Raw genomic sequence first — 64,587 nt, 5'->3', positions numbered from 1 at the left:
ACAAAAATACAAAAATACAAAAATACAAAAATACAAAAATACAAAAATACAAAAATACAAAAATACAAAAATACAAAAATACAAAAATACAAAAATACAAAAATACAAAAATACAAAAATACAAAAATACAAAAAGTACAAAAATACAAAAATACAAAAATACAAAAATACAAAAATACAAAAATACAAAAATACAAAAATACAAAAATACAAAAATACAAAAATACAAAAATACAAAAATACAAAAATACAAAAATACAAAAATAAAAAAATACAAAAATACAAAAATACAAAAATACAAAAATACAAAAAATACAAAAATACAAAAATACAAAAAATACAAAAATACAAAAATACAAAAATACAAAAATACAAAAATACAAAAATACAAAAATACAAAAATACAAAAATACAAAAATACAAAATACAAAAATACAAAAATACAAAAATACAAAAATACAAAAATACAATAATACAAAAATACAAAAATACAAAAATACAAAAATACAAAAATACAAAAATACAAAAATACAAAAATACAAAAATACAAAAATACAAAAATACAAAAATACAAAAAATACAAAAATACAAAAATACAAAAATACAAAAATACAAAAATACAAAAATACAAAAATACAAAAATACAAAAATACAAAAATACAAAAATACAAAAATACAAACATACAAAAATACAAAAATACAAAAATACAAAAATACAAAAATACAAAAATACAAAAATACAAAAATACAAAAATACAAAAATACAAAAATACAAAAATACAAAAATACAAAAATACAAAAATACAAAAATACAAAAATACAAAAATACAAAAATACAAAAAAGACAAAAATACAAAAATACAAAAATAAAAAAATACAAAAATACAAAAATACAAAAATACAAAAATACAAAAATACAAAAATACAAAAATACAAAAATACAAAAATACAAAAATACAAAAATACAAAAATACAAAAATACAAAAATACAAAAATACAAAAATACAAAAATACAAAAATACAAAAATACAAAAATACAAAAATACAAAAATACAAAAATACAAAAATACAAAAATACAAAAATACAAAAATACAAAAATACAAAAAATCATAAATACAAAAATACAAAAATACAAAATACAAAAATACAAAAATACAAAAATACAAAAATACAAAAATACAAAAATAAAAAAATACAAAAATACAAAAATACAAAAATACAAAAATACAAAAATAAAAAAATACAAAAATACAAAAATACAAAAATACAAAATACAAAAATACAAAAATACAAAAATACAAAAATACAAAAATACAAAAATACAAAAATACAAAAATACAAAAATACAAAAAATACAAAAATACAAAAAATACAAAAATACAAAAATACAAAAATACAAAAATACAAAAATACAAAAATACAAAAATACAAAAATACAAAAATACAAAAATACAAAAATACAAAAATACAAAAATACAAAAATACAAAAATACAAAAATACAAAAATACAAAAATACAAAAATACAAAATACAAAAATACAAAAATACAAAAATACAAAAATACAAAAATACAAAAATACAAAAATACAAAAATACAAAAATACAAAAATACAAAAATACAAAAATACAAAAATACAAAAATACAAAAATACAAAAATACAAAAATACAAAAATACAAAAAATACAAAAAATACAAAAATACAAAAATAAAAAAATACAAAAATACAAAAATACAAAAATACAAAAATACAAAAATACAAAAATACAAAAATACAAAAAATACAAAAATACAAAAATACAAAAATACAAAAATACAAAAATACAAAAATACAAAAATACAAAAATACAAAAATACAAAAATACAAAAATACAAAAATACAAAAATACAAAAATACAAAAATACAAAAATACAAAAATACAAAAATACAAAAATACAAAAATACAAAAATACAAAAATACAAAAATACAAAAAATACAAAAATACAAAAATACAAAAATACAAAAATACAAAAATACAAAAATACAAAAATACAAAAATACAAAAATACAAAAATACAAAAATACAAAAATACAAAAATACAAAAATACAAAAATACAAAATACAAAAATACAAAAATACAAAAATACAAAAATACAAAAATACAAAAATACAAAAATACAAAAATACAAAAATACAAAAATACAAAAATACAAAAATACAAAAATACAAAAATACAAAAATACAAAAATACAAAAATACAAAAATACAAAAATACAAAAATACAAAAATACAAAAATACAAAAATACAAAAATACAAAAAATACAAAAATACAAAAATACAAAAATACAAAAATACAAAAATACAAAAATACAAAAATACAAAAATACAAAAATACAAAAATACAAAAATACAAAAATACAAAAATACAAAAATACAAAAATACAAAAATACAAAAATACAAAAATACAAAAATACAAAAATACAAAAATACAAAAATACAAAAATACAAAAATACAAAAATACAAAAATACAAAAATACAAAATACAAAAAGACAAAAATACAAAAATACAAAAATACAAAAATACAAAAATACAAAAATACAAAAATACAAAAATACAAAAATACAAAAATACAAAAATACAAAAATACAAAAATACAAAAATACAAAAATACAAAAATACAAAAATACAAAAATACAAAAATACAAAAATACAAAAAGACAAAAATACAAAAATACAAAAATACAAAAATACAAAAATACAAAAATACAAAAATACAAAAATACAAAAATACAAAAATACAAAAATACAAAAATACAAAAATACAAAATTACAAAAATACAAAAATACAAAAATACAAAAATACAAAAATACAAAAATACAAAAATACAAAAATACAAAAATACAAAAATACAAAAATACAAAAATACAAAAATACAAAAATACAAAAATACAAAAATACAAAAATACAAAAATACAAAAATACAAAAATACAAAAATACAAAAATACAAAAATACAAAATACAAAAATACAAAAATACAAAAATACAAAAATACAAAAATACAAAAATACAAAAATACAAAAATACAAAAATACAAAAATACAAAAATGACAAAAATACAAAAATGACACAACTACCCTCCCTCCCCCTCCGACCCCCAACCCTAAAACGTACCACCACTACCCCCCCCCCCCCCCTGCCCCCATGCCCAGTCCCCCGACCCCTTCCCCACACCACCCCCCCCTCACCCACCTCCCACCCCGTCCGTACTGACGCAATAGTGCCCCGAGCACCCCCCAGATTGACCAAACCACATGCCCAATCATGCCACAACTCACCGACATGCAACCGTGCACAGGCCAGAGTGACCAAATCTACAGCAAGATCCGAATGTCGTATGTGTATCCGTAGAGAGGTGACAGATGGCGCATTTGTATCGGTTTCGTTTGGTTCGGACTGACTGACTCGACGGCAAACAAGTCTTCCGTGTGCCAAACCACACACAAACATCCGCACACACCATCAGCGCTGATAAGGTTTGTCTTCTGACAGTGGAGATTTGGGACTTTCTCTCGTTGGACCAACCAGTTGTGTGCAGTTGTTTGCATACCATCTGTTTTATCACCTAGCAAATCTTTACTGAAGGGGAAAACGGGGTTATTGAAGCAAAAAATCGATAAATTGGATGGAAACTGGGATGTTGTTGTTGATTTACAAGATTTTCTAAATTTAATGATAGCTCTTGTTTCAAAGACTTTTACGATTTCTTAGGTAAATTTTCCCCCATCTCTAGGTCAACTTTAACTCCCACGCAATTGTACAACGCCACTCGGGGCACACTACCGCTCCAGAAACGTGATTCCGTTCAGAATGAAACCTCAAGCCCTAAGCAATCCAGGAAAATCCCTCCGGTACATCAGCAAATGACGCCGTCTTGCACCCACCCAATGCATGGTACAACTCATCAGCCCATTCGCGCGAAATAATTTCACGGAAAATGGTGCTCATCGCGACGTCCGTCCCGCTTCGATCGGTGGTCAACCAATTCCTGGGGGCACTCGCAGGTTAGGCCGGCCACCACCCCGTCAGCTACGACCGTGGACTCAATAACGCGGAAATGTTTGCCATTTCAGTGAACATCATCACTTTGGGGCATGGCGCGGTCATCGGATGGGTTTCACCCGCGCTGCTCTACCTGCAGTCCAACGAGGCGCACCTGACCACGGGACCGGTGACCATCGAGCAGGCCTCCTGGATTGGGTCGACCCTCTGCATCGGGGGACTGATTGGGGCGACCGTGTTTGGGGCGTTGGCCGATCGGTGCGGGAAGCGGCTTGGCCTGCAGCTTATAGCAATTCCACAGCTGGTAGGTTTTGATTGTGTGGATGATTAGAAAACTATAAGTTTCCGGTAATGAACGTCGCATGAGATGCTGTGGGTGGTATTCTCCTATATTGTACGGAAATGAGGCCTCGTTGTATCTGTATGTGTAAATGTGCTTGATAAGTGAATTTTCCGTGAACGTTGCCGTGTCAACGATGTGCAATTAATACGGCTTAGTATTGCACAAGTGACTGATTGACAGTTCTTGTAATTAATATTCCTACCATTTATAGAAACCCCGCTTGTAGAGCTGGCCACCGTATAAGTTATGAAATAGATCACACGATTTGAACTTTGGGTCGATTCAGTAATAGTTCTGTTTTGTATTCAAGGGTTAATATGCACGTTTAATTACAACATCAAATGTAAAATAAAATCAAACAAAATTAAGAAAAGATTGAGGAAGATTGGATAGAGTAGATGTCAAAAAGAAAACTAAATAGGAAAACCGAAAAAGTAAATCTTCATCATTTAACTCACCATCAAATCTTCAAACCTTCAAATTTTCAAATTTTCAAATCTTTTAATCTTCATCACTTCAGATCTCTAAAAATTTCATAATTCTCGTAAAAAGCTATTTTTCTTTCAGCAATCGGTTGCAATTCCAATTAATATAATCTAAAAAGATAAAAACAGCTTGATACCTAAATCGTTCTTTAAAAAATGAATCGTTATGTCTTTTTCGATTGATTTTCAATTGATGCAAAAACATTTTATTAAGCTGATCTAATCTAAAAATAAAAATTAGGTTAATAATTTAAAATGAGCTAAAATTATGACAAAAAATGTTGAGCACCTGTTAGCAAAGCTATACTAGGGTGTTTCATCCAAAAAAAAAGTTCTCAGAATCAGGCAAACTGAGGTTCCCCTAGTAGAGGATATTCCTTATGTCATTGGTTCACCCATACAAATCTCTGTTCAATTTTGGCAGCTGTTCATACAAAAATGGTACCTAAATATTCGAGAATCTGTAACTATTCAAGGATTTTTTGATTGATTTGGTGTCTTCGACAAAGTTGTACATATTGATGAGGACTATTCTGAGAAAAAAACTAGGCACACAAAAAAAATTGTGATTTTTTTTATATTTTTTTCACAAAAAATCAAATACTCCCCCTTTCCATTCAAAATTGGTTGAAAAATCAGAGGCATTTCACAGCATTTTTTTTTGATAAACCTGGAAAATATCAATGGAAATAGAAGTCTCATCAACTCAAAACAATCTAAAACGCTTTTTCTGCATTGATAATCGTATTTAGGTTGTTTGGGCTCGTTTTAAAATATTTTGAACTTTTTATGAAATAAGAATGTTCACCGCAAAAACTTTATTTTCTCTCAAGAATACAATGTTCGTCAATGTTTTTAAATTTTGGATACTTATGATTGCAAAACAACTGGACAGATGTATAATTTATTTTAAAACACTTTTTTAATTCAATTGTTGAATTATTGGCCCTGTATTTTTTTTTTGCCCCAGACTTTGGTCAGAGTCAAAGGACGTAAACTAGAAAAAATATTTGCAACGGCCTGATTTTTGTAAAAATATTAAATCTCGTAATTAAAATTTTTTGTGACCTCATTTTTTAATGCCGAATTTGCAATTGAAAAGTACTTTACAGTTTTTATGTATAAGGGCACCGTTTTAAAAATATAGTCATTCAAAGTTATTTTTTTCCGAAAAATTCAGTTTTTTTAAAAGTTTCCATGATTGTCCTTCCTGAAAATATCTTTAATTTTTTCAAAAAGTTCAGACAATTTCCTGTAATTTTGTCTTAGAAAAATTGAACACTTTTCTAATGTCGATATCTCACCAAAAAATTGTCAGATTTTTAATGTAAATATATGAAACATTCGTGAAATTTTCCGATCTTTTTGAAAACAATATTTTGATTTTTTTAAATCAAGAATAACATTTCAAAAGGGCCAAACATTCAGGCCAAAAAGTTTTGATCTCATTCGATCCGTCTTGGGGTCCCAGAAGACCCTAGTTAAGTACTTCAAAAGTTATGCTAAAAAAACGAGTTAAGCTAAACTTCGGAAAATTGTAAAAAGGGTGGTTTTTGACAGCTATATATTGTTAGAAAGATATTTGAAAGACCTTTCCAACGCGTTTAAAAGATTGAACTCATCAAAAGTTATGAGCACTTATATGTTATTTATACACTTTTTTGAGGCCAAATCTCAAATATTTTGATGAATTGTAATCCGAATCTATCATGCAACCCATCGTTGGATAGTTAATCAAAAGACCTTTCCAACGAGCACGAAAGATTGAGGATCTGACAACCCTATCAAAAGTTATGAGTACTTTATTTTTTTATATACACTTTTTTTAGGTCGGATCTAAGATATTTTGATAAAAATAAATGTTATTTCTACACTTTTTTGAAGCTGTATAGTGTATTGGCTCTATGAATGTGAGGAAGGTACCAACCACCTAAAGGTGAAGTAAGTATCGTTTTTATTATAATGAAGCAAAATTTCAAAGCTTTAAATACAAAATGAGCAAGAAAGATATTGAACAGTTTGAAGTAAAATGAATCAGTTGAGAATCTTGAAAAAACACTTATTTTTATTTATTTGAAAATTAAATAATCCACATGAACAAAACTTTTCTGGGATAATTAATATTCGAGCAAATGGAAAAAAAAACTAATTAAAATAAAAAATATCGACTGCAGTTTATTTCTGATTTTACGGGAGCACATGAAAAATATTTTAACTTATGATTTTTATAAACAATCAAAAAATTACCGCAAATGAGAGATTTTATAACAATGACTCGAAATTGACTCAAGCCATTTGTAAAAATTAAATAACTAAAAACTTAACCCCTTCAGGCCTGATAGGTCATATATGACCAAAATATCAAAAAAAAAAAAAATCCAAAACTAGTCTATAAACCTAACTACTGACTACTGATAGCTTAAATTCATAAAAAGTGAACTAAGTAAAATATTACAACAGACTTAAGGCCCATTCATAAACCACGTGGACCGCGTTTTTGAAGGCGTTTGTGAGGAAGAATTCATGTTGTTTTTTATCGCAAAATAACAACATCCGGTTCTGGAACGATCTTTCTTCTCCATTTTAATTTCAAAGTTGTGCAACAGTAACACTCATAAGTATTTCAAATAAATTCGGGATCAGCACTCTTAAGGATGCCAGCAATCCTATTTTGATGGTGTGTTTCCCGATTGTGTTTATAAATTGGTTGCATTTACCCCACAGCTTTCATAGTAAACAAACTTAAGTAATAATGTTTTCTTCGAAATATTAATATATTGCAGTATGCAAATTTCCATTGAAAAAACAATCACCATTTTACAGAAGTATTTCTAAATGTATACATTTTCATTATAATTCTTCCCTGTAATTAATACAAATCCTGCGAATTTTAATAATGACAGTTTCAATGAATGCTGTTTAGCAGCAAATCCAATAATTGCTTCTTCGAAATTTTATAAAATACACCACAATCATGGTTTTTTCCCCCCTGACAGGGCTTCCTGCTGTGCGTCCTGCAGGGCACTAACGTTTACCACATCTACCTGGGTCGCGTCCTGGCGGGAATCGGTGGCGGCGGAATCCTGCGGGCCATCCCGATGTACATCGCGGACATTGCCGACTTTCGGCTGCGCGGAATGTTGGGCTCACTGCTGGTGATATCGCTCAATTTGGGCACCCTCGGGGGATTCATCCTGGGCAGCTATCTCCGCTACGGGACCGTTCCGTTGGTCATGTTGGCCGCTCCGGTTCTGTTTCTAGCCGCGACCAGCCTTCTGCCGGAGACGCCGTACTGTTTGCTGCGACAGAACCGAAACGAAAAAGCCGAACGATCCTTGATGTTCTACCGCGGCATTCGGGGACACTTCCAGAAGACGAGCTACTTCAATCGAGAGTTTGAACAGCTGAAGAAGCTGGTTCAGGTTGAGCGGGATTCGGCCGATGATAATCGGGTCACGTGGACTGATTTTTGTGGGTTTTGGCTTCTGGATTTTTGAAACATTTAACTTATTTTTACTCTCCAACAGGTGCCAAAGACGCTAGAAAAGGACTTGCAATTGGAATCTTCCTGATGCTCTTGAATCAATTCTCTGGAGCATTGGCAATCATGACCTATACGGCCTCTATTTTCGAAAGATCTGGATCAGATTTGAGTCCCCACGTATCCTCAATAATTGTGGCTTTAGTTCAACTCCTTGGAACTCTAGTGTCCTTTTCCCTGGTTGACAACTTGGGACGGAAAATCTTACTTCTAATTTCGACGATTGGAACAACCCTTGGGCTATTTTCGATGGGTTTGTTCTCCTATCTACAGTTCGCTGGGGTTAATTTGGACCATCTGCAGTCTCTACCGATTCTCAGTTTGTCATTTACAATTTTTCTTTCGTCAATCGGAATACTTCCACTACCTTATGTTATTCTAGCCGAGGTGTTGCCACAAAAAGTGAGTGAAATTTGTAGATTGATTTTTCATTACATTTAATCAATTTCAAATTATTTCAGATAAGAAACGTCGGCAGCACAATAAGCATTCTCACCATAGCGGGAAGCTCGTTTATAGTTCTCAAGGTGATATACAAAACATGTTTTTCTTAGAGTCTCGATTTTCACACAGTTGGAATTTCAGCTTTTCCCCACCCTCATGGAGCAAATCGATGTCTACGGTACCATGTGGGTTCTGGCCCTCATTTGTGCACTAGCGACATTCTTCATAATTTTTGTTATACCAGAAACTAAAGGGAAAAATTTAACTGTTGTGGAGGAGTCCGTTAAGCAATCTGCCTCGAGTAAGGACATTAAAGAATAGTCAATGAAGTTTCGTGATTATTAAATAAAAAATAAAATATTATACTCATTTGTTTGATTGCAAGGTATCAACAAATTTCTACAAGATCTTTCTAAACATTATGCTAAATGGCCAACCTTTACAGCGATTTATTTATTTTTATTGGTTTTAATTTGATAAATATTTCAACAGATTTGATAAAGACTCAACTATTGGTACGTTCGTTTGAACAGTCAGTGTGGCACTGAGTGCCGCACTCGTCGGTGCCAGTTTTGGTTCAAACGAACATTCTTTTTCAGTGTGCATAGAACTCGCATGAAACTGAAAAAATATCGAGTGCGGCACTAGAGTTTCAGTTCCAAGATGGCGGCGAAACTCGTGCGGAACTAGCGCGAGTTTCTTCAAAGAAACACTTTGACAGCTCTGAGTGTGGCACTCAGTGCCGAACTAGCCATCAAACGAACGTACCATATGTTTTTTCATGATTAAAACCAACATAATTTCAAATCTAAAACAACCCACCGTCTCCATTATGTTCATTTAAAGAAGTTGAACAAAAACTTGCATCAAATTAAATTGCATTCTGGAAAACCAACGCTTGAGCTGCTGATTTTTCAACACGTGAAACGGGGATGCCAGATGACTTTTTAAGAGTTTGGACAAGCCTGAGTAAAAAGTCTGTGTTTGTCTGCTACCTTACCAAAATCTTCATTTTACCAAAAAACGTTAGCATTAATCAAAAATTCAAGCTTCGAAAACGATAACATTGTTTTAACAATAATGTTTCGATTGATTTAATTACAAAATTATTGCCTTCCGAATGATTTGAAAAAGTATGTTTATATTGAAAAAATATCTGCCACATGCTAAAATGTCTGTAAACTCATTGCATCTGGCATCTCTGGTGTGAAATATTTCATTTCTTGCAACGAAGTTTGCATGCAACATTGCATGCGTAGCCATCACTTAAACGGGTGAAGTTGTGATGCAATACTTATCTTTTAACTCGTTAAACTTAGCTGCTTGTTTTATTTTGTGTGATTATTATTATTTTGGACAGTTTTTTTTTTGACAGTCTCGTGTCAGACGCCCAAGTAACATTTTTTTCCAGGAGTTCTACAAGAACTCTTCAAGATAGCTACAGCATAGCAGTTTGGACCGCGTCAGGATAAAACTCTCTTCAAGTACTCTTCCAAACTCCTGAAGAAGTTTTGAAGAGAATTTTATCCTGACGCGGTCCAAACTGCTATGCTGTAGCTATCTTGAAGAGCTCTTGTAGAACTCCTGGAAAAAAATGTTTTTTGGGCGGTCATTCTGGGCAATAACGCAAGAATTTTGGACATCGATCAATTTATGTTTTTGTTTTGTTTTCCAACTTTCCCCTAAACAAAATAAGCCATCTTTTAATTTAGGAATGCCAGATTTGTCAAGTGTCAGCCAGAATAATGTTTCATCGTTATCTGTACCAGATTTTGACAGATTTCGACTGATTCAAAATTTTCTACAAATTTCAAACTTTTTTTTTTACATAAATGAACGTGTTTAATTAAAAATTGTATTTTTTTGTAAATATTCAGTTGAATTTAAATGTGAATTCAACCTTTTTGAGTGAGACTTTAAATCAATTAAACCATCACACAATTAAAAGCTATCGAGTTAATTAATATTTTTTCGGATGTTTTAAAGGTACTTGACCAGATTTTTTTTTTATTTTAACCTGGCAACCCTGGTATTTGGTTCGTCCAGACAAGTTTCCATATAAATTTGGGAGCTTTTTATACAAAAAAGGCATCCAAATATGTATTCTAAAACATATTCAATTCAATTCAATTAGTTTTTATTAGTAAATTAACCTAATAGAGTTTTGGAGTACCTTTCAACTATGATTTGTACTATAGTTCATTTTGATGTAATTGGATATTCTAACAATGGATTTGCCAACAGAAGGAAAAATTATTTTAAAAAAACCTTCTAAATTTGCTAAGGAAAAGGATAGAGATAGAAAAGCTTAAAACTAGATCACAGTTTGTTTTGTCTTTTGACGTCGAAAAACTTCGCTGCACAAGGCAGCTTATCCGTTGTAGATATACTTCATCATAAGCTCACTCAGAGCTTGGAATTGTTCTGCCTTGTTCCGGCAGGCACGAAAGCGCGTGAGCATCTCTCCAGCAAGAGCGAAAAACTCGGGAAGCGTGAAGAGATCATCTCCGGTAACGTCTGCTTGTCCCGGTGAAGTACCGCTCCCAGAAGCGGCTACTCTAGCGTACGAACCTCCCCAACCGGGAGGGAACGCTGGGTTGGTCGATGGAACCGCTCCGCCGCCAGCTGCTGTAGCGTTCGTGCTCGAAGTCTTTGGAGGTTGGCGGGACGCTGGCGCTTTCTTCTTCTTGTCCTGCTCCTCGAGGTACTTTTTCCGCGTGGCACAGCCACGGAAATTCGCCGTGTGGTTTCCACCACAGTTCGCGCACTTGACGCGCGCTTTGTGCTGCTGGGCGTTTTCCCCCAGCTGGTCTTTCCGCGGAAGATTGCACCTTTCGGTGAAGTGGGTCTCACCGCACTTTACGCACCGGGGTGGAAGATTACAGTTTCTTGAACCGTGTCCGAATTTCTGACAGCGGTGGCATTGGGCTGCGTCGGTCGGATTCTTCGTGTAGAATCGCCACGTTACGAAGAAGCCGTCCAGTGCTTTGATCCGCCGTAGGTCCTGGATTTTGACCGACCCACGATCGAAGTACAGGAGGTACAATGTGTACGTACCTGTCACCGTTGTCGATTTCGAGAGCACCTTAACCTCTCGAGGCTTAACCTTGACGCCCGACAGGTGTTCTTCCAGGTCGGAGATCGGGCGGTCCGGATATCCCTGAAGGACGATCTTCACTGGGACCTTCTCTGCAGGGTCAAATGTGAAGAATTTGAAGTTTCGCAACTTCAACTTCTTCACCACCAAGTCGAAATTCTGTTTTTTATGCGTAATCACTTGCACTGAAGTTTTACTAATTTTAAGACAATATTGGAGTCCCTCAAGCAACTCGTCAACATCGTCCGCCAACGTATCCAAAACAAAAATTGGAGGTGGTCGTCGTTCCTTCGGAGAGTTACACTTTTTCTGCTTTCCTTGCTTGCGCGCAAGTTCATCATCGTCATCGTCGTCGCCAGCACTGCTGCTGTCACTGGCGGTGTTGTTTTCTTCTCCACTCAGCATCTCAAATTCGTTGCTGGTGGGAACGTTGGAAGTGGTTGTTGTAGTGCTGGTGGACTGCTGCTGCTGCTGCTACTGGCCGGAAGTGCTTCCGGATGCCCGGGTCGATTGTCTCGTCCGTACTGGGGACTCACGTGGACGGTATGACACGTGTAAAAATGAAGGATCGGTGACGTCACCGGGCACGCTCCCGTGCGCGATGGCGGTCGATGCGGCGTTGGTGTGTTTACCTTTCTGCACTCTGCCGGTAGATGAACTTTTAAAACATATATTTTGATAATTTCAGTGCTTAAGGACAAGCTAAGAAGTTTGACCTTTTTTTGATTTTTTGTTTCCTAAAACAAATAAAAAAAATTGGCAGTGTTGCCATTTTCCTGGAATACACATCTTTTTGGTTTCTGAGAAAATCGAGCAAATATTTTTTATAGCAGGGCTGCGGAGTCGGGTCATATTTCAAGCGACTCCGACTCCAACTCCGACTCCGGCTTTCTGAGATTAGCCGACTCCGACTCCGACTCCGGCTCCGGCTTTCAGCTCCAACCGACTCCGACTCCGACTCCAACTCCGGCCTACCAACTCTAGCCGACTCCGACTCCGACTCCGACTCCAGCTTTCAACAAATGGTTGGCTCCGACTCCGACTCCGACTTCACATATTTTTGAATGTTTCAAAAGTTAGTTAACTATTATTTCAAAAACATTGATAAATAGGATTATTTAAAAACTCTCTAAGTTTAAAATAAACGGAAAAAAATCTAGTTTTACAAGTGTTTTACGTTATTGAAACAGAAATCAAAAAATATCTCCAGTTTTGAAGGCATTTTCAGAAGAACAGTTTGGTTAGTTATTTGGATTTATTTACTTAATCTCAAATTTTCATTAAATTTATTAATAGCTCAAATTTTAAATTGATATTTTTTGAATGATCATTAAAAGAAAGCTGGCCCTAATGATCGATTTAACAGGCAATTCAATTTGCTCACATTTAGGGTGGCATTTATCATAAGCACAGTGCCTATATCTAATGCATCTAAAAAAAATCTTCGTGGTAAGGACGCTTAAGTGTTTTTTTTTTTTCAAATATTCGTGACCTAGAAAATATTTTACCTGGGATTTTTTTTCTAATTTTAAAATTGTCTATACATTTAAAAAGAGGCGCGCGATACATCTTGAATCTTCACCTTAAACGAAGCTTTATGTATGGTCGCGCCTCCATCAAAATATATGAAAAAACTTAGAATTGGATAAAAAACTAAAATCCACAGTTAAAATATTTTTAAAGTCACGGAAATTTAAAAAAGATCCTTAAGCTTCCTAGAAAAAATGTTTTAGGTACATTGAGTTGCAATATTCTATCAGAATGGCGTGGGAAAAACAGTATGAGAAAATTCTTACCGGTTGAATAATATTTTGATTTTATTTATTTTGAATCATGTTTGAAATATAAATTAAAATCCTATAATTTTTCTATACATTTTTTTAACTTGAAATTCTATCCTATCCTGAAATCTTAAGATTTCTTCAACGATAATATGCAACAATATCAAAATAGTTTGCCTAAGTATCAACATTCTCAGATTTTAATAGAAAAATAGTAAACATGAAGACAATCGATAAGTATATAACATATTCAATGATTAATTCAAAATTAGTTGCAACTTGTTTTGATACTTTTTGTCAGTTTCTAATATTATAAGCGCGACACTTTATTTTTTTTACTCAAATGTACATGTTGAGTTCCAAGTAATAGATTGTTATAATCGTTGATTATTTGTTGGAAGAGTTATACTGTCAGTGATTTTTTGTCCGATTTCCATAAATAGTGTTTATTATTTTTTATGTTTTTATGTATCTCGTAACTTTTTTCATGAAAAATGATTCACATATAACCTCCAAGACATTCGCTATCGGTGTAAAAGATGGCTGTGTGTGAACTAGATTAAATTTGGTCAAATTTGAATTGAAAGGGTACATAAATGTAGGCAAAAGGAAGCAGTCGAGAATCAATTAAATATTTCTGACTACAGAACCAATATTGTTTTCAATGTTTGAGTTATGATGATACTACATACTTGGGTAAGAGTGGATTTACAGGTTTTCATTTAGTGATAATAAATCTCTAAAAAATGAAAAAATGTCAACGCATGCGACTTGAAAAACAATTAAAAATATAAGACGTTTAATAAATAAAGCAATATTATAGCAAATACTGAAAAATAAAAAAAAAACATAATATTTGTTAAATTTAAGATAACTCCGACTCCGACTCCAACTCCGAGTTATCAGAAATTTTCGGCTCCGACTCCGACTCCGACTCCAGCTAATAAAATTTAGCCGACTCCGGCTCCGACTCCGACTCCAGCTGTTCGAGTTTTGACGACTCCGACTCCGACTCCGACTCCAGGTCTCCAAAAAGACCCGACTCCACCGACTCCGGCTCCGACTCCGACTCCGACTCCACAGCCCTGTTTTATAGTTCAAAAAATTTCCTAAAAATTTGTCAAAGAAACTGAAAGATTGGACCTCTGGTTTCTGGGATACAGCAAAATGTTAAATTGTTTGGCTTGATTATTTTTTATTACAAGGATCAGACAACTTTACATATGTTTTGTTTTTGACTTAGGTTTTTGAGAGATGGCTACTTTTATGGTAATAATCAACTCAGCCACCAGAGGTCCAATCTTTATAGTTTCGTGAGCATTTAAAAAAAAAAAAAAGAAATTGCAAAATTTTCAAAAAGGTAAAACTTAAGATGTATTTATTTCAAAAAAGGTGCTTTTGCAAAAAAAAAATAATGTGAATTACTTTTCGGTTCCAAACCCGATTTTACATCTTCAAATGTGGTTAAATTTTTAGTAAAAGTTTCAACATGGATTTCTTCTTGGTTGTAAAATTGCTTACTCATTAGTTTGTTGATTGGCGTTAACCTAAATATTAAAATAACACGTAATATGCACAAATTTTCAATGTGCATAGTATTAAATTGTTGAAAATGTGATTTTTGGTTATGTTTCTGTGACTTATAGTTTTTTTTTCTTAAACTATGGTAGTGTTCAGGCAGCTTTGATAAACTTTCAAAAGAATAAAAATAATAAGGTATTTAAAAGTTAACTTATTTTAGAAAATCACGTAACAGGTTTTTGGTCTTATGAATCAATTTACTTTATCTTTTTTAATAAAGTTGAAGGTAACTTCTTAAAATGTGTTTTAACATTGACCACCCATTGCCCATTAGGGTGACAAGAAAAATGAAAAATTTGAAAAATCTCAAGAGATACCCCCTATTTTGATTCTTTAGGCAATAATTAGTAACTGTGCCAAATGTGGTCCCTTTTTGTCGTTGAAGTTTATATAGGGAAAATCGCAAATACACGAAGAAAAAAGGGTTCCCAAAATCGTGAACAAGGGGTTCATGAAATTGGGAACCACGAACAAAGTGTTCAAATTTCATGGTACGTTTTTGAAAATCGTACCATGACATTTGAACACTTTGTTCGTGGTTCTCAATTTCATGAATGCTTCTTCACGATTTTGGGAACTCTTTTTTCACCATGTATGTATGGGGAAAAACATCGCTTCAGGATTTTGGCAGTAGGTGGCGCAGGTCTCGCTCAAAATTGACCGAGTGTGAGATTCTTCTAGAATATTCTATTGCCTACAACTTTGTCGAAGGGTGCAAGATGATCCGAGTTGACCCTGATGAGTTATTAGCAATGCGATGAAAAGAAATCGGCTTATTAACTTGAAAGTATGAATGGGGTATATAGGAAGTATATAAGAAAATACTTTTACTAAAAAAATCACCAAAAATCAGGATCAACTCGGATCGTTTTGCACTTTTGGGCAAAGTTGTAGGGAATTAAATTTCCCGTGCCACCTGGCAGAAAAATACTGAAACGATGTTTTTCTGCATACATTTTTGCGATTTTCCCCATATAAACTTCAACGATAAAAAGCGACCCTTAAACCTTAACCAATTTGGCTCAAAATTGGCACAGATACTTATTTTTGCCTAAGGAATCGAGTCAGAGGGTATCCCTGATGTTACCTTTTTTTATTGTCACGCTATTGCCAATTTAAAACCCCACCCCCATTAGAAACTGAATTTTACACTCGGATTTCAGTTTCATCAAAAGCTTTCATATAGTCGTTTACCTTCAACATCTCAAGCAACAAATCTGCAGAATCACCTCCGACAAGGGTGCCAAAACTGCTTTTTCCCTCTATGCACTGCGCATGCGCTCCAAATCACCGTCGACGACCTTGCCAATTTCACTTAATGGGCCCAAGTCCCGCACTAGACTGGGCGAGAAACCAGTTTGTGGCGCGAAACAATTTTATTTACCTTCCCGGCGATAAACGCCGAAATGCGGTAGCCTAATGAAGTTCATAGCGGTGCCCGCCGGCAGGCCTACCGGGAGTTGATGTGGAACAATGTACTTATATGGTTTGGCCATTAATTTAATCTTATCAAAAATCTGGTTGTTAATTTCGGCTTAAAAAAGTTTTGTTATTGACAAACCTGTTTGACACTTTTTTTTTTAATTTTAATACTTTTCATCTACAAGAGAAAAATATGAAAGAGTTGTTTACAAACAAAAGCACGTGACTCCTTTGCTTCAAGTCTTTTCTGCTACAAACCAAACCGTTACGTTTTTTGTGCATAATCAATGGTATTTCTGAAACGAATGTGAAGCTTGTTCAAACGTCTTTGTCAACAGTTGACTACTCGATTTGCTCTGTTTAGATTATCAATAAGCTAACGAGTTATTCCATTGATCGTTGCCCAAACGTGCCCCCAAAATAGTAAACCTGAAACCAAATAGCGGAAGTCTTCGCCGGGTACACTTCCTTGTTTGAGAACCACTATGGCCGAAACATTTCTCGAGCACCATTCAAAATGTCAGCACTCATTACGCGGGTGTCCTGGGGGTGATGATGATGACGCTGCAGGTAGAATTCAAGCGTTCGGAGTTGAGATTTAGACGGTATTAGACGCTTTATTCTGCTTCGTAGTCAGCTGACCGAGCTGAACTACTATTTCAGCATTGAGCTATAAACTGCTACGCGGTACGATGATCTGCAAATTCCAGTTCTCATCCCACGTGGTGTTTACTAAGTGTGCATGATACCAGCCTAGTACTGACCACAACGGTTAGAATATCGCGAGAAAGCAACAACAATAAAAAACTAATAAAAACGCAATGAATATTTCTATCTCGGCCAGGGGTGCAAACAGTTGTTAGAAATGTTGTTTGTGATCGTCGAATTAATTTTTGTATAGTTTTTTTCTCAAATAAAATTTATTTTTTTTATTATTTGTAATTTGAAGATCTTTAACTTTAAAATACAATAAAACAATACAAATCAAATTTAACAAAATAAAATCATATTATGAAATTGGAATGAAATAAAGTTTTCAAATGATGAATTTGAGTAATTTTTCGCCAAATCACACGATAAGAGAAAGTTGCCTCGACTTTTCTTCGATTCTCATGAAACTTAGCTCTAAGAGTTAAGTTTTGGCCTTGATTGCGAATTCAAGGTTCATTTTTTGATATCTCGTGACGGTAGAGTGTTATGGCCCCTTCTTTTCCAATTTCCTAAGCCACGTTATAGCTAGAAACCGTAATAAAACATTGTGCAGACATGTATTTATGTGTTTGGGATAGGTAATCAGTGTTGCAAATGAGTGATAGAAAAGCTATCAATTGATTATCTCTGCACCAAAAACATCCGAGAGCATAGCAGCCGTCACTATTAGGCATTACGCCGACTCGATTTTTAGGTTAGAAATTTGACAGCTTGGCTGCACTGTTTACATTTTTTGCACGTGTGTCTAAGTAAAAATGTGTGTGCGTGTGCGCTCGTGACGTCACGCTGTAAAACCTAATAGCTTGTGAGGTCTCTTCTTGTGTCTCGTGATTCCCAGCCATGTCATTCTCTCTCTATCACTCCTCCCCTTTTCCTCGACTATGGTCTCTCACCGCTGAGTCTCTCAATCTCTCCGAAAACTGCAATGAGAGAACGCGAGATGGCGATTAGGAGCCGACCATGCATGACGTCTCGTTAAACTGCGTTTACAAAATTGGTTTTGTGTCGGCTTTGGTGGTTAAACGTTGTGACGGTAGGATGATCGTAGAAGCAGAAATGAGAGAGACAAGGAAAATGTCCATCGCGTGTGTGAACAAGAAAACGTGTTCGGCTATTTTCGGCGCTGACAGTTTCAATAAGGAGAGAAGAGTAGTTGTTATTCAGGCGGGATAATTGTAGTTGCTGAGAGCTGATATTTTGATATTTTAACAACCCTGAACTTAATGTATTGCAGGATTATTATAAAAGTGATCAAGGTTGAAGTTTATACATCAGGTAATTTTGCTTTAGAAAATATATTTTTAAAGAGTTGTGCTTATTTGCTTATTTTTAATATTCCTTTTTTGTTTGTATTGCTTTTTTATTATTAAGAATAAACACACAGCTAAAAGTATAAAGTGGATTGTTTAAAAATTGATAATAAAAAATTATATTTGTGATAATTCTACATTATTCCAGGCAATTTTTATTTCAAAATTTGGATTAATTCATAAATTTTATGGCTTCTCATTTTGTTTATGAACAGCTTAGGCTGGTACAAATATTTCTAAAAGTTTATGTCACCCCCTTTCATAAACTAGTGTAAAATGCATTTTAAAACACTTTTTTCATAAAAATGTAGAAACTATGACTTGTTATTTCAATTTTTATATTTTTTTTTGTTTTTTTGGCCCCCCCCCCCCCCCCCTCGACAGAGCCGAAGGACAATATCTTTGCAAAATATTCGCATCAGCCATATCATTAATTTAAAAAAAAATCTCAAAACAGTTCGAAGGTTAAAAAATAAAATAAAAAAAATCACATTCTTTCCTACTTCATGCATAAAAACTTGCTTAATATAAAAATAGGTTTAAAATTTATGCCTATTTAACTAAATTAATAATTAAATTTTAAAATTTTTACACGGCAACCTTAAGGAGAAAAAATAGTCATCGCTACTTTCAAATGTGTCTTATAGGAAATTTTCTCAGCTTTCCAATGCTTCTAAGAGCGAAATGTTTCATCGGGAAATTTCTGAGATATCTCTATTTTAAGTTATTTGTTTTAAAATCCTTAATCATTTATTGGAAACTTTTAAATAACAGTTCAGGAAACTTGTCAAATGATGTGTTTCATGTGTCATTTACTCATCAAAATGTGCAAAATAAGACAAGAAACAACTTTGTAGAAGGTTGCAAACCGCTAAACATTTCGAAAATGAAGTTTTAACCGAATTTTTGAATATGTGGGATTTATTCAGAAATTAAAATCATTAAACTGCATAAAATATTATTTTCACAAGAACAAATAGATTATTACATAATTGCTGTGTACAAATAACACCGGTCTGCTCTGATACAGCTTGGAATTAGCTGCTACAACCGAATTTTTTACAGGTTTGAGATTGATAGGATATTACAAGATTTTTATGGATAAATATCATGTTTCCTTAATCAAACATTAACCAGTTGCATAGATACAAAACATGTTTAATACTCGAAATTAAACTGCAAACTACCGTTGCAAGCTTTAGGAGAAATACTTTTCATTAGTATGAAATGATTGTTTTAGTTTTTTTGTATTAAATGATCAAAGATTTACCAATATTTTAGAAGTTTATAAGACTGTCATCTTCAATCTCATCTTAAAAAAAAAATATTTCGTGATTTTTGTTTAAATAGTTTCGAAAGAAAGTTTCTGTTGGATTTTTTTTTGTTAAAATAATATTAAAAAAAAAAGTTTGTGACGGTGTTTTCAGCATTCTGAATTGGAAGACTCGAGTATTATTGCTACTTTTAAGTGCATGTTCAACAGAAAACATTTTATAAAATTTTATCTTTATTTTATACTCATGAAAATATGACTTTTGAAGCTTGCAACAGTAATATGTAGTACATTTTCGATTTTAAATCATATTTGTATTTATGTTCCTGGTTAATGTTTGCTTAAGAAAATATCAAATTTATTCATTAAAATTCAATAATACCATTAACAATCACAAACCTGCCAAAGTTTCGGTTGAACATGCTAAATCAGAGCAGACACGTGATATTTGTACACAAAAAATATGTAATTATCTAATGATTCTTGTAAAAAATATATTTTTACCCTGTTTTATGATTTTAATTTCTGAATAAATCCCACATATTCAAAAATTCGGTTAAAACATAATTTTCAAAATGTTTAGCGGTTTACAACCTTCTACAAAGTTGTTTCTTGTCTTATTTTGCACATTTTGATGAGTAAATGACACATGAAACACATCATTTGATAAGTTTTCTGAACTGGTAGTATAGAATTTCAAATAAATAATAAAGGAATTTAAAACCAAAAAACTTAAAATAGAGATATCTCAGAAATTTCCCGATGAAACATTTCGCTCTTAGAAGCATTGGAAAGCTGAGAAAATTTCCTATAAGACACATTTGAAAGTAGCGATGACTATTTTTTCCTGATAAGTTTGTTCTAGAAAACACGCCGTGTTTTACATGACTTAATTATTTTTGAAAATTTTAAGCAAAATTTTATTTTGTAAACGTCGCATCTATAACCTAAACATAAATATTTTAAGAAATTTATAGTATCCTTAGTTTCGTCTCAATTATTACACCTTTAACTTAGTAAATGTAATCGAATTGTGTTTGCTTATTGGTAAGTATCGTTTCCTGTGAAAACCATAACTGACGTGCATTTTCTAATTTCTATAATCTTTGGACTGACAAATTTTCTTTATGCAGATTTTCCCGAATTTAAGTAATAATTTAAAAATTGAAACTTTTCAAATCTTTTTTTTTATAATTCGCTAATTAAGCATAGACATAAAATCTTAGACTGTATAGTATTTAAACGTGTTTAAAAGCGATCTTGAATTAATGTTTATTTTTGAAATTTTCCTTATAATGTCAATTTAGATTTTAATTACAAATGGTTGTCCTCCTGATACAGATATTTAATCAAAAATTATAACGCAGAAATTTTAAATGTTAAATTTCAGTCCTTTTTTTAATATGGAAAGAAAATGTATCACAAGATCCTTTATACATGGTTGCAGATGAGCTTCTGTTAAATATTTACAAAAAATCATTAAATTTATGAAAAATTCCAGTGTCTGCAGTCCTTTTTAAGCTTTAATTCCAAAGTTTATAATTTGTAAAAAATATTTTAGTGCCTTATTTAATAAAAAAAAATTAAATTTTATCTAAATAGGTTACAATCGATTGCAATTTTTTGAAATATAATTCAAACTTTAAACAATAATTTCTTTAGCCCACTGATTTTTAAGTAAAATTTTAAGCGTGTAAAATGTTAACTGTCTCGAAAATCATTAAAAATCGTATTTAGTGCAGTCTTCAGAAAATAAAAAATGGTCGTAGGGGAACAGCATCTAATTCCAGCGTGCCTCTAATGTTGGCAGGTCAGAACTTTGACATTCAATTAAAGCTAATTTAAAGCGTTTTCTACTGAAATCGAATGATAAACAGCTCAATAAGAAGTAGGCAAGCAAGTTTCTATATTTTTTTTGCAAAATTAGTTGTTTGAATAGTGAAAATCAGCAAATTGGATGGAGTTAGGAGCGAGAGCTTAACCTGCCAAACATACGAGAATTTCCCCTACTACTCCACCGTCTCGAAAAAAAAATCCCGCTGGTTGGACATTTTCGTTTGACATTTTTAAGTTGGTAAATTCGCCAACTGTCACTGTCACTTTTAACAGGGGACTCACAGTTACTATCAAACCAAACGTTTGGCATTATGAGTAAGTTCTATGTAAAGAGGATGTCAAATTAAAAAAAGCGAACCCGTTCGTTTGATAACAATTGGTGTCAAACTATCAGTGTATCGAGATTTATGATTTTTCAAGAACTTTTGAATGACAGAATCATTCGAAATGATAATAGTTTCACTAAAATTCTGATAGAATAGTTAAGAGAAAAAGCTATCGTTTTTTTTTCCTGTAAAAGATATTACCGTCATCTGGGGCGAATCTGGATAGCAATTTTAGCTTAATGTTTTTGTATTTTTGAGTGATTTCTGTTAGACCAGATTCATAGCTACAAAATGTGTGCATTCATTTCCAAATTTGAAGCTTTTAAGTGCTCTTAAACGGGCTGTCCCTATACAGACTGCCCGAGCATGGGTAAATAACAAGGGAAATGCGTAATAATACCTTTCTCTGGTATCAATACCAAATTTTGGTATTCCTGGACCCTTTAAAATTTGTCTTAAGGATTATGCAAGAGCAAAATGTGCTATCATACCAATTAAAGGTATTGTTTTGATATTTGCAAAATTGCAGAATTTGTCAATGGTCGAACACCACATATTGGTATTCTTTTGGTATTACAAAATAATTAATTTTGCGCTAAAATGATGTCTCAAAGCCAATGCTTTCATTGAAAACCGGAAATTTCAAACTTGATTTTAAACATTTTTGATATACCCCCAAAAGAAATGACTTGAAATTGTGGAAAATTTTCTAAGTCAGGATGGCACATTTTGGTATTATTTTGGTATTGAAAGGTTTCGTCAAATTCCTCTGTAACTATGGGAAATTTTTTTATAAGTTTTGATGAGATAATTTATTTTGCGCTTAAATTACTAGAAACCCAAAAATGTTAAAGCTGATTTTCATTTTTTTTTATATACCCACTAAGATTTTTTTTTTAAACGTTGAAATTTCTCTAAGTTGAGGTAACCAAATACTTTGAAAAACGAGTTAATCGACAGATTATTGAATTTTAATGAATTTCAATCCAGTTTCATTTTAATAACACTTATTTTTCAATCTTGTTAATTTTTAGAAACTTCAAGAACTTCAAGCACAGTCCGTTCATCAATGACAAATGCATTCGATGTGGTGAAGAATATCACTAAGAACAACATGGAATCATCAGGTGAGTAGATTTGGCTGTTGCATATGGATCATTTCCGTTTTTTCACTAACTGCAACTGTTGCACTAAAAATGGTATGAAAATACCAAATTTTGGTATATCTTGTGCAAATACCAGCGACCAAAATGTGCTTTTGGTTGCCCAGTAACAGATGGTAAAATACCATGAAATCATACCAAAATCATGTATGTGGAAGACCACAGGAATACCAAAATATGATGTTCCAAGGGCGCGGGAATACCTAAAAATAAAACCATGGCAATACCAAGTTTTGGTATTCAAGCAATGTTCAAAAATCCAGAAAACCTCAACTTGGTATTGAAATGGTTTTATTTTGAGGTATTATTTTACCCTTGGAATAACATGGTATTGTTGTGCCCTTCCACGTACAAGACTTTGGTATGATTTCATGGTATTTTACCATCTATTACTGGGCAACCAAGGGCACATTTTGGTCCCTGTTATTTGCCCAAGTAATACCAAAATTTGGTATTCCCGTGTTATTTACCCCTGCTCTGGTGTAGTCCCGATCCGCCCCAGTTGACGATATGATAATGTTTTATAACTAAAGTTACGTAAATCTAACTAAGAGCAGTACTTAGGGAACCCCTGCCGATCTCTAACCCAGTCCGTCAAGTGAAATCACAAATTTTAATCCAGAACAGCGAGTTCGAAAGCGCATGTTTCGTGGCTGCCGAGACGGCTAGATTTATTTACGGTTCTTCCGTAATTTCAAAACGGCGCTTACCGCCCAAGGTCACACGGCAGTCAACGTTTATTTTCGTGAGTGTGTGTATACTACTGGTTCTGGCCTGTCTTGCTCTCGACCCTTATCATTACGATCTGCGTTGATAGCACTCGTTGCGCGTACGTACACACTAAGAACACGCGGACCTAACGGAGAGCTATCGATCGCTCGTATGAATGCGATCGGGTCATCGACGAGAGGCTCGATCGCCGACGACGACGCGATAAACGACGTGTCAAGCATAATTATCGGCGATAAAGAGAAGTCGATCGGTATTCACCGGGTGATTGTGAGTGATTTAGTGCGGCAGTTCAGAGGCACGTACTTCTACTGCTAGTGAAGAATAGAACGCGTCACTGCACAGCGAAGAATGAACTTTTGGATGGGGATTCGTCAGCAATTTTAATTGCTTCGTAATTTTAATGATAATGACGAGTATTTTTTTTAAATCTATTTTCTTTGATTGAAATTACAAATCAGGCTTAAAAGGGTTAACGATGTAAAAAAAGAGCTACCTTCACTTAACATTCTATCATGTTTCATTAGGACTTAACTGTGCGTTCCCAGTACGGAAGTTCAAGTACGAATTAAAAATAGAACCTTTGTGAAAGACAATAACGCGTGCACCAACTGCATTGTTTGATAAGCCACCGTAAGTCAGAGGGGGGAGAATACCTTCCGATCAAAAGTTGCAACCCAATCTGCCCCGACGTCGCCCAGCTACTGAACGATAAGAGTGTGTCGTACTATCACCTCTTCTGACGTGTGAGTCCGGATGATGCTCTAAGTACTTCCTCCGTTAATCCCTTTGAGTGCCTTGGGCAAAGTTTTGCCTCTTTATCCGGAATGACCTTAGACAGATGATGCAAAAGAGCGCCGCTTTGTTTGCCCACTTTTGTAGACGCAATTCATCTTCGGGATCACTCTCGGTGGCAACAAAACAGCTCTGTACTAAATTGCAGTTATTCACAATGTCCCCAGCAGTTGAGGTATACTAAGTTTAGTTCCTTGGAACGCCCAACCACTAGCGTGGACCATGAATTTGCTCTGATAAAAGGCACCACCAACCAACCAACTAAACTAACCGGTGAGGTGACCTTATTCGGTAATCTGCTCTAGGTCAGATGATAAAAACTTATTATCATTTAATCCCCACTGTTTGTCCACTTGAACTATTTGAAGTCAACAATTGTGTGGCCTGCACGAATCGCTGCAGGAATTCGTTGCGCGAATTTCATAGTGATTTTGTTACGCAACTTAAAAATTCGCTATGGTCTCATTCGATCTTTTCAGGGCAGGCGAAGTGTTGTCTGCAGAAGCTGCTGTTAGATATTAACGTATGATTCATCTTGAATCGGTGATACTTGATTAGCATCTCATCAGCAGTTTATAATTTACACCAGTTAGATCAAAATATTTTGAGAGAAAACAATGAATCATATCAATAACCAATCAAAAAATATGCAGTAATGCTTAAAAATATGACAACCTGGGCTCTTAAAGTGCAAAATACACAATAAAAAATGTACTCTTTAGGCAAATCGTAGTTTTTTGGTCACCGTGCAGATTTTATTTCAGAACCACCCTTAAACTGTTAGGAACTCCCTGCCACTCAACCTCGTAACGCAACATTCATGCACCAAATTCAATGCTCAGAAAAGTATGTAAAGAATTATGAGTTATACAAGATGTTATGAAACAATTAATTAGCCAATGTTCGCATAAATTGTTCACATACATAAATGTCATTGCTAAGAATAACGCAAAGTATGTTTTCGACAACACAGAATTTGTAGTTTTTGTAGAACAAACCACTGCATTTTGTCTAAGTTACAGTGGAAGTTCACATAAAAAAAAAACTTTACATTGACGCAAAAAAAAATGCGAGTGCCTCTGAGACATTTTTGCGAACGAGTAAAAATTCCTAATTAATTTTTAAATGCACATCAATGAAGTATGTTTTTTATGTTTGAACTCGTGTTCACAAAAGTCTAATTTCACTGAAATTACCTCAAAATTGGCAAAACAAAGCAATACTGATTGTAAACCAATTTTGAAACATGGCTCCTAAAAATCAAAAGATATTCTTAAGTAGGTATAGGTTCAGACTTATTAAAAAAATCTCATGGACACTTCTTGTATTTTATTGCACACTTTTCAAAAGTTAGCGCTCAAGCAACGTAATACACCCACAGGAAAAAAATGTATCAAAATTAGTCGTAGTGCATCTCTAGTCACCAATACTAATATCTGCTGACCCGTCCTCAAGCAACTTATCAGAAATAGTGCGTCCATCCCGGGAATTCCCGGGACAAAAATCCCGGGATTTTTCCAAATCCGGATATTCCTGAATCCCGGGATTTTTCATATTTTGTCCCGGGAATTCCAGAAATTGAAAAAAAAATCAAATGTTGGTCTAGAAATTCAGATTTGGTTGTGGAAATTAGTAATCGATAAGCATTTAAAGCATTAAAATTTGTATTCGGCATATAACAGCATAAATTTGGCAGGAAAAGTTGTTTGAATTTTCGTTTACAGATCCGCGAAATGCTTTGCGCATTAGATATTTTCTACTAAATTTTACGTATTTGAAAAAAGACTTATTATTATATTCACCTATATTTATGACTTTAAACTTGAAAAATGCATAATATTTTAAAAATTATTTAATTTTTCATCATAAACCGGCATCTGGAGCAAATCATTACAAAAGTAACGAATTAAGACAGCTGTTTAAGCTAATTTGTTTTTGAATAATGTTCTGATTGTTTTGATTGATTTCGATTACAACAGGAACAGATCAAAACAATCAGTGCACCGATTTCCAAATTTATTGCTCTAAAATCTCCTGTTTCTATTCAGACTGCGATCCCGATTATCCCCAGTTGGTAGTGGTTTAAAGATAATTTTTAAAATATGAATTTAAATATAAAACATAAAATTCTAAACTCATCCAAAGTGTTACATTGTCTGGTATAATTTTATTTCTTGTTGTTTTAGCCACTTTCAATGAAATTGTATAAGCTTTTGTAGTTATATTATGTAAATAAAAAATATAAAAGTAATATATTCAAAATTCTGGTTCAATTAAATTTCAAAGCACATCAAAGACCAAATTTGTTTAATGTGTTTTAAACTATCTAAAGACTGCTGTCCTTGTTCAGATTGAAGTGTAGCTTATCACCATTAACAGTTTTGAGCTAATTCTATGATTTAAGCTAGAAAAACGTGACAATTATAATGAAAACATAGATTTTATGACTGCTGCAAAAATTTCCCGGGATCCCGGGAATTACCGGGATTCAAAAAATATTTTTCCCGTATCCCGGGAAATTCAAAACCCGGGAAATTTGGACGCCCTAATCAGAAAGAAGAATATGTAAAGGCTCTGTCCTCTCATGTCATCAAGCAATCCATGGCGCGGTGGTAGCGTGTCGGACCAACAATTAAGAAGTAAACGGTTCAATTCTCGTTCCGTTAAGTTTTTTTTTCTACCATACAATCAAACAGTCGTCGATAATGTCGATAATTGTTGGGAATGGTCAAAATTGTCAAACCCCTTCATCGCAAATAATGCATGAGGGAAGTTTTCATGCAGATTTTGATAAACTTTCATGCAGATTTTTAGTAACATGATGCGACCACTATTTGGGTGTACCAAGGCTTATATTTTTTTTAATTTAGAAAAACTCTTAAACATTAAAAGTCCACATTCTGCCTAATTGCTGCACTTACCGGACATTTGATAGTGCATCCAACTTAATGAAGCCACATTTTAAACCGATAGTCATTTTGCTGGTCCAAAGCAAGTTAAACAAAGAACAAGTAAGATGAACCGGTTTTATGAAAACAGTGTTTTTTTAAACTGAATTATTATAATTTTGATTAATTCCAATAACACTTGAAACTTGTATTTAAAAAAAACTATTATTAGCTGATCTTAGTGTAAAATTGTCTAAAGAGTTCGACAATGCAGACAGTTTTACGATTCGAACTCATTTTCATTGAGAAAAACATGAGAGTTTGAGAGTATTCAAATAACGGATTTATTAGAGTATTCAAATTAACGGATGATTGTTATTGTTTACATTTCGTGCTATTTTTTGTGTATTCATGGTAAAAAAACGCGTTTTTCTCTGAACGTCAAAAAGCGACTTGCGACAAGATAGCACGACAGTGTCGATTTCAGAGTATGAAAAAACTCACAAAAACTGGTAAAAATATGAACATTATGAAAGAATGTTACTGTTAAAGAATTGCAAAAATAATCTTGAAAATTTGTAAGAAAAACTTTTTTTAGGATATCATTAATACTTGAAATAATATAAAAATTTGTATCCTTCAAATCTAGTTTTCTCTCCAATTCGACGGAATTTCTAATTTCTTCGATGACTATTTCTAAATTGTTGTTTTTTCCGCTTTATTTTTAAAATATCTTCAAAAATAAAATCTATGGATATACAAATTACGAAAATTATTGTAAGCATTAAAGTATCAAATAAGAATTTAAAAACATTGGATTTCTATTGCATCCTCATTCCTCCCTAAGAGTAGCCAAATCCCCCTAGGGGGGAGTTCCTCACTGATTGAGAAATACTGTGTTCTGTGAACTGTTTTTGTGTGATACTGTTATCAATTTAGATAACAATTTAGATTTTAAAATTAATTTATAACGAATGACAGAATTTGATGTATTGATTTTTTTAAGTTCTAGATTTGTTTTAATATTTTTTTATAAAAATAGTTATAAATTAAATCGAGCAAAGGGCAAAAACAAGTTCGCGGTCCACATTTGACCCTCGGGCAAAACTTTGGCCCGTCCTTGGCTTAGTCTTTACTGACAACTGACTTTACTGACTGTTATTTATATTATTAGTGTTGATAATTATCACCATGACACGTTTTTTACAGAAAAATGTCATATCTTCATAACTGATACAAAACGATTCACATCCCTTTATTGCTAGAACAAGCAGAAGAAAATCTTCCATAGATTAAACTTTCCTCTCTTTATAACATTATACTCTCCCCACTATCAGAACATCTATCGCTAATCAGAATCATCAGGGCGCACGCTGTGATTATGCGCAATATAAGCCTCACCAAATAGCTCACTCTTTATTTCGCGCGCGCGCGCATTTTTTATTTCGCGATCAACTCACCGGCGTTGATACGTTTAAGCTTCCAGCAGCTGCGCTAGTTCAACGCGGCTCGACTACATTACTTACAGTCGCTGCGAACTTATCAACCTCATCATTCGTTTGAAGTACGGCGTCCGAGCAGCACATCCCCTGGCCTGAATCCAGAACCGAGAGAGGTGGTGCACAGCCTTAAGGTGTTGCTAGAGCAGAAATTCTGGAGCTCAAATCAGTTGTGCACATATTGACGGTGAATTTCAACCCCTCGATCAGGTGGATCGAGCAACAAAGCGTTGATTACCGGAAATTACCGTGCAGTGATCGACGCGTTTGACGCGACTGATCGATTCCGCTGGGAATCCACTGCGCGATCACGTGTTGAGGAAGGGAAATTGGAAAAAAGTGTTACCCGAGGTGTCGTTTTGTGATTATTAAGTGCTAACGAGGAGTGCAGTGATCAAAGGTTTTTTACTGACAAGTGAACCGCGTGCCACGATGACCGAAAGTAAGCTGCCCGTGGAGATCAAGCCCGATCGGAAGGTGTTCAACCAGTATCTGGCGGTTCTTTGTGGTAGGTTGGGTGATGTGATGGGACGATTGGATTGATTTGAACGTTGCAATTTGATACACCATATTCTTTTTTTAAGTCACCTTTTTTTAAACGATTCTCGATTTACGCAACTTTTTTTAAGTCATGGCTTAAAATGAGAATGTCCATGACTTAAATTGAGAATATGACTTAAATTAAGAATCTTTGGGATTTCGTAATTTGTCGGAGAATTTTCATCATGTATCAATTGTATTTGGTTTAGTTATGTTATTAAAACATTTTAGCATGGTTTTGGAACACCTGGGATGTTCTAGTCCATCCGAAACTTCCGGAAATTTTGTGCAGCAGGCTAACCGAAGAAACAAGTTGAAACTTCAAAATTTTGACAACGGATCCTACCCAGACTGCTTCAGTGAGTGCGGTAGGCTACAGTGCATTGTTGTAACGACTTATTGGGATGATCTGGGACATCCAAGGACTCCCTGGAGTTAAGATCTGAGGGTCTACCGCCGTAACAAGCAAGAGGTTGACGGTTTTTGACCTCGGGACATATCCGCATGGCTTCAGTGAGTACGGTAGACTACTTTGCTGATGTGTTGGGATGTCCTGGGTCATCCAAGGACTCCCTGGAGTTAAGATCTGTGGGTCTACCACCGTAACAAGCAAGAGGTCGACGGAGTTTGACCCCGAAATATACCCGCATAGCTTCAGTGAGCATTATATACTACTTTACTGATATTCTAGGATGTTCTAGGTCATCCAAGGACTCCCTGATGTTAAGATCTGAGGGTCTACCGCCGTAACAAGCAAGAGGTTGACGGTTTTTGACCTCGGGACATATCCGCATGGCTTCAGTGAGTACGGTAGACTACTTTGCTGATGTGTTGGGATGTCCTGGGTCATCCAAGGACTCCCTGGAGTTAAGATCTGTGGGTCTACCACCGTAACTAGCAAGAGGTCGACGGATTTTGACCCCGGAATATACCCGCATAGCTTCAGTGAGCATTATATACTACTTTACTGATGTTCTAGGATGTTCTAGGTCATCCAAGGACTCCCTGATGTTAAGATCTGAGGGTCTACCGCCGTAACAAGCAAGAGGTCGACGGAGTTTGACCTCGGAACATATCCGCATGGCTTCAGTGAGTACGGTAGACTACTTTGCTGATGTGTTGGGATGTCCTGGGTCATCCAAGGACTCCCTGGTGTTAAGATCTGTGGGTCTACCACCGTAACAAGCAAGAGGTCGACGGAGTTCGACCCCGAAATATACCCGCATAGCTTCAGTGAGCATTATATACTACTTTACTGATATTCTAGGATGTTCTAGGTCATCCAAGGACTCCCTGATGTTAAGATCTGAGGGTCTACCGCCGTAACAAGCAAGAGGTTGACGGTTTTTGACCTCGGGACATATCCGCATGGCTTCAGTGAGTACGGTAGACTACTTTGCTGATGTGTTGGGATGTCCTGGGTCATCCAAGGACTCCCTGGAGTTAAGATCTGTGGGTCTACCACCGTAACTAGCAAGAGGTCGACGGATTTTGACCCCGGAATATACCCGCATAGCTTCAGTGAGCATTATATACTACTTTACTGATATTCTAGGATGTTCTAGGTCATCCAAGGACTCCCTGATGTTAAGATCTGAGGGTCTACCGCCGTAACAAGCAAGAGGTTGACGGTTTTTGACCTCGGAACATATCCGCATGGCTTCAGTGAGTACGGTAGACTACTTTGCTGATGTGTTGGGATGTCCTGGGTCATCCAAGGACTCCCTGGTGTTAAGATCTGTGGGTCTACCACCGTAACAAGCAAGAGGTCGACGGAGTTCGACCCCGAAATATACCCGCATAGCTTCAGTGAGCATTATATACTACTTTACTGATATTCTAGGATGTTCTAGGTCATCCAAGGACTCCCTGATGTTAAGATCTGAGGGTCTACCGCCGTAACAAGCAAGAGGTTGACGGTTTTTGACCTCGGGACATATCCGCATGGCTTCAGTGAGTACGGTAGACTACTTTGCTGATGTGTTGGGATGTCCTGGGTCATCCAAGGACTCCCTGGAGTTAAGATCTGTGGGTCTACCACCGTAACTAGCAAGAGGTCGACGGATTTTGACCCCGGAATATACCCGCATAGCTTCAGTGAGCATTATATACTACTTTACTGATGTTCTAGGATGTTCTAGGTCATCCAAGGACTCCCTGATGTTAAGATCTGAGGGTCTACCGCCGTAACAAGCAAGAGGTCGACGGAGTTTGACCCCGAAATATACCCGCATAGCTTCAGTGAGCATTATATACTACTTTACTGATGTTCTAGGATGTTCTAATGGGTCTACCACCGTAACTAGCAAGAGGTCGACGGATTTTGACCCCGGAATATACACGTATAGCTTCAGTGAGTATGGTAGACTACTTTGCTGATGTGTCGGGCTGACTTGAGTCATCCAAGGACTCCCTGGAGTTAAGATCTGAGGGTCTACCGCCGTAATGAGCCAGAGGTCGATGGGTTTTGACCCCGGGACTCACTCGCATTGCTTCAGTGATTATGATAGACTAATTTGCTGATGTGTTGAGATGTTCTGGGTCATCCAAGGACTCCCTGGATTTATGATAGACAACCAGATCTTAACTCCAGGGAGTCCTTGGATGACCCAAGTCAGCCTAACACATCAACAAAGTAGTCTGCCATACTCTCTGAAGCTATGCGGGTATGTCCCGAGGTCAAAATCCGTCGACCTCTTGCTTGTTACGGCGGTAGTCCCACAGATCTTAACACCAGGGAGTCCTTGGACGACCTAGAACATCCTAGAACATCAGTAAAGTAGTCTACCATACTCACTGAAGCTATGCGGGTATATTCCGGGGTCAAACTCCGTCGACCTCTGGCTTGTTACGGTGGTAGACCCACAGATCTTAACTCCAGGGACTCCTTGGATGACCCAAGTCAGCCTAACACATCAGCAAAGTAGTCTACCATACTCACTGAAGCCATGCGGATATGTCCCGAGGTCAAAAACCGTCAACCTCTTGCTTGTTACGGTGGTAGACCCTCAGATCTTAACACCAGGGAGTCCTTGGACGACCTAGAACATCCTAGAACATCAGTAAAGTAGTCTACCATACTCACTGAAGCTATGCGGGTATATTCCGGGGTCAAACTCCGTCGACCTCTGGCTTGTTACGGTGGTAGACCCACAGATCTTAACTCCAGGGACTCCTTGGATGACCCAGGACATCCCTACACATCAGCAAGGTAGTCTACCATACTCACTGAAGCTATGCGGATATGTTCCGAGGTCAAAATCTGTCGACCTCTTGCTTGTTACGGCGGTAGACCCACAGATCTTAACTCCAGGGAGTCCTTGGATAACTCAAGAAAGCCCAGCAGATCAGCAAAGTAGTCTACAATGCTCACTGAAGCTATGCGGGTATATTCCGGGGTCAAAATCCGTCAACCTCCTGCTTGTTACGGTGGTAGACCCACAGATCTTAACTCCAGGGAGTCCTTGGATAACTCAAGATAGCCCAGCAGATCAGCAAAGTAGTCTACAATGCTCACTGAAGCTATGCGGGTATATTCCGGGGTCAAAATCCGTCAACCTCCTGCTTGTTACGGTGGTAGACCCACAGATCTTAACTCCAGGGAGTCCTTGGATAACTCAAGATAGCCCAGCAGATCAGCAAAGTAGTCTACAATGCTCACTGAAGCTATGCGGGTATATTCCGGGGTCAAAATCCGTCAACCTCCTGCTTGTTACGGTGGTAGACCCACAGATCTTAACTCCAGGGAGTCCTTGGATGTCCCAGGACATCCCAACACATCAGCAAAGTAGTCTACCATACTCACTGAAGCTATGCGGATATGTTCCGGGGTCAAAATCCGTCGACCTCTTGCTTGTTACGGTGGTAGACCCACAGATCTTAACTCCAGGGAGTCCTTGGATGTCCCAGGACATCCCAACACATCAGCAAAGTAGTCTACCATACTCACTGAAGCTATGCGGATATGTTCCGGGGTCAAAATCCGTCGACCTCTGGCTTGTTACGGTGGTAGACCCACAGATCTTAACTCCAGGGACTCCTTGGATGACCCAGGACATCCCAACACATCAGCAAAGTAGTCTACCATACTCACTGAAGCTATGCGGATATGTTCCGGGGTCAAAATCCGTCGACCTCTTGCTTGTTACGGCGGTAGACCCACAGATCTTAACTCCAGGGAGTCCTTGGATGTCTCAGATCATCCCAATAAGTCGTTACAACAATGCACTGTAGCCTACCGCACTCACTGAAGCAGTCTGGGTAGGATCCGTTGTCAAAATTTTGAAGTTTCAACTTGTTTCTTCGGTTAGCCTGCTGCACAAAATTTCCGGAAGTTTCGGATGGACTAGAACATCCCAGGTGTTCCAAAACCATGCTAAAATGTTTTAATAACATAACTAAACCAAATACAATTGATACATGATGAAAATTCTCCGACAAATTACGAAATCCCAAAGATTCTTAATTTAAGTCATATTCTCAATTTAAGTCATGGACATTCTTTTTTTAAACGATTCTCGAATTAAACACCCCCATTTCGTTGTGTAAATCAAGAATATGGTGTAATATAGTTTTGTGATGTCTCAGAAGCGTGAAGATGAGAGTGCAAATTGAAAATTTACTTTAATAATAAAAATAGGCCAAAATCAAATCAAAAATCGGTAAAAAATCTTTATTTCTATTCTTCAAGTAAAAATTAACAAAACTAGATTATTTTTTGATATGGGTAATTCTCCGCCAACTCACACAGCAGTTGCCCCGACCCCTCTTCGATTTGCGCGAAACTTTGTCCTAAGGGGTAACTTTTGTCCCTGATCACGAATCCGAGGTCCGTTTTTTGATATCTCGTGACGGAGGGGCGGTACGACCCCTTCCATTTTTGAACATGCGAAAAAAGAGGTGTTTTTCAATAATTTGCAGCCTGAAACGGTGATGAGATAGAAATTTGGTGTCAAAGGGACTTCTATGTAAAATTAGACGCCCAATTTGATGGCGTACTCAGAATTCCGAAAAAACGTATTTTTCATCGAAAAAAACACTAAAAAAGTTTTAAAAATTCTCCCATTTTCTGTTACTTACCTGGAATTTTTTTTTCTAACATGTCATTTTATGGGAAATTTAATGTGCTTTTTGAATCTACATTGAACCAGAAGGGTCATTTTTTCATTTAGAACAAAAATTTTCATTTTAAAATTTCGTGTTTTTTCTAACATTGCAAGGTTATTTTTTAGAGTTTAACAATGTTCTACAAAGTTGTAGAGCAGACAATTGCAAAAATTTTGATATATAGACATAAGGGGTTTGCTTATAAGCATCACGAGTTATCGCGATTTTACGAAAAAAGTCGGACCTCGGATTCGTGATCAGGGACAAAAGTTACCCCTTAAGACAAAGTTTCACGCAAATCGAAGAGGGGTCGGGGCAACTTTTCCCGATTTCGTGTGAGTTGGTAGATAATTACCCATATACAAAGTTGGCATGTTTTGAAAGAAGAAATGATAAAGACAAAGTATCAAAATAATGAACAATTTTTCAAATTTGTCCCTGATCACGAATCCGAACTCCATTTTTCGATATCTTGTGATCGAGGGGCGGTACAACCCCTTCCATTTTTGAACATTCGAAAAAGACGTATTTTTCAATTATTTGCAGCCTGAAATTATGATGAGTTAGAATTTTTTGCCAAAGGAATTTGTATGTAGAATAGGACGCCTTATTAGATGACATACTCAGAATTCCAAAAACACATATTTTTCATCGTAAAAAAATAAAAAAAAGGTTCAAAAATATGCTATTTTTCGGTATTCGACTGTACATTTTTTTAGAAATGTCATTTTATGGGAAATTTTATGTTCTTTTTGAATCTGCAACCCAGAAGGGTCATCTTTTGATTCAGAACAAAAAAAATCAATTTAAATTTTCATGTTTTTTGTTACTTTGCAGGATTATTTTTTAGAGTGTAAAAATGTGTTCCAATTACAAAAAAATGATATATAAACATAAGGGGGTTACTTATAACCATCACAAGTTATCACGATTTTACGAAAAAAAAGTTCAAAGAATTACCCACTCAGCTTCAAATTACAAGCCTTTTTTTCAAAATTGTTAATTAAAAAGTATCACATTAAGTTATGCTTTTGCCACAAACTTGTAAAAGATTAAAAATTTATGAAAATATTTTTTAAAAAGGTTTAATTTTTTCGTATAAGTTTTCTCATTGTTCAAAATTTGTAAATAAAAAAAAATTCTCAGTCCTTATTTGATCAAATTATTATACATGAAACAATGTATTTTAAATAATTAATAGTTCAAATCAATTGTACATGTTTTCAATTAAAACCTAATATTTTAAGCACTATTATTCTTTGCTCATACTTTCCAATGAATGTTTTGAAAGGAGGCTGTAGTAGGTGGTGAGACAAAAACTTGTAACAAAATTTGCATTGGCCTAATGAAATAAAAAAAAGGTTATTGGAAAATATTCTTGAAAAAATGTCCAAAATAATATCTGACTGCAACATTATTTTGGCAAATTTTAATACTTTTGTGAAATTTGAATAAAATGCACCGTTTTCTTGTTCTTGATTAATTTTCCAAGAAAACGTTTGTTTTTTCTTTTTCAAAAACATTGAATGATGAAACATGGCCATATCCTTGCAAAGAATGAAAATGAAAGATACATATTTTTTATGAAAGATATGCAATCAGCCTTGTTTTTCAACCGGTGACCTGATTTTTCACGGAATAGTAAAATATTTGTGGAATCGTGATTTTTGTAAAAACGGATAAACAGTTTCCAAGATATCGTCGATTGAAAAATGAAGGCTATTTCTTTAAAAAAAAACTTTTGTTTTAATTTTTAAAGAACTAATTGGATATTTTTAGCGATTTTAAAAAATCGGAGATGGATAAAGTTAGACAAAATTTTGAAAAATGATTATTTTTAAACATTTTCGAATGATGAAAAGGCTCACTTTTCATCGCCAAAATAACAGTAGTGAAAAGTACTTTCCATCGCCAAAATAACAGTAATGAAAAGTAAATGTTATGTTTTGCTTTGTTTTTTCATAATATTTTTTTATCCATTTATCTTTTGAAGTGTTTCTTTTTTACACAGCTAAAAAAGTAGTAATCCAGCTGCGTGTAAAAGGCCTGGGTGTAAAATAAATATTGCATTATTTTATGAAATTCTGTGTACACCCAAAGGAAAAATATATCTCAAAATCTGCAACATTGGATTTGCTGCAGAAAATGTCACATTTTATAACATTTTTTGCAGCAAGCCCGTAGATCATTTTTGCCCGCGTGTAAAAATTTCAGCGATCTACAGTTCTCACCAACACATATAATGCTGGCCCGTCCCCGAGCAACACTCCAAAGAGAAGCATATGTTGGTGCTCTTTCACTCATTTTTTATCAAGCGTCCATGGTGCGGTGGTAGCGTGTCGGATCAATAACCAAGAAGTTGGTGGTTCAATCCTCGTTCTGCTAAGTGTTTTTTTTTGTGACATATAACCATAAAGCCGTCGGTAATGTCGATAATTGTCGGTAACGGGCAAAAATGTCATACTCCTATATCGCAAAAAATGCATGAGGACAGATTTCATGCAGATTCTGATATACTTCCATGCCACCATGCATCACAATCATGCGACTGCCAGTTGGGTGTAATATTATACCCTGAAATATGTAGCTCTTCAGTATGGGAAACCTGCTTGACCGAAATGTCAAGCTCATATATGCGTTTATCCTTACAGCTTTCCATCGGTCTGATGGCCGAGTGGGCTTAGGCGCCAGTCCTTACTGTTAGTGCTGAGTTTGAATCCCGTCGATTGCAACTTTTTTTGTGTTTGCAAAAATGTACATGCAGTGTGTAATATTAAGTGTTTATTTTGACGCAGGTGATGTGCATGCTTTTGCATGCGATTTTACCATCGGATTTTTTGCTGTGTATCTGAAGTTTTATGCCTTTTCTACACCCAAAGAAAAAATATCTCTCAAAATCTGCAACAGTGGATTAGCTGCAGAAATTGTCATATTTTATTACATTTTTTGCAGCAAGCCCCTAGATCATTTTTGCCCGCGTGTAAACATTTCAGCGATCTGCAGTTCTCACCAACACATATAACGCTGGCCCGTCCCCGAGCAACACTCCAAAGAGAAGCATATGTTGGTGCTCTTTCACTCACTATTCATCAAGCGTCCATGGCGCGGTGGTAGCGTGTCGGACCAATAACCAAGAAGTTAGTGGTTCAATCCTCGTTCTGTTAAGGGTTTTTTTTTTGTGAAATACAACCAAAAAGCCGTCGGTAATGTCGATAATTGTCGGTAACGGGCAAAAATGTCATACTCCTATATCGCAAAAAATGCATGAGGACAGATTTCATGCAGATTCTGATATACTTTCATGCCGCCATGCATCACAATCATGCGACTGCTAGTTGGGTGTACTACGTTTAATAAATGCCTCAACTCTTTTTGATGTTTTGATTTTTTATTTTTAGTTTTTTTATATAAACTTATACTGTAAGCTTTCACAAGATTCTCTGTAATTACTCTTAGCTTTAAAAAAAAGGTAATTGCAAAAGCCAGGTCTTAGTACCGAAAAGGACCTAATAAAAAAAATATGGAAAAAATACTGTAAGTTTTAAGGTTGCAACAAAGTCTTTGATGGCCAAAACTAAAAAAAAATGAATACATATTTTGGCATATAAAGTTGGGGATATAAGTGAAAAACACGGCACAAATTAACCCAACAATATTAAATATATTTTCCGAAACATTGGCAAAGTCACATGAAATACTTTAAATCAGGAAACCCAATTTTTTCCGTTTATTTGATCAACTTTTTATTTTACAAAAAACTTTACTTTGCCTATTGTTTGTTTCACTTCTTTAATTTTTGTGTCATGTATCTTGTTTGTTTCTGATAGTTTTTGGCTTATTCTACCAATTCGTACTATTAACTTTTCATAATTAATTTTTTCATGTTTTTTAATTTTGTTGCGTGTTTTTCCCATTTTCTGCTAAAGAACAATACGAATGTCATTTAAATTAAAAAAAAAATGCGTAGAGATATAGTTTGATACATAACAAAAAAAAAACTGCATTCTTATTTTCACATAAAATATAGGAAAATTGTGAATGACCCAGCCCTAGTTGACCCCAGAAAAAAATGACATTGACATAAACATTGGCAAAGTCACATAAAACAAGTCAAACTTCCAACCCAAAAAAAAATCTTGATTTTTAAGAGTTCTTCTTTTCAATGCATTTGAAGATCAGAAATTGGTTAAAAAAATTGATTTTTGGCGAGGCTGGCTTTGGGATGTAGAGTGTTAATTTAAGAGCGAGTCCACGAGCAAAGCATACCCATCTCGCACCGACCTCACCAATCTGCCTGAAATTTTCAGGGGTTGTTTGTACATATAAAACTAGCATCTGGCCAAAATATGAGCACTCTAGGTCAACGGGAAGTGGGGCAAATCGGGACACTAAGTTTGAAGGTTTAAAAACGTCAAAAATCTTAAAAAGGCTATAACTTTGACAAAATTCAATTTAATTTCAAAATTCAAAATGCATCTGAAAGGGCTTAAAAAATGCAACAAAATGCAGGGTAGAGCATCCAAATTGGTCAAACCTAAAGGGAGTTATTGGCATTTTAGTGAAAAAATAGCATAATTTTCAAACTCAAATAAAAAAATGTTCCATCCAGATATCAACTCGGTTCGACCTGCAGCTTGTAGGGGACATCTGGGACTACCATTTGAATTTAAGAACGCTTTGGGTAGACAGTTTAACATAATAAATAGACACTTTTACTTTTAGTGAATTTTTTGGTCGTAATTTTTTGCTCCGGGGACCCCTTAGATCAAATTTTTCGGTGATAATTTCATCATATTCGTGTTTCTGAGACAATTTTACAATAGAAACATGCATAAAAATGATTATTTTCATCCATTTTAACCCTTTAAAAAATAAAAGTTAAAAAAAATCTTTGAATCACATTTATTGAAAATCAAGTTCGTTTCCAAGGATACTAGATGACACCAGAAAAAAGCAGCTTCTTAATTTTTTTTAACTTTCATTTTTTAAAAGGTTAAAATGGATGAAAATAAACATTTGTGTGCATGTTCCTAATGTAAAATTGTCTCAGGAACACGAATATGGTAAAATTATCACCGAAAAAATTGATCTAAGGGGTCCCCGGAGCATAAATTTACGACCAAAAAATTCACTAAAAGTAAAAGTGTCTATTTAATATGTTAAACTGCCTTACCCAAAGCGTTCTTAAATTCAAATGGTAGTCCCAGATGTCCCCTACAAGCTGCAGGTCGAACCGAGTTGATATCTGGATGGAACATTTTTTTATTTGAGTTTGAAAATTATGCTATTTTTTCACTAAAATGCCAATAACTCCCTTTAGGTTTGACCAATTTGGATGCTCTACCCTGCATTTTGTTGCATTTTTTAAGCCCTTTCAGATGCATTTTGAATTTTGAAATTAAATTGAATTTTGTCAAAGTTATAGCCTTTTTAAGATTTTTGACGTTTTTAAACCTTCAAACTTAGTGTCCCGATTTGCCCCACTTCCCGTTGACCTAGAGTGCTCATATTTTGGCCAGATGCTAGTTTTATATGTACAAACAACCCCTGAAAATTTCAGGCAGATTGGTGAGGTCCAAACGACGTCCCATACAAAGGGGTATGCCCTGTTCGTGGACTCGCTCTTAATATCTTCTAAATTTAATTTCTAATAAAAATATTTTCGGCGAAACTTAAGAACAAAGCATGTCTAGATGTGGGATTGGATCTTAGATGGTTAAGGAACGCTGATTTTGCATTTTTGTCGAATGAGATGGTCCTAATGACTTATTTAAAACTAGATTTCAGTTGAAGATGCCTTTCGAAAGCTGTAATTGATTAGAGTGTTGATATTCCAACATGCTAAATTTAAAAATACATTTTAAGGAAATTAAACCAAGTAAATGAAGCAAAATAACTTCTTTTGACCCTAAAACATAAAAAAATTAAGTACAAACATTCCTTGACCTAATCTGAAAGGTCATAAAAACAAGTTTTGCTTAACACAAAAACCGTTGAACTCAATTACAAAGGATGAAGTGTGATAATTTGGTTACCAAATGACCTTCAACCAAACCTTTGCACTGTTTTTTTTATAGCTGCATTAAAATTTCAACGGCTAAAAACAATCTTGCCATATCATCTAAGTATGTGCTGCACTATTTATAGCTCCTAAACAAAATAATGTGCCAAATTCCACCCCGTAGCCCAACCAAACTGCTCCATCATTCATCGTGCCGACATGTTGCTGCGTTCGATCATTTCAAAGCTAAGTGGCTGTTTAAAGCGCTGTTGAATTGACGGAGCAAAATGATATAATCAAGAGAGATCAAAGGTAGACAAATTTTGGATGCGCCATTTTGGGCAGATTAAGCTTATGATCACGGTTCTAGAGTGCAAATTGTGGCGTTTTTGCTACTGTTGTTTGCTACCATTATGTAGAGGGATGATTGAAAGTAGTTGCACAGTATAAATTTGAAAAAGATGTAAAAAAAAATCAAAATTTAATTCATACAGAAATTTTAAAAGGAAGTTTTTGTTATTTTGTTTATCGATCTAAATTGTATTCAAAAAAAATGTAATTGTAAACATAGTCACAATTTTCAAACAGTGTACTCGTGAAGTTCTTCCTTCTTTACCCGCCTACACTTGGCGATACAATGCATCACATTAAGCCGTTTAGCTTCTTTTTGACGATCAATTCGGGCAACTCATCGCAATGGAGCTTCGCACTAGCGCAGGCACTACAAACAAAAAGAAAACAAGCAAAAAAAAAAGCTGCGAAAATGAGCTTAGAACACGTTTTTCAATGGCGGGGAAGTACTGCCAACGGGTAAGCGAAGGGGGTTGGAATTCAAATTAGTATTGTTGCTGCTGTTGTTGTGGTTAGTCGCGGCGATTAAACAGCTGAGTCAGGTGAGGAGGGGGTTTCGAGGAGGGGGAGGGGAAAAAGCAGTACGATATTATGGACATAATAGCACATTGTCGAGGGGGAATATTTTGGCACAAGTGTTCACCGTATAAATGGAACGTGTTGTCAAATGTTTACGTGAATGATATTGTCGGGTTGCGAGGCTTATCGATTTTGTTTTTCTCTAAAGTGAAAAGGTGTGTTATGATATTATTGCTGTTATGATGTCATTACCAAACTGTTTGTTTGTTTGTTTGTTTGGAGAAATTCATTTCATTGACCAGGAAACAACCCTAGCTCCTGATAAATCTTCCTTTTCTACCAGATGCTCAACATCAAAATTTATAAACATATCTAAAATGGTTACAAATTTTACAAGTATTCAAATTGAAAACACAAACAAAAAAATGAAGAAGAATAATTTTTCAATTTTGGGACCACAGGTCAGAAAAATCTTCACAGAGCAATTCTCTCAGTAGTGAGCAATTTTTGTAACATTATTTTTTGTTTTTTTTTTTTATGATGTTGATGAAACTTTGTGTGTGGCTCGCCCATACAAGTCTCCATACAATTTTTGGCAATCTTCCATACAAAATTGCTATTGAAATAAATCTTAATCATACAGCAAATCCATTTGAAAAGAGCATAAACCGAAAAAAATGTTCTCAGACCGGGCTTAATTTTATTCGACGGATCCTTGGCCAAAAGAACAAGACTCATATTTTTTGTTTGGCCGTTAGGGAAACCTACACCGTGCTAGGGTGGTCCCAAAAACGACAAATTTTCGCAAAAACCACATTTATCAAAAAAATATAACTCATAGCCATTTCAACCGATTTTAGTCCGATTTAAACTGAAAATTATACCATCTATGAGCATGAATACTAGAATCCCTGTTTTTTTCAATATATTTATATTACAAAATTGCTGTATCTTCAAAAGAAAAGTAATAAGGACAATCGTCAATACGAAGACTTTTATGAAAAAAAAATTTCTGATATTACATCAGAATTGTGGTAAAATTATACATTTTCAGAGGTAAAATCACACTTTTAATCTGACATAAATGATTCCCAGATGTAATATTACCATGATTTTTTTTCTGAGTACAGATTACTTTTTTTAAATACGGTACAATGATAAAAGCCGGGTCCGGTGGTTTAGTGGTTAGCGTGGTAGCCTCTAAACCCCAGTATGGCCTGGGTTCACGCCTTCTATCGGATGGGGAAGTAAAACGTCGGTCCATTTGCGTAAAAGAGGCTATGGTTGACTCACCACACATAATCTTCGGACGCCAAGAAATGAGCAGAAACTTGCAACAAAGCCCACAAGAGCAACTCTCTACGAAATCGGCCGATTTCGACCATTTTTATTTTTTGTATTTTTTCATTGTGCTCAAACTTTTTGGGGTCCTTCTCTATGACCAAATAGACTATTTTGTGTCATTGGTTCACCCATACAAGTCTCCATACAATTTTGGCTGCTGTCCATACAAAAATGGTATGTAAATATTCAAACAGCTGTAACTTTTGAGTGAATTTTCTGATCAATTTGGTGTCTTCGGCAAAGTTGTAGGTATTGTTGAGGACTATTGAGAAAAAAATAGGTACACGGAAAAAAAATTAAAATGCTAGTCTTGTTTTAATTTTTTTCTAAATATTTTTTTCGAAAAGATCGGAAAATTTCACGAATGTTTCATATTTTAACATTGAAAATCGGACCATTAGTTGCTGAGATATCGACATTAGAAAATGGTGAGTTGTTTGGGTGAGACTTAGAAAACTTCAATTTTCGTGTTTCTTTTTCTTAAAGCGGCTGTATCTCGGCAACCATAGGTCCAATCTTTAATGTCTCTTAGACAATTTTATAGCAAATTTTCTGAACTTTTCAAAAAAATATTTTCAGAAATGGTCACTCATGGTCACTATTTTTAAAAATAAAAAAACTGCAAATATTTCGCTAAAATCAAACTTTCGGTGGCTATATCTTGAAAACAGAGCCCTTTATCAAAAAATCTGTAAAGTACTTTTCGATTGCAAATTCAATTTTACATTAAAAAATTACGTCAAATTTGTTTTTGCATAAAATTTCTTTTTTTTTCAAAAATCACTATTTTTTCAAAAATGCATAACATGGCGGCAGATTTTTTTTTACCATGTTTCTCTATGGCTCAAAAGTTTTTGTCCACTAAAACATATCAAAAAATCTCGAAAATCAAAAAATACGTATTTTGGGAAATTGAGTTTTTTGTGAAAAAAAAGTTGATTAAAAAATCTGCATTTTTTTTCCGTGTACCTATTTTTTTCTCAATAGTCCTCAACAATACCTACAACTTTGCCCAAGACACCAAATTGATCAGAAAATTCACTCAAAAGTTACAGCTGTTTGAATATTTACGTACCATTTTTGTATAGACAGCAGCCAAAATTGTATGGAGACTTGTATGGGTGAACCAATGACACAAAATAGCTTATTTGGACATAGGGAAGGCCCCCACAAAGTTTGAGCCAAATCAAAAAATACCAAAAAAATAAAAATGGTTGAAATCAGCCGATTTCGTAGAGAGTTGCTCATATCTAAAATGGTAACAAATTTTTCAAGTATTCAAATTGAAACACAAACAAAAAAATGAAGAAGAATAATTTCGTTTCACTACAATTTTTAATTTTGGGACCACAGGTCAAAAAACCATCGAAACATTTGAAAAAGTCGCATGGAAACTAAAAATAGCGGTTTGACTGTGTCTGGGCAAAAGAGCCTATGTCTGAAAATATTTTATCGGATTTCTAGGGAAATTTCACATAATATATCAAAAAATTGGAAACATTTATTATTGACAAACCATCCAACTGAATAAACTGAAAATTATATCATGTATTCTTTTTTGAGCATGAAAACAAAAATCCCTGTCTTTTCAATATATTTATTTCAAAAAACTGCTGTATCTTCGAAAGAATAGTAATTAGGACAATCGTTAATACTAAGATATTTTTGAAAAATTGGCTGTCAAAGTATTACCTGCGATTGGATTTTGTTTTTTTTTAACGTACAGATAATTTTTTTTTAATACGGTTCCAATAATAAAAATCTGTATTGTTTGGGAAAGACATACCCTCCAGCATTTTTCGTGGGTTTTTTTGCAATATCTTAGCCTATTTTCCCAAACATATTGAGCAAAAAAATTTGGAATACCTGGACAGTTGACTTTCAAACCTTAAAACCAAAAAATCTTTTGGCGGTGTCGTGAATCGTTATTTAAGTACATTTTTATTTTCAAATAGCTCGTTGATATGATGCAATCGATTTGGCTCAAGTTTGGGCCAAAATTATTGCTGAGAAGTTTGCAACAAATTTTGAAAAGTTTCAAAAGATTGTTTACTATAATCAGGGAAACTTTTAAAAATAGCGTTATTGTAATACTTACTAAGTGTCATGTTTTCTCAATGAGTTCGAATCGAAAAACGGACTGCATCGGTAAATTTTGCACTAATAAGAGTTTATATTTGGGTAATTCTCCGCCAACTCACACAGCAGTTGCCCCGACCCCTCTTCGATTTGCGTGAAACTTTGTCCTAAGGGGTAACTTTTGTCCCTGATCACGAATCCGAGGTCCGTTTTTTGATATCTCGTGACGGAGGGGCGGTACGACCCCTTCCATTTTTGAACATGCGAAAAAAGAGGTGTTTTTCAATAATTTGCAGCCTGAAACGGTGATGAGATAGAAATTTGGTGTCAAAGGGACTTTTATGTAAAATTAGACGCCCGATTTGATGGCGTACTCAGAATTCCGAAAAAACGTATTTTTCATCGAAAAAAACACTAAAAAAGTTTTAAAAATTCTCCCATTTTCCGTTACTCGACTGTAAAAATTTTTGGAACATGTCATTTTATGGGAAATTTAATGTACTTTTCGAATCTACATTGACCCAGAAGGGTCATTTTTTCATTTAGAACAAAATTTTTCATTTTAAAATTTCGTGTTTTTTCTAATTTGCAGGGTTATTTTTTAGAGTGTAACAATGTTCTACAAAGTTGTAGAGCAGACAATTACAAAAATTTTGATATATAGACATAAGGGGTTTGCTTATAAACATCACGAGTTATCGCGATTTTACGAAAAAAAGTTTTGAAAAAGTTGGTCGTCATCGATCATGGCCGTTCATGGTCACCCGCGACAGACACGGACGACGAAACAAAGAGAAACGCAAAAAGTAACTTTTTCAAAACTTTTTTTCGTAAAATCGCGATAACTCGTGATGTTTTTAAGCAAACCCCTTATGTCTATATATCAAAATTTTTGTAATTGTCTGCTCTACAACTTTGTAGAACATTGTTACACTCTAAAAAATAACCCTGCAAAGTTAGAAAAAACACGAAATTTTAAAATGAAAAATTTTGTTCTAAATGAAAAAATGACCCTTCTGGGTCAATGTAGATTCGAAAAGTACATTAAATTTCCCATAAAATGACATGTTCCAAAATTTTTTACAGTCGAGTAACGGAAAATGGGAGAATTTTTAAAACTTTTTTAGTGTTTTTTTCGATGAAAAATACGTTTTTTTCGGAATTCTGAGTACGCCATCAAATCGGGCGTCTAATTTTACATAAAAGTCCCTTTGACACCAAATTTCTATCTCATCACCGTTTCAGGCTGCAAATTATTGAAAAACACCTCTTTTTTCGCATGTTCAAAAATGGAAGGGGTCGTACCGCCCCTCCGTCACGAGATATCAAAAAACGGACCTCGGATTCGTGATCAGGGACAAAAGTTACCCCTTAGGACAAAGTTTCACGCAAATCGAAGAGGGGTCGGGGCAACTTTTCCCGATTTCGTGTGAATTGGTAGAGAATTACCCATTTGAGAAATAATTTGAAACCGGGGTAACGGTTTACGGCAAACAAAAAAGTTTTATATTAGTCTTATATATCATGTCTACATTGTTTCAATGAAATCGGTAAAACTGATTTCCTATTTATTGGCATGGAATTGCTCGAAGATAAAGTCCATTTGATTTTTATAACTGGCATGAAAAGGCTAAACATTTGAATAGGATGTTAAGCAATCCAAGTCTTCTCTTTCACGATGAACGGAAATTCCCTCGAGCGCTCCAAATTTCGTCAAATCCATAATCTCCAAAGTAAACTTAGTTTGTTTAACCGGAAAGCTATCAATCTATAAATAATTTCAATTTAAGTGTGACGAAAACATCTTAAATCCGCCAAATCATTAAGTAAACTGTAGAAAATCCCCTCATTTGTCTGCTTTTTGCACATTCATTAAGCTAAATTCTTTACGCACGACCGAACCCGGTAGCATACATTCCGGAGCCCGGCGGGGCATGATTTTGGAGCTTCAATGCCAATTAGAGCACGCTGGGTTCCTGGTTAGCACCTATGACAACAAACAAAATGAAAACATCTCATCGAGAATGGGAGCGTCGTGGGAGTTGACATTTTGTTGTCAAGTTTAATGGTCCTATTTTGGTTGCGCACAAGTAATGGACTGAGTACGCAGCAACAGGTGCTGTTGCGCTTTCTTGGAGTGTTAATGAAATTCTAATCTCCACCAGGTCAACAAACAAGTAGTTGCGTGAAAAAATGTTTTTCGACAATCTGAAAGTGCTTGTTTACCTTAGATTCGCTTCACGCAGGTTTTATCCAAATTTTTCTGGTTGATCGATTTGCATAAATTTCCCCGTTAAGCTTGTTGAAGATCATTCCGAGCAAACTTTAGAATGGTGTTCAGTGACGCCAGAACAAAGAGGGGTTTTTGTCATTTTAATTGTTTGAAAATAAATCATATCAATTTTACAAGTAATACCTACTGATAAGCAAAAAAAAAAACAATCTAGAAATTGAAAATATTACTCCTCCAGACTTCCCAAAGTCGACGCCACTGTTCATACAGCAAGCACGTTTCAGCCTTATCAGACAGATAATTTCTCACAATTGTGCAAGCACTTCCCACACGAGATTCCAGGCCGGCTAATAACAGCGTTCTACCGGCTCCGGCCGGTGTGCACTACCCCTCCAGTTGAAGTTGTTGCAAATCTAATCTGAACTTTCTCAAACCAAGATTTGCTTACAGTTTCGGAAGTGGCGTAACTTAACGCTTTAATTAATGAATGTTTGAGTTTACCTATCTGGCACTGAAATACTTCAAATCGTTCCAAATATCTAATTAATCTTTAATTGATGCTTCCCTACTCAAGTCCTTCATCGTCACTACAAGGTATACTTAAGCTAATGTTTACTTCCTTCCCGCAGTGAACATAATCTCGCTGGCCCAGGGCACGGCCATCGGATGGCTATCGCCGTTCCTGCCCCTGCTGATCTCAACCAACTCCCCCCTGAACGCTCCCGTAACGGACATCCAGGCCACTTGGATCGCGTCGCTGCTGTGCGTGGGAGCAATCTTCGGCACGGTTCTGTTCGGCTGGTCGGCGGACAAATTTGGCCGGAAGTTTTCGCTCTGCATGGCCGCCCTTCCGCTGATCGGATTCTGGGCGTGCGTGGCCTTCGGAGGATTCGTTGAAGTGCTGTACGCTGCCCGACTGTTGGCCGGCCTCGGCGCTGCCGGAGTGTTCCTGCTGGTGCCACTGTACGTCACGGAGATTGCCGAAGATAGGTTAGTTTGGTTTGGGGTTATGTTTGGGACCCAATTTTAATCATACTTTTTCACAGGATTCGAGGCACCCTCGGGTCGTTCTTCATCCTGTTCATCAACATGGGCACGCTGGTGTGTTTCATCGCTGGAACTTACATGTCCTACCACGTGACCTCGTACGTCTTGATCCTGTTGCCAATCCTGTTTCTGGTGTGCTTTATCCGGCTTCCGGAAACGCCCCAGCATCTGATCAAGTGTAACAAAATTGAAGCCGCTGAGGGGGCGCTCAAGTTCCTGCGGGGATACACCACCTCGCCGGAGCATTTGGAACAGCTAAAGGAGGAAATGAGTCGGCTGATGAGCACCATAGCTATCCGAGGCAAGGAGAATGATTCCGGAGAGGATTCGTCCATTCGACTGGCGGACTTTGGTAAGTCGTTTGAGAAACAATTTTTGTTTTAAAGCCAAATCAAGCATTCTGAAGCATTGACCAACAATAATTTCTACAAGTTTGATTTTTTTGTAGCGTTTTGTGGCAGATTTTTTTATGACTAAAGCTGCCATTTTGCACAATAAGTTTTTCCGTACATGCTTGAATATAAGTTAGAAGCTTTATATAAGTTAGAAGAATAATCTTTCAAAAAGTAGAAAAATCTGATTTAGAATTTTAAAGGCTCCATTTATTTTTACGATTTCATCCTTTTTCTCACAAAAAAAAAAAAACAAAATTGCGTTTTAAAAACAAAAAAAAAAATAAAATTTGCGTTGAATGACGACTATGCATTTTTGCAAATTCTATGTGAAATTGTTAACTTTTTTTTTTCTTTTGGAAGAGACAAATTTGCTTACTTTTCCATGCCAAAAAAACATTACTGAATAGAAGTACCGTAAACCGGGGTGACTTTGATAGGATTTCAATTTGCTTTAGAATATTTTCCAACAGGTAAGGTTTTTCTCAAGATTATTATTTTTAGAACATGTACTGGGGTAGACTACACAAAGTCCATGCATTATTTCGGAAAAAAAGTTTTTTCAATAATGTTTAGAAAAATAGTTACGTTTAAAATTCTTAGTTTTAATTCCGGGGTGACTTTGATAGTCATAGTTTTTCTTGTTAAAATCATATTTAAGATGTTCAAACTTTATTTGTACGCTAAATGTACCATCACTAAAGAAGCTGATATAGTTTTTAAGAAAAAAATCAATGTTTATATTTAGTTAACTAAGTGTATAAGCTTTTTAGCAAAATACATATAAATTTTAGGTAAAATTGTTAAAAAGTCGGAATTTTGCCTGAAATTTGTTAAAACTAGTTTTGTTTGTAAAATTATCGATTTATATTGCATTTTATACTGAATTCAAAGCACGAATCACAAGTTTTCACATTTTACATGAAATTTGTTCAACTGAAATTGCCTATAAATTTGGAGATTTTTTTTTAATTGTGTTTCAAAAACACATATTATTTATTATTTACAAACTTTTTTAACCTTCTTCTAGTGGAAAATTGTCCAAAGAATCCGAAAATGCATTCCGTTTTCCGATTAAAAATCATGTTCATTGAGAAAATCATGACAATTTGAGAAGTTTAAAATAATGACTTTCATCAGCATTTTCTTAACTATAGTTAACTAACTTTTTAAACTTGTCAAAATTTTATGAAAAGTTCTGCTTGAGGTACTTTGAACACTTCTCTACCACGGTCAGTATGTTTCTTAACCATTCCTTAAATATTTTAATTGTACTCTTCATTTTGCGGAAAAATCGCAAACCTATCAAAGTCACCCCGGCTATCAAAGTCACCCCGTTTTACGGTACTTTTCCATGATTATTTTTCAGAATCACAAAATATAATGTGTGAAAATTGTTGCACAACTAGATTGCATAAATTAGTAATGTGAGTTTTAAACAAGGTGATCATGATTCATTCGGCAGCGTTGCCGATTTTTTTGAATAAATCAAATATTCGTGTCTTCAAAATATCTTCATACAAAAACGTCTTCTTTGAATCACTCATAACACGTCAAGGTTAACTCGGATCGTTTTACAACTTTCGATAAAGCTAATTGTCGTCAAATTTAAATATTCAATTCAATTCAGTTTTTATTCATTCAGTTATCAATAAACAATTTGTTTTTCTTATATACCTAAATAGAGTTTTGGAGTTCCTTTCAGCTATGAATTCAAAATTTACACTTAGTGATACTATTAGAACTAGCAAAAGGGATTAATCCAGAGCAGGAAAAATTTCAACAAAAAAACCTACTAGAATTGTTATAGAAAGGGGGATAGAAAAAGGAAAACTTAAAACTAGATCATAGGTGAAAGATAACTTTTGACGCCGAAGGCAGCTCACGGATGGTAGATGTATTTCATCATTAGCTCGCTAAGAGCCAGGAATAGTTCCGGCTTGTTCCGGCAGGTTCGAAAGCGGGTCATCCACCTTTTGGTGGATTTTTGTTTTTTTTTTTTGCTTTCCTCCATACATTTTTGCGAATCAATTTGGCTCCAAATTTATACAGTTTATTATTTTTACCTAAAGAAACGATCCAGGGGGTATTTCTTATGATTTTCTAAATTTTACAAAAAGCTGAGATGACCAAAGATTTATCTACAAATTTGCTTGAAAAACTCTCAAAATTGCTACAATACCACCTTTGCAAAAAAAAAACATGAGAATGCATCGTCATTAATTAAAACGAAAAAATCGGCCAAATTTCAAATAAATTTCATCAACTATTAGATGGATATTTGAATCCATTGGTTTCATTTCAAAGTTAGAATACTTGAAAAAAAGCATATAATGTTTTGAGTATAAATATCTTTAAAAAAAATCACTGGTAAAGTAACTTTTTTTTTTATTCCTGACATTTTCATAATATGAAATAGATACTGGAAGTGTGTTTGTGTGTTTTATGTTGTTTTTGCATGTTCAGCAAAAAAATGTTAAATTTATCGTTATCGTTATTCCGATAATTCTATCGGCGATAATTTTATCGACGATAATGGACGATAACTTATATTTAATATATTTCTAAAATTGACTAAAACCAACCAAATTATGTTGAATTTTCAAGCTTCCTCTTAGTAAATATTTTTTTGATAATATGGTAAGTTTCAAAGTATAAATACTAAAAAAAATCACAAAATACCGTATTTTTTAAAATACTCAAATTTCTATAATTTGCAATATGGGTATTAAACGATTCGAAATGTTGCATGCATTTTCACAAAATACCGTATTTTCTCGGAAAAACTTATTTTTTTATAGATTGCATATAGAATTTCCACAAAATACCGTATTTTTTTAAAGACTAAATTTTTTATAATTTGCAATATGGGTAACAAACGATACGAAATATCGCATGCATTTTCACTGTTTCATAGTTTTTTGAATTGAACACTAATATTTTCACAAAATACCGTATTTTTTTAAAGTATCCAAATTTTTTAATATGCAATATGGGTATCAAACGAAGCGAAAGTTTACCTGCTTTTTCATTCAAAAAACTCTGAAACAGTTAAAATGCATGCAAAATTTCGAATCATTTGATACCCATATTGCGAATTATAAAAATTTGAGTATTTTCGAGAAAATACGGTATTTTGTGAAAATTTGAGTATTTCATTCAAAAAACTATGAAACAGTGAAAATGCATGCGATATTTCGTATCGTTTGATACTCATATTGCAAATCATAAAAAAAATTAGTCCTAAAAAAATACGGTATTTTGTGAAAATTTGAGTATTTCATTCAAAAAACTCTGAAACAGTGAAAATGCATGCTTAATTTCAAATCGTTTGAAACCCATATTGCGAATTATATTTTTTTTAGTATTTTCGAGAAAATACTCAATAATTTTGCTATTTTGTGAAAATTTGAAAATTTCATTCAAAAAATTCTGAAACAGTTTGCAACATTTCGAATCGTTTGATACCCATATTGCGAATTATAAAAAAATTGAGTACTTTCAAAAAAATACGGTATTTTGTGTTTTTTTTTAAAGTATTTTTACTTTGAAACTTACCATATTATCATAAAAGTATTTACTAAGAGGCAGCAAGAAAATTCAACATAATTCAGTAGATATTATTCAATTTTAGAAATATATTAAATATAAGTTATCGTCCGTTATCCTCGATAAAAATAATCGTCGATAGAATTATCGGAATAACGATCACGATAAATTATCGTTATCGTCCCAACGAAAACGATAGAACTACCGTTATCGTTATTGAACCTCGATAATTTTATCGTTAATAACCTTGATTCTTAGACAAATTGGAAGGAAATTAAAAAAAAAATCTGAATTTTAAACTTTTTTCAAAATTGAAGAACTGAAGGTTTAACTGAAGGTTTGAGTGGCCTAATCTGGAAAACGACACACTTTATGAAAATTTCGGTATAGTACTTTTGGATTGAAAACTTGGTTTTTATTAACTTAAGTGAAAAAATAATAAAATTTCGATTTTTTTAAAAGCACATTTTTTTTCTTCAAGAAATCATAACTTAGAATTGGTTACAAAACGCAAAAAGTAACAACTTTATACCTTTTCAACCTCTTCCAGCCCCCTTCGCCACCAAAAAGGCCCTCCTGATCGGCATGGTTCTCGTAACGCTGAACCAGTTCTCCGGCTGCTTCGCCCTCATCAACTACACGGCGCACATCTTCGCCGAAGCCGGCTCGAACCTGGACCCGAACGTGTCCGCCATGGTCGTGGGCGCCATCCAGCTGGCCGGCTCGTACGTGTCCACGATGGTGGTGGACCGGTGCAAGCGGAAGGTCCTGTACATCGTGTCTTCGTTCGGATCCGCGATTGGCCTCGGGATGATGGGAGTCCACGCGTACCTGGCCGTTTCCGGATTCGACGTGAGCAAGATCAGCTGGCTGCCGGTGGCCAGCTTGTCGTTTGTGATCTTCATCGCGTCGGTCGGAATACTGCCGCTGACGTTTGTGATACTGTCGGAGATTCTGCCGCAGAAGGTAAGGAAGCATTTGATATTGCAGTGATTCCCAAACTAACTCAAATTTCTTTTTCGCAGCTCCGCAGCTTCGGTGGATCGCTCTGCACCACGTTCCTGTGGGTCGTCAGCTTCATCGTGGTCAAGTACTTCCCGGTGATGGTCGAGGTCCTGGGGATGCATGGCTGCATGTGGACCTTCGCCGGGTGCTGTCTGTTTGGGGTGCTGTTCAACGCGTTCTTCGTGCCGGAAACGCGCGGCAAGAGCATCGACGAGATTACGCTGGCCATGGAGAGCCGGAGCAAGGCCACGTAAAAGGCCGGGGTGGACCGGTAAAATGGGAGTGTAGTGCCATAAGAGTGCCAGTGAGAGAATGTGTGGAGCGATGATCTTAACCAAGAATCGAAAATGTTGTGATTAATAGTTGTTACCAATGGAAACCCTAGAATTTAGTACAAACTGAATTGTAAGAAAATATCTTAAATTATTATGAACAGTTCCTGTTATGTAATACAGAAAAGTGTAAATAAAATTTGATTGTATTTATTATGAAGAATTTTTTTTTCTGATTGAGTTGAGTAGACACCCTGAACATTAAAGCTCCACTGAAACATATTCGCTTGAAACTTTTTTACACCTTTGCACGTGTTTTATCAGCTGTTTCTCCAAACAACAACCAAACATTTGAAGGGCACTCAATCACAGATCTATCTGCCTACATCAATCCAACAAAGATTTGCAAAAGATGCTCAAACTTGTCATTCAGCTAACCCCTTCTCCTACTATCACAAAGCCTTCTGAACCGATTCTATTTGGATCATCCCCAGCGCGTTTCGCGGTTTAAGTCGTTCCGAAATGTTGATTAGCACAATTAGGCAGCCGCTAAGTAAGGCTGGCTTTTATTTTCGCGCTCCAAGATCATGCCCCAGAGACTACGGGGCGGGATTACACCATGGGTAGGCCAGTTTGTCGCGAAATTTTGACCAGTGCGGACCGTCGGAACTGTTTCAGGAAAACTTGGTTGAAAACTAAAAGTGGTCGGTGGATTTAAAGTTCATCCCATTTTCTATGCAAGTGCCAAGATTTAAAGGCCAAGGTCATCTTCCGAAGAAAGGCTCGGTGCGTTGCCGATGTTAATTACGGTGCTAAGTGACGGCTGACTGATCAACTGACCGCAGCCAGTAGCCGTGAAAAGTGATCAGCAATAGTGATCGATAACTATTGGACTCACCACAATGACCAAAGTTGCAGGGGCACTTCCGGTTGCGGTAAACGGTGATCGGAGGGTCTTTTATCAGTATTTGGCGGTGCTCTATGGTAATTCATTAAAGTGTTAGAAAAAAATATTGGGATGAAAATGAAAATGGAAATCAAACTATTTGGAAGCTGAAGATTTTAGGGAGGTGCTAAGAGCTGAAACAATAATAGAAAAAAATTGAATCTTTTTTTTTTGCAAGTCTGTCAAAATTGTTGCTGATAATCCAGTTCTTTCCAGTTTCTGTTTCGTAAAAGTTGTTTTGAAATTCTTGAAGGTTGTCGCTTTTGCTTTGAGTGCCTGTAATTAAATTTTACATTGTTTTACTTGCTTTGATTTTTCGTCAAAGCAACACATTTCTTTTCCATTTATAGGATTGAGCTATGGTTACTTGAAGCAAATCAGTTTCATTAGATTTTTGTACAAGCTCTGTCTTAAAGCTCAATTTGATTTTGATTTTATAGTACGATTCTTCAACAAATTATTGGAACATTGTTGGTTTAAATGTTATTTAAATGATTTTGTATCTTTATCATTGTTTACTTATTTTCTGTCCTGATACAATTTTGAGTTACACAGAAAAAAAATCATGGTAATATTTAATCTGGAAAGGGGTACATCTTTTATGTCAGAAAAAGTGTAATTTTGCCTCTGAAAATGTGTAATTTTACCACTATTCTGGTACAATGTCGCATTTTCAGTCTAAATTGAGGTAAAATTACATCATAAAAGAGGTAATACTCAACCTTCTAAAATTACACCTTCCAAATTTACTTTTTTTTTATGGGTACTTTAGTAAAAGCTGATAACTTTTGTTTAGAATATTTAAAGATGAATCACATATTAGGAAGTTTCATCACCTGTTTCATCATGTTTAACCTTAAAATCAATATGATGTGATATTATTTCTTGTTCCTGCGCGTAAAGCTCGAAAAGTATGTGACACACCAGCTGATATTTTGTGGCTGGTGAGCCCATTTTGAATGGGCATGAGTTTCCCTGATTGCTATGGAACAAAACAAATCTTTGTTCTTTTTTCTGTACTACAACCGTCTGAAAATGTCTATGTTTACAAAAAGTCTTTTTGTGGCCTATTAAATGTAATAATGTAATAATTTAAAATTGAAAACTGTTAGAGTCTAAGCTAAATTTCAAATTTCAAAACAGGAAAATGACGAAATCGGCAAAAAATCAACTTTTTTCACTAAAACTGCGATAACTTTAAAATTTTAGCGATGACCTATACATGTTAGGGTACCAAAAGTTGCGTATTTTAATTACGAAAATTTTGGTACCCAAACATCGCTGAAATTTTTAAGTTATCTCAGTTTTAGTGAAAATAGTTGATTTTTTGTCGATTTCGTCATTTCCCTGTTTTTGCGCGTGGTGCGTCGAAAAACTCAGTTTTTATTTTCAAAAAATCATATCTCGGAAATGTACGGTACGACATCGCCAATTTTTAACAGGTTATGTGAAATTTTTCGCCATTTTAAGTTTTCATACGGCTTTTTCAAATGTTAAGCTAGATTTTTCAAACTTCTTACTATTTTTCTCAAATAGCCAAACTACACTGAAATAAAAAAATAGTACCAAATTCCTAAATTCTAGGAATTTTGCCTCCTTTCCTTATTAAGGGGTTACATACATGTAGAAAATCACAAAATTTTATATTACAGAATATTTTATAAATCCACTCAAAAGATGATTATTAATCACTCCTGAAAGTTTCATGAAGATATTTCATGATTAAACTGAGTAAGAGACGATTTAAGTTCAAAATTTTGCCATGCGCAAAGCGGGCTGTCAAACTTTGTTGGCGTTTTTCTCTAAACCCCGAGTTGATTTACGGGTGCCACGATATCTCGAGATGGGATGGACCAAATTGGCTGAAATTTGAGGTGAAGACTCTCAAGATGTATCCCGTGTGCATGACGAAGCCCAATTTTTAAAATTAGCTTTTTAAAAAAATACAAAAATCAAAAACTAACGGTTTTTTATATGAAAAACACAAAAATATTTTTATCTTTTTTTAAAATAAACTTTTTGAAAATCGGGCTTCGTCATGCACACGGAATCGGTTTAACGAGTCTTCACCAAAATTTTGAGCCGATTTGGTCAAGACAGTGTTGAGATATCGTGGCACCCGTTTTTTGAAACTGCTAACTTGAAATTGCTATATCTCGGCAACGATGCAACCAAATATCTTCAAATTTGTTTTGAAAGTAGGTGAAAATGTATATTTTAATGCCATGAAAAAAGAATTAAAAAAAGTTGAAGTGTGTGCTCATACTAACCTCTGACTTTTTTGCCGATATACATGTATGTAACCCCTTAAGTTATCCAAAAAACCCGATTACTAAATAAGGAAAAGTAGCAAAATTCCTAGAATTTAGGAATTTGGTACTTTTTTTTTATTTCAGTGTAATCACCTTTCTTTTGCGTCTAAGACAGCTAAAATCGGATGAAATAACGCGGAGATATGATTTTCTGAAAAAAGTGGTTTTTGCGAAAAATGACGAAAATGGCCATTTTTCGAACCACCCTAGCACGATTGACCAAACAAAAAATACGGGTCTAATTATTTTGGCCAAGGAACTCGCAGAAAAATTTCGAGCCCTATCGGAGTTTTTGGTTTAGGCTCTTTTCAAATGGAATTGCTGTATAATAATAATGCTAACTTGAAGAATTTGCAAAATATCAATGCATTTATGAAGACACGTTTTTTTCTAAACTTAAACTTAAAATTAAAAAAAAAATATAAAAATCTAAACTTCAAGCCAGAATTTTATTTCATTTTAATGAAAACATTGTTGGAAATGGATTATAAACCCGTATACCTGATTTGCAGTCATTAATTTTCAGAAATATGTGATTTGCAAAATGTTTTTATGTTTTAATCTTTAAAAAAATCATTATTTTATTTATTTGTTATTTTTTAATAAATTCAGAGAAAAAAGAAACAAAATATAAAATATATGGAATTTTAAATTGATTTATTTTTTTTAATACAGTCCAGACTCGATTATCCGAAGGTCTCAGAAAAAAATATTTTTGGATAATCGAATCTTCGGATAATCGAATCACGAAAAAAGAGTTTTTTTTTTCTTTTTCTTAATTTTTGTTGTCGAGCTTTAGTATGACCCCTAGGGCCTAGACAACTCTAAAGTGATTTAAAATTTTAAAATCCAAGATGTCGGCTAAAATGGCGGTTACGAAAAACTGAAAAAAAGCATTTGGTCATTTTTAAGGCAATCAACCGTTCAAATTTGACAAAAATGGGGTCGCAGAAATCGAGTTTGATGTTAAAAATAAGAAAATCCAAGATTTGTAAAAGCTTTTTCATTTGTAAACAATGTTGTCAAGAACATTTAGACTATTTCTAATCATTTCTTATGATTTAACACACTTGCCCTTTGGATTCAATCAGAGTCGAAGAACATAAACTTGAAAAAACTTGAATGTATAAAAGGGCATTACGAAAATCAAAGAGAGGTTGGAACATCTTTTTTCTAATTTCATGTTTGTTGGCAAGGAATTACCTATTAGTAAATCTATAAAATATTTTAAAACAATGACTCGACGACAACATTTGCTTCACCCACAGTCAACATCATCTCCCTCGCCCAGGGCACCACTTTTGGCTGGCTCTCCCCGTACCTGCCGCTGCTGATCTCCATCACCGAATCGCCCCTGGACGCCCCCGTAACGGACATCCAAGCCACGTGGATCGCGTCCCTGCTGTGCGTGGGAGCCATCTTCGGCACGGTTCTGTTTGGCTGGTCAGCGGACCGATTCGGCCGGAAGGTGTCCCTTTGCGGGACCGCACTTCCACTGATTGGATTTTGGTCCTGTGTCGCTTTTGGACGGTCGGTTGAGATTCTGTATCTGGCACGAGTTCTGGCGGGTTTGGGGGCCGCCGGAGTGTTCCTGCTGGTACCACTCTACGTCACGGAAATCGCTGAAGATAGGTTAGTTAGGTTTGCAGTTAAGTTTGGAAACCATGTTGATCAATTCATCTTCTTGGCAGGATACGAGGTACCCTCGGGTCATTCTTCATCCTGTTCATCAATACGGGAACGCTGGTCTGCTTCATCGCTGGAACTTACCTTTCCTACCACACCACATCGTACATCTTCATCTTTGTGCCAATTGTGTTCCTGATTTGTTTCACTCGACTCCCAGAAACCCCTCAATATTTGGTACATCGAAATAACCATCCAGCAGCGGAGAACGCTCTGAAGATCCTTCGTGGTTACACCGCTTCACCCGAGCACGTGGACCTGATGAAGAAGGATATGGCCCAGCTAATAGCTCAAGCTGCCAATCGTGGTGACAGCTCTGGACTTACGAGGTCCGACTTTGGTCCATTCTACGTGAAGAAAGCACTCATGATTGGATTAGTTTTGGTAACCCTAAATCAGCTGTCCGGTTGCTTCGCCTTGATCCAGTACGCAGCACAGGTGTTTGCCGATGCCGGATCCGAAATGGATTCCAAGATATCATCGATCATCGTGGGGATTATCCAACTTGCAGGATCGTACACTTCCACGCTCGTAATGGATCGCTGGAGAAGGAAAACCCTGTACATAGTAACAGCGCTGGGTTCGTGCCTTGGACTTACCATGATGGGAGTCTACGCCTATCTCAGCGTAGCCAAGGTTGATGTCAGTCAACTGTACTGGCTTCCGGTGGCCAGCTTGTCCTTTGTGATCTTCATCGCGTCTGTCGGAATGCTTCCGCTGACGTTTGTGATCCTGTCGGAGATCCTACCGGACAAGGTAGCTTGACAACTAAACAATGTCAAATCTTTTTCAACGACACCCTAAACTATTTTCAGCTCCGAAGCTTCGGGGGATCCCTGTGCACCACGTTCATGTGGGTGGTAAGTTTTGTGATCGTCAAGTACTTTGCGGCCGCCATTGAAGTGCTGGGGATGCATGGCAGCATGTGGTTCTTCGCCGGATGCTGTCTGTTTGGGGCGGTTTTCAACGGGCTCTTTGTGCCGGAAACGCGGGGGAAAAGTTTGGACGAAATTAAACTGACGATGGGATGCGATAGTACAGATATGTGAGCTTTTAAGTGGAAGGTTAGAATCAATGATGAACCACCGCAGTGCAATGTTAAGTTAGGATGTACGATAGAGATATTTCGATGCCGGTGTGCTCTTTTGTACTAAGCTTGCTGGGATTCCTATCTAAATAGTACAAAAAAGCACACGGGCATCGATTTGCAATTTTGTGATACTTTATGAATAAAAGATGTTTGTAGATATTTGAAGAATAAATAATAAATAGATACATGTATAGAAAATATGACCTGTATTTTCGATACAGATTTTTGCGTCAGCCTGAATTCTAATAAAATTCATTTGCAAAGCGTGTCAATCTGGATGAATCATGAAAATTCAAGAAAAAAATTCATCATTGAAGTGAAAAATGACATGATTTTAACCCACCAAAGGACTTTATTGTCATTCACTCGATTCATCCATTTTCAATGATACCCTTTTGCGTTCATCAATTCACTTACATGTCACTGCCTCTTACAAGTTAATAGCCATGCCTCAACTATTCAATGCATAGTTGGAATTAATTCACTCTTAGATTCATTTAAGCACGTTGCCCTAGTGAATTAAAGTCGACATAGCTAATGGGACTGCCTTTGGTCCATTCTTCATTTCGTTACAACCGACAAACGACATGAAGCTTCATTTTGTGCGCATGTCCTTGATGAGTCAATATATCTAAGTGATAAAGAACCTGATACTGAATTGGTTCCATTTTCATTTCGTCCCAAATAAAGAGCCTCACGCGTTGCTTTCAATTTAGGGCAATTCCCTCAGAATTATAAATATTCTTAGAGAAGCTTCTCCAAATTTTCCTTTTCTGATTTTTATGTGATTTTAAGAATAGCATATTTACTTTTTATTAAGATTAAAGAATTGCAAAATCATTTAAATGCACTATCTTACATAAATCGCCAAAAATATAGACCAAATAAGGCCTGCAAGCCATTCAATGGGAGAGTAATTTTTTCTTGAATTTGCACCTTTCGTTGTCCCGTCACCAGGGATGGAATAATCGCGAAAAAATCAATTTCGCTTGCGAACTTTCTTCACCCGCGAAAGAGAGAGGAGGCAAATCACGCAAAAGAAAATCGCTCCCGAACTTCTTCAAAAAAATCAATCTGCTGATGATTTTTTGTGAATTTCCTTGTCAGCACCACTCAAAAATATTTATTTCACTTTGTTTACACACATTGCCCATCTACAAAATGTGACAGGTCATTTTTCGACGTGTGACGTTACACTTGCAAGTGTAGTGGTGAAAAAGATGTTCCGCCGAATAATCAAGATGATGATTTTTTTAGATTCCTTTTACCGATCTTTCGTGCGCGAGAGAGGTGAGCCATGCTCCCTTCGGATTTTTTCTCCTGATGAACGTCCAATGATTTTCTTTTGAAGATGATTATTCCATCGCTGCCCGTCACACAAAACAATCGCTGACAAAAACTCAAATTTCAACCAATTCGTTCACTTCAAGAGTACAAGGTTTGATTCTCTATTTCTGACAATGTGTAGAAGAGCATAGACTGTTGCAAATATTGTTCAATGTTTTTCAAATTAGGCCCGAAAAAACCGGGGGCAACAATTTTTTTTTCAAAATTCTTAAATTTTATTGAAAATAGAAGTATTATCGACTTAAACCAATAAGAAACGTTTCCTGCGTTTAAAATCATATTTAGCATGTTTGGACTCGTTGAACAATATTTTGAATTTTTGTGATATTAAAATTTACAGTACCGCAAAAAGTTGTTTTTATCGCGAAAAGCAAAATTCGTCAATATTTAGATATTTTGAAAGCCAATAATTGCAAAACAACTGAACTGGTTTGAAGATTTGTCCTAGAGGAAAGGCTATAAAATCACTCGAAAAATGAACTTCTTAATTTGACCTCCTAGACCCACCTTCACAGATACTTATCGACTCAGAATCAAATTCTGAGCTAATGTTTGTAGTGCGTCCATCCCGGGAATTCCCGGGACAGAAATCCCGGGATTTTTCCAAAACCGGGAATTCCCGAATCCCGGGATTTATGATATTTTGTCCCGGGAATTCCCGAAATAAAAAAAAATATCAAATTTTGCTCTGGAAATTCAGATTTGGTTGTGAAAATAGATGAACAGTTGAATACTTAGTAATCGATAAGAATTTTTGAGCATTAAATTTTGTATTCGGCATATATCAGCTTTAATTTTGCTTGTTAGGGAAAATTGCTGAAATTTTTAAATTTTAGTTTACAGATCCGCAAAATGCCTTGTGCTATAAATATTTTCTATTTCATTTTATTTATTTAAAAAAAGTCTTGGTAGTATATTTTCGTATATTCATGACTTTAAACTTGAAAAAAACATATTTAATTATTTTTCATCAAAAACCAGCATCTGTAGCAAATCAGGACAAAGGTAAGGAAAGAAGACAGCTGTTTAAGCAATTTTTTGCATAATGTTCTGATTGTTTTGATTGATTTTGGTTACAACAGGAATAGAAAAAAAAAAACAAGTAGTACAACGATTTCCAAATTTTTTGCTCTAAAATATCCAGTAACTATTCAGACTGCAGTCTCGATTAACTCCAGTTGGCGGTAGTGACTTAAAGTTAATTTTTCAAATTTGTTTTAAATATAATACAAATAATTCTAGACTTATAGAAACTGTAACATTTATTGGCATATTTTTTTTTGTTTTGGTTTCTTTTTTTTATACAGTTTAAAAAAAATTGTTTAAGCTTTTTCATAAAAATAAATAAAGAAAAGAAATATCTAAATAAGAAACTTATTAAATTTAAATAACATCTGATTAAAAATTGTAATTCATTTAAAATTCAAAACACACCAAAGAAAGATTTTTTAAATGTATTTTAAATTATCTTAACAACTGCTGTTCTTGTATAGATTGAAGTGTAGATTATCACAAATAACAGTATTAAGCTAATTCTATGATTTTGGGCTTGAAAACATAACAAACATAATGAAACCAAATATTTTATGACTGCTTCAAATATATCCCGGGATCCCGGGAATTCCCGGGATTTGAAAAATTTTCCCGTTTCCCGGGAAATTCAAAACCCGGGAAAATTGGACGCCCTAAATGTTTGTAAGTGTGTGTGTGTGTGTTTTTTTAGGGTTGGGGGGTAATTCCCGACTAGAGTTGAATTTAGCCATTTCCCGGGAATTCCCGGGACCCGGGAGTTTTTTTTGACTATGCCAATAGCGCAAAAATTTAAAATGAAGAGTAATAAATTTGTTTCTTTTTAATGAATTCATATAAAAATAAATCATACTAATTCAATGAAACATTAATTTTAGTAGCCTCATTATTTTGAGAAACTATATAAAACCTTTTGATTTTTGTCTGAATCTGCAAATACAAAATCGTTTCTTGAGCTTTTTAAGACTCAAAATTGTAGTTTAAAATATTAACGAATCTTAATTCGCACTGAGTGATTTTTCAAAAGCACAAACTTGTAATTAGATTTTTATAAAAAAAAATAACTAATATAGCTAAAATATAAATTCCCAGTATCGGGAATTATGCAATATGATAAACAATGACTCAAAACAACATATATTTTTTGTAATTTTTAAGGTCAACTGTAAATATTCATTGAAGAAATATTTTCAGTTATCAGGAAAATCCATATGTTCACAAAAAACTAGAGGATTGCTATGCTCGAGAGAAGATTTGGGAATTGAACTTAACTCTTAACTCTTGTCTGCCTGTGTGGATCAATCGGACCGCGCACTGGGCTCACAATCCAGAGGTCGCCGGTTCGAATCCCGAGGCAGACGCAAAAATTCTAAGTGTTAATATAGGTATTCGGTGCCCTCTCCCCGTGCCATACCTTCACACTTAGGAGACCCGGGAGGCAGAGTCTTGTCGCAAAATGAACGATACACGCCTGTGGATCCGTTGACGAAACCGCAAGGTTTAAGAGGGCCACATTATAAGGTGTTACGTCGATTCCGTTTTTCTTAGAATAATAAAAAAATATTTGAAAATAAAACATTTAATTTCATTTCTGGGGTGTAACTGCTAAATAATTTTTAAGGTAAATCTTGGGGTCCCAATTTTTTTTTTAAATTCACAGTTCCTGAAAAAGAAGATTAGAGAAGCATTGGTTTCTTCGAACTTGAACATCGAACATTGAACATTCAATGTTCAAAACAATTTTGAATTTTTCAAATGTTTTTCTGATTAGTTTATATAATTTTGCTTCGATATTCATAAGTTAAAAAATTCCCGGGAGTCTCGACTAAATTTCCCGGGAATCGAGAGGCCCAAAAATGGTCGATTTCCCGGGAATTCCCGCTCGTCACCCTCTATTCCCGACCCACTAAACCATTCCTTGATCGTCGTGCCCTTTTTCCCCCGGGATCACCTTTCGGTATAACTTCGAGGGGAGGCGTGTCTGTGTGTGTGTGTGTGTTTTTTTTTGTATGTGTAGGGATGTTGGTCTGTGCACCAAAAATATGCACTCGATTATCTCAGCACTAGCTGAACTAATTGTAACTGATTTGGGCTCATTCGATTGGTCTTGAGGTCCCCAGCTGCAGCCTCAGCGGTATGCTGTAGTATATGTGTAGCCACCGGTTTCCTTGTGACACTGCTGTTCGGTGGAGCTAAGACAGTTTCTTGCTTCGGCAAAATCGTTGAATTTTGGTCCATTAGAAAGGATGTCGAAACGTCTGGCTGGAAAAATTTGCCACTTGGCAGTGGTAGATTTGGAGGCAAACTACAGGTAAATTGAGCAACGTTTAATATTATAAGATAAAGATAGTAATAAAAATCAACAATAAATTACCTACGAGCTAGACAGCATCACAACACAGAATAGTAAAAAAAAGTCTGCAGAGACAGTCGATGTTGAACACATGTCGACGTGAAAAAAATAACAGA

The 64,587-nt window shown here is 35.0% G+C and overlaps 2 protein-coding genes across 2 annotated transcripts; both read left to right on the top strand.

The window, feature by feature from the left end:
- Positions 1-3,866: 3,866 nt before the first annotated feature.
- Positions 3,867-53,924, top strand: LOC120418638 (facilitated trehalose transporter Tret1-like). The gene is made up of 7 exons (XM_039581083.2): positions 3,867-4,048; positions 4,118-4,350; positions 7,871-8,345; positions 48,073-48,433; positions 48,490-48,842; positions 52,982-53,397; positions 53,457-53,924. The coding sequence occupies exons 1-7, from the start codon at positions 3,982-3,984 to the stop codon at positions 53,688-53,690; spliced, it is 2,139 nt and encodes a 712-aa protein (XP_039437017.1). The 5' UTR covers positions 3,867-3,981; the 3' UTR covers positions 53,691-53,924.
- Positions 53,925-54,557: 633 nt separating this feature from the next.
- On the top strand, positions 54,558-59,932 carry LOC120418635 (facilitated trehalose transporter Tret1-like). Its single transcript, XM_039581081.2, has 4 exons — positions 54,558-54,692; positions 58,235-58,598; positions 58,658-59,408; positions 59,468-59,932. Exons 1-4 carry the CDS (start codon positions 54,611-54,613, stop codon positions 59,699-59,701), a joined length of 1,431 nt encoding a protein of 476 aa, XP_039437015.1. The 5' UTR covers positions 54,558-54,610; the 3' UTR covers positions 59,702-59,932.
- The last annotated feature ends 4,655 nt before the right edge of the window (positions 59,933-64,587 follow it).

Source organism: Culex pipiens, chromosome 2 (genome assembly GCF_016801865.2).
Source record: "Culex pipiens pallens isolate TS chromosome 2, TS_CPP_V2, whole genome shotgun sequence".
NCBI lineage: Eukaryota > Metazoa > Arthropoda > Insecta > Diptera > Culicidae > Culex > Culex pipiens.
Note: the sequence above shows the minus strand (reverse complement) of the source record. Positions and strands in the feature narration are given on the sequence as shown.

Excerpts from the sequence above, each read along its gene's own strand:
- LOC120418638 (XM_039581083.2), top strand. The coding sequence starts at position 3,982 with ATGGTGCTCATCGCGACGTCCGTCCCGCTTCGATCGGTGGTCAACCAA. Across the intron at positions 4,049-4,117 it reads ATTCCTGGGGGCACTCGCAG|TGAACATCATCACTTTGGGG; the intron begins GTTAGGCCGGCC and ends TTGCCATTTCAG. Across the intron at positions 4,351-7,870 it reads TTATAGCAATTCCACAGCTG|GGCTTCCTGCTGTGCGTCCT; the intron begins GTAGGTTTTGAT and ends CCCCCCTGACAG.
- LOC120418635 (XM_039581081.2), top strand. The coding sequence starts at position 54,611 with ATGACCAAAGTTGCAGGGGCACTTCCGGTTGCGGTAAACGGTGATCGG. Across the intron at positions 54,693-58,234 it reads GTATTTGGCGGTGCTCTATG|TCAACATCATCTCCCTCGCC; the intron begins GTAATTCATTAA and ends CTTCACCCACAG. Across the intron at positions 59,409-59,467 it reads CGGAGATCCTACCGGACAAG|CTCCGAAGCTTCGGGGGATC; the intron begins GTAGCTTGACAA and ends AACTATTTTCAG.